This window comes from Cannabis sativa, chromosome 5 (genome assembly GCF_029168945.1).
Source record: "Cannabis sativa cultivar Pink pepper isolate KNU-18-1 chromosome 5, ASM2916894v1, whole genome shotgun sequence".
In the NCBI taxonomy this organism is placed as follows: Eukaryota; Viridiplantae; Streptophyta; class Magnoliopsida; order Rosales; family Cannabaceae; genus Cannabis; species Cannabis sativa.
This window is the reverse complement of record NC_083605.1, coordinates 38,860,734-38,932,822: the sequence shown is the minus strand read 5'-3', so window position 1 is coordinate 38,932,822 and position 72,089 is coordinate 38,860,734. Positions and strand designations below refer to the sequence as shown.

At 34.6% G+C, this 72,089-nt stretch overlaps 3 protein-coding genes and 1 long non-coding RNA gene across 5 annotated transcripts; 1 reads left to right on the top strand and 3 right to left on the bottom strand.

Annotated features, from left to right (window-relative positions):
• Window positions 1-55,287: 55,287 nt before the first annotated feature.
• On the bottom strand, window positions 55,288-56,196 carry LOC133038587 (uncharacterized). Its single transcript, XM_061116735.1, has 3 exons — window positions 56,045-56,196; window positions 55,833-55,943; window positions 55,288-55,745 (listed from the first exon to the last, which is right to left on the bottom strand). The coding sequence occupies exons 1-3, from the start codon at window positions 56,194-56,196 to the stop codon at window positions 55,472-55,474; spliced, it is 537 nt and encodes a 178-aa protein (XP_060972718.1). The 3' UTR covers window positions 55,288-55,471.
• A 66-nt stretch (window positions 56,197-56,262) lies between these two features.
• On the bottom strand, window positions 56,263-61,761 carry LOC133037903 (uncharacterized). 2 transcript variants are annotated; one of them, XM_061115664.1, is made up of 6 exons: window positions 58,723-58,854; window positions 58,257-58,636; window positions 57,748-58,173; window positions 57,101-57,667; window positions 56,716-57,003; window positions 56,263-56,632 (listed from the first exon to the last, which is right to left on the bottom strand). In XM_061115664.1, exons 2-6 carry the CDS (start codon window positions 58,623-58,625, stop codon window positions 56,291-56,293), a joined length of 1,992 nt encoding a protein of 663 aa, XP_060971647.1. In that variant the 5' UTR covers window positions 58,626-58,636; window positions 58,723-58,854; the 3' UTR covers window positions 56,263-56,290. The 2 variants fall into 2 exon arrangements, with proteins under 2 accessions (XP_060971647.1, XP_060971646.1); XM_061115663.1 differs by lacking the exons at window positions 56,263-56,632; window positions 56,716-57,003; window positions 57,101-57,667; window positions 57,748-58,173 and adding exons at window positions 59,469-59,574; window positions 59,657-61,761 and having other exon boundaries at window positions 58,500-58,636; window positions 58,723-59,389.
• Window positions 61,762-64,189: 2,428 nt separating this feature from the next.
• On the top strand, window positions 64,190-64,515 carry LOC133038586 (uncharacterized). The gene is made up of 2 exons (XR_009688085.1): window positions 64,190-64,330; window positions 64,436-64,515. It is a non-coding gene; the product is annotated as an uncharacterized LOC133038586 (long non-coding RNA).
• Window positions 64,516-68,126: 3,611 nt separating this feature from the next.
• On the bottom strand, window positions 68,127-68,864 carry LOC133038332 (uncharacterized). Its single transcript, XM_061116451.1, has one exon. The coding sequence runs from the start codon at window positions 68,862-68,864 to the stop codon at window positions 68,127-68,129; it is 738 nt and encodes a 245-aa protein (XP_060972434.1).
• Between the last annotated feature and the right edge of the window lie 3,225 nt (window positions 68,865-72,089).

The following is a 72,089-nucleotide window of genomic DNA, read 5'->3' as shown; positions in this document are numbered from 1 at the left end:
AATTATGATACTTTGTATGGTTCAATTAATAAATATGATAAATGACAATATTATTTAATAATTATTTATAGTTATCAAATAGTTAGAATTGGCATTTAAATGGTTGAATTAGAAAATTGGCGTTTTTGAGAAAATCAGATGTAGAAAAGGTAAAACTGCAAAATTGCAAAAAGTGAGGCCGAAATCCACTTGTATAGGGCCAGCCACTTTTGTAGGAAATTTAAACTGATTTTTTCATTATTTTAATGCCAAATAATTCAAACCTAACCCTAGTGGAATGTTATAAATAGATAGTGAAGGCTTCAGGAAATTTACACTTAAATTTTCTATTTTTCCTTCAGAGAAAAACCTGAGCCTTTCTCTCTCCCTATCTTTAGCTGCCACTTCTTCTTTCTCTTCCCTCTTCAATTTCGAAATCCTTAGTGTATGAGTAGTGCCCACACACATCAAGTGATACCTCAATCATAGTGAGGAAGATCGTGAAGAAAGACTTTCAGCAAGAAGGAGGTTTCAGCATCAAAGATTCAGAGAAAGAGATCCAAGTTCAGATATTGATAATGCTCTGCCACAGAAAGGAATCAAGGGATAGATATCTGAACGGAAGGAGTCATATTATTTCGCTGCACCCAATGTAAGGTTTCTTAAACTTTATATGTGTTTAATTTATCGTTTTAGAAAGTTCTTATTTAGGATGTTAATAAACATACTTGTGAGTAGATCTAAGATCCTGGTAAAATAATTTCCAACAACTGGCCTCAGAGCCATGGTAATTGATTTACTTGGAAGAAATTTGGACTTTAAAAATAATTGCGATTTTATTTCTGGAATTATTTTTATTGGATAGTATGGGTAAAATTAAGCAAGTTATCCTTTTACAGAACTCAATTTCGATTTTATTTGAATTAGTTATGAATTTTTGAAGATTTTGAATAATCGGGGCTGTGCTGAAATTTTCCTGCGATCACAAAACTGTCCGTACAGTTCACAATTTTTTCGTTTTTCTTCGATTTTTCATGCTTTTTCATGGAATTAACTTCCGATTTTTGGTATAGTTTTGCATTTATACTATTACTATTCCTAATTCAATTCTAATTATCATTTTGAATTAATTTAATAATTTTTAAATTTAATTCAAGATATTAATGTAATTTGAATTTGAATAGAATTAGTATCTATCTTCTTGCTTAAATATCTATCTTATTTTAAAATTTGATTATATCTTATCTTATTTTAAATTTAAAAATAAGATATTTATAATCATGTAATTTTTAAATGATATAAGATATTTTGCTAATTTTTTAAATTTTGTTATTTTATTTATTTAAATTACATTTAAAATTTGAAAAAGATATTTATTTATCTTTTCTAATTTTTTATTTAATTTTTATTTATAAAATAACATTTAAAATTTAAAAGTAGTTAGCAAATTTTTGATATGATATTTAGGTTGGTTGAAACCTAATTTTTCAATTTTTTTTTTAAAATTTTTCGATTTTTTTTTTATTATTTAATTAATTATTTTAGAAATTAAATATTTAATTTAAAATTAAATAAATCCTACATCCCACTATCCAGCTAACCTTGTTGCAGGAGTATGTGTTTTAGCTTATGTGTAAGTTTTCAAAACCTATTATTACTTGATTGCAAATAGCCATGGTTACTTTTTGCCAGATCTAATGATCTGATGGCTCCCTTGGTCAAGATAATAATTTGTAACAGGTATATTTACAATCTTCATTCATCTGTGTATGACCTAGCAACATGATAGGACCCATCCAAAGTGTGCCTGTGTGAGCCTATGTGTTTAATTTGATTATAGATACATATAGGTTGTTGTTGCTAAAATAAATTATCATAGTTCTTGATAGAATTTATTTAGGCCCATTTAGTTATTGGGCTTATTCAATTAATAACAGTTGTTCTTATTAAGGTTAAATTCCTCTCTTTTGGGCCTTGTGTGAGAGTTGGGAGCCATAGAAGTGGGTACGACATACTGAACCCAGCACCCCCTCACATGAACCACCCCAATTGTGAAGGCCCATTTGCCTGATTTGAACAACTGTACTAGGTTAATTAAACTAGTTTAACCTAATAAAATTGATTAGCAACATAATTAATTTCATTTATTCTGAAATTAATTTAAGAAAATTATAGTTTAAAGAATTTTTTATTCTAAGCTAAACTATATGTATTTTCTTGTATTTAATTAAATATAGAATTATAACCATCTAGATTCTTTCTGGAACTTAATTTAAATTTTTCATTAAATATTCTTATTTAAGTTGATATTTAGTTATCTACAACTAACCAACTTAAATCTGAATATCTTTTGAATTTCAAATTTCAAAATCAAGTTGAGGAATTTTAGGCATTGGTTATTAAGATTCTTTAGATATTTTATAAGTTAATATCTTTTCAAATATTAACTTAAAATGGAATATTTTCAAATTAAGTGGTTACAACTTAATTTTTGATATTTAATTAAATTTAAATTTGAAAATATTTAAGTTCTAGATTTTTTTCTAATACAACTTAAATTAGATATTTTTTCAAATTTTGTGGAAAAGATACTTAGTCAAATAAGATATTTTCTAGATAGTTATTTCTAGACTACTTATTATTTCTAATATTAAATAGGAAATATTATACATTGTGAAATTAATTATTTATTAATTAATTTTGGTACAATTTATTTTAAGTATATTTTTCTTAGTATTAAACTAGAGATTAATAATTAAGCCTTCTCTACACTTAATTATTTATTTCTTGAATTTAATACATTTAATTAATTTGAAAATTAAATATCTAAGTTGATTTTTATCGTCATACTTAAATATTTCTTTTTCATGACATTTAATTAAATAGAAAATTATTTTTTGTTGAAATTTATTTTTTCAACTAAATTTAAATAATTTTCAAAATATATATATATTTTTTTATTTTATTAATCAATTTTCGAAATTGCATTTCTTAAATGCTAGAATTTCGAATTTTATCTTGAAAAATAGATTAAGTTGTAAATTAATTATTTATTTTAATTAATTCTTGGATCAACTTAAATCAATGATTTTTTTATTTATTGATTAATTTAAAATAAATTGAATTAAAGTATATTATTAGAAATTGAATTAATTAGTCAAAGGAAAATCTAGATAGATGATTTTCAGTTGATTTTCATCATCATACTTAAATATTTGAAATTTTTCTTATATATATTTAATTAAATAGGAAAATTATATTTTTTGTTGTAAATTAATTTTATTAATTAATTTTGGGCCAACATTAAATTAGAATAATTTTTCCAGGATTTATTTTTTATTTTAACATTCATTTTTCGAAAATTGTATTCTTATATACTTTAATTTTTGGAAATGCAATATATATTATAGAAAATTAAATTTGAGTTGTAAATTCATTTAAATTAATTTTGTAACAACTTAAATATTTTTTCTAAATATTTATTGGAAATTATTACTAAGATGGAAATAATTCATATTATTTTCATATCCATCTAAGTAAAATTTATAAATATTAAATTAAAATTTATATTTAGAATTTTTTCATTCTAAATTGGAAATTTTAATTAAATAAATATATATTTAAAATAAATAAATTAAATAAAGAGAATCAAAGAAAATACAACTCACTTTAAATAATGAGCTTGATTATTATTAAGATATTCGATCTCCATTGTTGGTCTTACAAAAGTTAAATGTTTTCAATATAACCTCGAGACGCTAGACTTCGTCCCCCTATGGATGGTTATTCGTTGAACGCATTTAACACCGTAAGATTTCATTTGATAAGTGTCTTGTGAGTTTTCGTCTCTATTTAGACTCTCCCCTACGGTGACTACTTAGAGATAAACTCATAAAACATGAAACAATGGTGGAAGCTCATAAAATGAGAATAACCTTGACTCTCGCCTACCGGGACAACGTTGGATTCTTATTTTGATCGAATAAAAGGTTGCTAGAATGGTTTCTATTTTAGATGAGCTGACAACTCTATTCAATAAATGATGCTTTGACTCTCGCCTACTGGGACACTGTATCAGTTTGTTAAAAACCTTGGAAATTATTTAGGATTGTATGTTTTAGTATTTTCACTAGTCATTCCTACTTGCTATATGTTTATAATTTCTGAATTGTGTATGAATTTATATTGAACCATGTTATTTTCTATTATTAAGTTGTAGTTTAATTTCGAATCTTCATTGTTGGTCCAACATGTTTGTTTATCTAATGAGATAAATCCCTAGTGGATTTTCACCATTAGACATACATAATAGTGTAAGATCTCGAAAGATAAGTATTGTATATGCGACATCTAACTGTTCATCAGTTGATGACACCTTAGACTAGTATTTTTACAATATGAAACAAGAAGATTACATAAATAAGATTACTTTGTCTTTCGCTAATCGAAGCATCGTTGGATTCTTATTTTAAACGAAATTATCCTAATTCCTCTTAGCTTATTCATTTCGAATTAGCTTTATAACATATCATTGGATGAATGGTCTATAAATCATTTCATGTCATTCTATATTTTCTCTTAAGAAATTAAATGACCCATATGATTATAATCCCGAAATTCTATTCCCAATTGATATAAATCCTCAATCTTAGAAATCTCCTACTTGTATGGGCAAATCTGACTTAGAGTTTGTACTAGTAGTGGTAATCCAAGAAAGAATTACTCATTATATTTGGTTGAATTTAAGTCTTTGACTTTAATTTTAGAATCCAAACAGAAATTTTCTTATATTTCTAATTCCAGAATACAATACAGTTACACTTTCTCAAGTGTTTAATATCCATCTTCTAGTGTATTTAATTAAATAGAAAATTAATATTTAAGTTGATTTTCATCATCATACTTAAATATTTGAAATTTTTCTTATATATTTAATTAAATAGGAAAATTATATTTTTTGTTGTAAATTAATTTTATTAATTATTTTTGGGCACACATTAAATTAGAATAATTTTTCCAGGATTTATTTTTTATTTTAACATGCATTTTTCGAAAATTGTATTCTTAAATACTTTAATTTTTCGAAATGCAATATATATTTATAGAAAATTAGATTTAAGTTGTAAATTAATTTAAATTAATTTTGTAACAACTTAAATATTTTTTTCTAAATATTTATTGGAAATTATTACTAAGATGGAAATAATTAACGTTATTTTCATATCCATCTAAGTAAAATTTATAAATATTAAATTAAAATTTATATTTAGAATTTTTCATTCTAAATTGGAAATTTTAAATAAATATATATTTAAAATAAATAAATTAAATAAAGAGAATCAAAGAAAATACAACTCACTTTAAATAATGTTTACCCGAAATTCCGAAATTCTATTCCCAATTGATATAAATCCTCAATCTTAGAAATCTCCTACTTGTATGGGCAAATCTGACTTAGAGTTTGTATTAGTAGTGGTGGTCCAAGAAAGAATTACTCATTATATTTGGTTGAATTTAAGTCTTTGACTTTAATTTTAGAATCCAAATAGAAATTTTCTTATATTTCTAATTCCAGAATACAATACAGTTACACTTTCTCAAGTGTTTAAATATCCATCTTCTATCAATGGATTAAAACTGTATGGAATATGAGTTAGGTATTCTGTGACCAGGATCCACTTGCAGTATTCTAAGAACTCTTTGATGTAACTAAACCTATGTCATCATAGACACTACCACATTTTTCTTAATCTATGGCATTTGTATCTTGTTCATAGTGGATTTGACAAGATCAATCTATGCAAAGAGTTAATATGCCTATATCCACTGAAAGTAGTTCATCTCATTCGCAGATGGATGTACATTCAGGGGTGGATATGAGTTTTTCGTTGTATTCTTAAAACGATCACTCTAGATTATACCTTATGCAAAGAAATTTGAAATGTTAAAGATCTTGCGAACTGATAGGGGTGGAGAAATAGTTAATAGATATGCAGTTCAAAGATCATTAAATTGATTTTTGAATTATATCCAAACTTACCTCCCCACAAATTTCGAGTTGCATGTTGATGATTAGTTACTAGTCGTTGCCTATTTCCTTCTATGGTAATACAATTTCAGAATGATGTAATGGTTGGGTACTTAATTTAAATCATTACTAGATTCATGGATGACCTAATCAAAATCTTAAGAAAAGCTAGAACCCTTAACCATGTTTTGTTAGCTATTCTAAGTGATTAGGGGTTTACCCTCCCATTGTCAATAGATAAGAAAGTGTTTGTTCAAACAAATACTACTTTTCTAAGAAAATGACTAAGTCTGAAAAACAAGTAGCAAATAAAGGAGATATTTTTCTTGATTCTAAAAGTGTTCTATCATCTTATATAACATATGATGATCCCACTGCCTCTGTTGTCTTGTCACAACCGAAGAGATCAATACCATTTAGTTTTCTTCGACATAATTCACGGTACCTTGTCGTAGTGGGAGAGTTTCTAGGAACTCACCTTCTTATGACTTGGGAGACACTAGTGATTAAAATCCATTCTGAGTTTAAACAAGTAATGGATTGTCAAGATAAGAAACTAAGAAGAAAGCCAATAGATCTATGGTTTAATCCATTCACATGGAATAACCTAAATCTTTCTATTACAAGGACATAAAAGGAAATTTCGTGTATGTCTATTCAATGGACTTAACAAAACTTCCTGTTCCTAGTATTATAGGTTTGAGTTTATCTAAACCTATGGCTTGTGGTATACCTGGTAATTACTTACTCTAATGCAAGCAACTTACTTTAGTAAGATGCTGAAGCATTTTCTTTCTAATGGCAATCTATAGAAGCTTCATAACTTCTTAGGTATAGATTTTATTTATCTAAGGAAAAGTCTCAACTATTCCAGAATAGATAAAGCCATGAAAGAATTTCTTATATCAACAGTGAGAGATCTTAGATATGCTTTTGTATGCCTTAGACCAGACACCTGCTGTTGAGTGGGAGTAATGAGTAGGTATCAGATTAATCAAGGAGAAGAACATTGGAAGACAATCAAGTAAATCTTAAGATTAAGAAGAGGAACTATATGTTAGTCTATAAGGGTGTGTTTAAAACTCTTAGACTACACCATATCAGATTTTTGAAATTTGCCTACGTGCTAGTAAATATTTCTGATAAGATGGTGGTTACTCTAGGGTGGAATAGTGATTTTGGAGAAGTGTAAAAACCTATCTGAATTCTCTAGGTCTACCAGATAGGGACTGAATGTTAAAGCTGCAGGAAAGGTACTTATTCAGTCTAAGGAAAGTTCTATACATCTTTGGCACCATTCCAAATTGCCTTAAACTACTAGTGTTAATTTCCTGATTAACCAAAAGTAGTTGCCAAAGGTATGTATAGAATCCAGTATCCCAAGAGAGTAGACATATAGAGAGGAATTTCACATTATCAATGATTTTGTGATTAAAGGAAGAGTAATGGTGGAGAAAAGGTTGTGGTTAATTCAACCTTTCAGATCCTATTACGAGGAGTTTACTACTACTACACTTGATTTGTATATCGAGGTGTTGAGATTATTTGAAACGCACTTTTTTGTTTTATATTAGTGCAAGTGGGAGTTTGTTGGGTTTTATGCCCTAAATAAAACTCTTTTCAATATAATCAGATTTACTTATTAATATAGATCAGAAATAACATTTAATGTTGCATGGTTCACATGATTTATTTCATGATTATATGTACATAATGTATAAATCATCTGAAACCCTTTTCACATACTTGATCCTGTTTATTGTGCTGTCAACACATTGGAAAGTAAACATGACTATGTGAATAAAGTTTCCTAGATTTATCAGACATAGGGTTTTACTGATATGATAATCTACAACAAAGTTTACTTGCATTTGGAGAAGTGCTATGTTCTTTCTAGAGCATTGGTTAAAGTAAAGCTCAGGTTGGATGCATGGAGTATGCAACGGAAGGGACCGATATTGAACTTTGACTTAGATTTATTAAACTTACCGTAATATCTATTCAAGTCAATATCGCCTAGTTTATCCTAGATCAAATGTTCTTAATCCTGTTATGATTAGGCTCAATCTTGAAAGGCTATTCGTGTCCTTTGATTTGTTAGTTAAGCGTACTTTTAGGTCAGGGTGATACGTACCTTTTGGGAACACGGTAGTGCAATTGAGTGGGAGCGCTAGCATAAACATGGAATCTATAGCTTCTATCTGGCGAATAGTAAGCAAAGGATGATCTCCTTCGAGCTTGACCAAACGAACATAAATGGTGGAGTACTCATTATACATAAGCTGAGATATCATTTATACGGGGTCAAGTGTTTTAAGGAATAAATACATTGTAGGGTGTAACGGTAATTTAATCTCTTTACAGTGTAGATCATTCATATAGAGGATCATTGATCACATTAGGATTATAACAATGGATAACTAATGATGTGTCTATATGGTGGAACATATAGAGCATTCTATATACTGAGAGTGCAATTCTAAGTTCTATGCGTGGATTCAACGAAGAATTAATAAGTTAGTGAATTTTAGTGCTAAATTCTTGATCTACTTATTGGAAGCTCGGTTATATAGACCCATGGTCCCCCCACTAGTTGAGATAATATTGCTTGTAAGACTCATGTAATTGGTTTTGATTAATCAGTTATAATTCTCAAATTAGACTATGTCTATTTGTGAATTTTTCACTAAGTAAGGGCAAAATTGTAAAGAAAGAGTTTTAGGGGCATATTTGTTAGTTATGATACTTTGTATGGTTCAATTAATAAATATGATAAATGACAATATTATTTAATAATTATTTATAGTTATTAAATAGTGAGAATTGGCATTTAAATGGTTGAATTAGGAAATTGGCATTTTTGAGAAAATCAGATACAAAAGGTGTTAAAATTGCAAAATTGCAAAATGCAAGGCCCAATCCACTAAGTGTATGGCCGGCCACCTTTGTAGCTATTTTAAGTTGATTTTTTCATTATTTTAATGCCATATAATTCAAATCTAACCCTAGTGGAATGCTATAAATAGATAGTGAAGGCTTCAGGAAAATAACACTTTTCTTCTGACACTTCTGATTCAGAAAAAACTGAGCCTCTCTCTCCCTATCTTTGGCCGAATCCACTCTCTCTCTCTTCCTCATTGAGATTTCGAAATTCTTAGTGTATGAGTAGTGCCCACACACAGCAAGTGATACCTCAATCATAGTGAGGAAGATCGTGAAGAAAGACATTCAGCAAGAAGGAGTTTCAGCATCAAAGATTCAGAGAAAGAGATCCCGGTTCAGATATTGATAATGCTCTGCTACAGAAAGGAATCAAGGGCTAGATATCTGAACGGAAGGAGTCATTATATTCCGCTGCACCCAATGTAAGGTTTCTTAAACTTTATATGTGTTTAATTTATTGTTTTAGAAAGTTCTTATTAAGGATGTTAATAAACATACTTGTGAGTAGATCTAAGATCCTGGTAAAATAATTTCAAACATGATAATGCTCTGCTACAGAAAGGAATCAAGGGCTAGATATCTGAACGGAAGGAGTCATATTATTCCGCTGCACCCAATGTAAGGTTTCTTAAACTTTATATGTGTTTAATTTATCGTGTTAGAAAGTTCTTATTTAGGATGTTAATAAACATACTTGTGAGTAGATCTAAGATCCTGGTAAAATAATTTCCAACAGCGGCCTGCGAGGAACCGGAATTCCAGTTGTGCATCCGGAATTCCGGATGGGGTTCTAAATTTTCCCAGAACCGGAATTCCGGTTGGGCAACCGGTCTGCCGATTGGGAAAAATTTTGAAACCCTAGAATTTCTCGATTTTATGTTTTAGGGGGTATTGCCATGCTTTTTATCGATAGGGAAACTTTTAGTTCCTAGTTTAAGTCCCCGAGAAGTGATTTAGCGTGTCACTTATAGTGTGGTGATTTTTATGGTTTAGGAGCTTGTAATCTGCCGCGCAGTTAAAGTTCCAGTCAGGTTGACCGGCACACCTGAATTCGGAATCCATGTAAGATTAGTATAACAGTATGCATATGTAGATTACATGTTTAGCGTGCATGTAGGAAGCCTGTTAGATTACATTAGTTATGTATGTTGGCTTCGAACCATCCGACCCTGTCACGTCGGTACAGGCTGGAGTATGACCAGCAGCTGGTATGACCGGTTCGACCGATCAGGCTGACACTTTGTTGGTGGTTCCGTACTATTGACGTATCCCGTCGGTACGAATTTGGAGTATGACCGAGCGGCGGAGTATGACTGGTTCGACCGATCAGGTGGATATAGTAACACGTCGGTACAGGCTGGAGTATGACCAGCAGCCGGAGTATGACCGGTTCGACCGATCAGGTTGTTACGTGTCAATAGTACCGTCCCTATGAACGTTCAGAACTCAGTACCGTGTTGGACACGGCAGTAGTGACTCAGTACCGTGTTGGACACGGCAGTAGTGGGACTCAGTATCGTGTTGGACACGGCAGTAAGGGTTATGATCAGGGGTATGGGCGTCTGATCATGACCGGGATTTATGTATGAGTATTATTATGCTTTTCTTACTGAGTCTGTCGACTCACAGTTCTACGTTTATGTGTAGGTAAAGGCAAGGCTAGAGCTGATGGACCGTGAGCGAGCTTATGAAGGTTGTACATGTCGGGGCGGTTAGGCCTGGAGAGTACGATCCTCGGGACAGCGAGGCTGATTTTGTAACTAGTCGTTACGCGACATTTATTTTGTATAAACAGTTAAATTTTGTAAATGATTTTGTAATCGGGATCCCGAGTCTTTTTGTAATTATATTTTACAAGTTTAATTAAAAAGCAAAAATTTTAATTAATCACGTTTTCCATAAACCTCGTTGATTAGCAACGAGCTGCACAGCATGTTTAAAAATCACGTAATACGCCTATGTTAGTTAGGGTGTTACAATTTGGTATCAGAGCCGCCAGGTTGTCTTCCGAAGATCGTCACGACATGTACTATTATCATCAGTAGTTAGCTCGTTTCACGGTTCAGTAAGCCTTTATTGCTTTAGTAGTTTATTTATTTAGTTATGAAAAAAGAAAAGCCTGTTAGGAAGCATGTTAGTAGCCTGATAGTAGAATAGGCGCATGTTTCGTTTTTAATTTCCAAATTAAGCGGCATTAGTAAGCTCTCCTTGAATACGACCTGATATGCCAACTCTTGGTTTCGCAGGCGGTTCTAACTAGATGGACGCCAGGCGGACTACCAGGAGTCAGGGCAACTCAGTGGGGTCGAATCAAGGTCAGGGAGCTCAGTTTCCCCCGCCAGTTAGGGGCCGAGGTAGAGGTCCCCGAGGCAGGGCTCGTGGTCGGGGTGATGAGAACCCGCCACAGGCTGCCCAGGCTCCCCCAGCCGATCAGGGAGCCCAGAATTGGGAGGTTCGGTTTGCGAAAATGCAAGCCAGGATTGAAGAACAAGACCTCGAGATTCAGAGGTTGAGACAGCAGGGTGCTCCTGCAGTTCCAGTGCCCGTAGTTCCAGTGGCACCTGCCCCTACTGCCCAGGCCGAGATAGTGGTGGCGGCCAATAGATTGGAACCTCTATATGAGCGGTTCCGGAAGCAAGCACCTCCGGTTTTCCTGGGAGGTCCGGACGTGATGAAAGCCGAACAGTGGCTGACGGTGATTACCAACATCCTTAACTTCATGGGTGTCACCGGTAATGACAGAGTGGTGTGTGCCACTTTCCAGTTCCAGGAGGACGCTCTGGTCTGGTGGGATTGTTGGAAATTATTTTACCAGGATCTTAGATCTACTCACAAGTATGTTGATTAACATCCTAAATATGAACTTTCTAAAACGATGAAATAAACACATATAAAGTTTAGGAAACCTTACATTGGGTGCAGCAGAATAATATGACTCCTTCCGTTCAGATATCTAGCCCTTGATTCCTTTCTGTAGCAGAGCATTATCAATATCTGAACCTGGATCTCTTTCTCTGAATCCTTGATGCTGAATCTCCTTTGCTGATGATCTTTCTTCACGATCTTCCTCACTATGATTGAGGTATCACTTGATGTGTGTGGGAACTACTCATACACTAAGGATTTCGAAATTCTAAGGAAGAAGAGAGAGAGTGGTCAGCTAAAGATAGGGAGAGAGAAGGCTCAGTTTTTTTTTTTTTTGATTCAGAAAGTCTGAAGAAAAGTGTAATTTTCCTGAAGCCTTCACTATCTATTTATAGCATTCCACTAGGGTTAGATTTGAATTATATGGCATTAAAATAATGAAAAAGTCAATTTAAAATGCTACAATAGGTGGTCGGCCATGAAACATTTAAATGCCAATTCTAACTATTTAATAACTATAAATAATTATTAAATAATATTGTCATTTATCATATTTATTAATTGAACCATACAAAGTATCATAATTAACAAATATGCCCCTATAAACTCTTTCTTTACAATTTCGCCCTTACTTAGTGAAAAATTCACAAATAGACATAGTCTAATTTGAGAATTATAATTGATTAATCAAAACCAATTACTTGAGTCTTACAAGCAATATTATCTCAACTAGTGGGGGGACCATGGGTCTATATAACCGAGATTCCAATAAGTAGATCAAGAATTTATCACTAAAATTCACTAACTTATTAATTCTTCGTTGAATCCACGCATAGAACTTAGAATTGCACTCTCAGTATACAGAATGCTCTATATGTTCCACCATATAGACACATCATTAGTTATCCATTGTTATAATCCTAATGTGATCACTGATCCTCTATATGAATGATCTACACTGTAAAGGGATCAAATTACCGTTACACCCTACAATGTATTTATTCCTTAAAACACTTGACCTCGTATAAATGATATTTCAGCTTATGTGAAATGAGTACTCCAACATTTATGTTCGTTTGGTCAAGCTCGAAGGAGATCATCCTTTGCTTACCATTCGCCAGATAGAAGCTATAGATTCCATGTTTATGATAGCGCTCCCACTCAATTGCGTATAAATGATATTTCAGCTTATGTGAAATGAGTACTCCACCATTTATGTTCGTTTGGTCAAGCTCGAAGGAGATCATCCTTTGCTTACCATTCGCCAGATAGAAGCTATAGATTCCATGTTTATGATAGCGCTCCCACTCAATTGCACTACCGTGTTTCCAAAAAGTACGTATCACCCTGACCAAAAGGTAGGCTTAACTAACAATTCAAGGAACACGAATAGCCTTTCAAGATTGAGCCTAATCATAACAGGATTAAGATCATTTGATCTAGGATCAACTAGGCGATATTGACTTGAATAGACTTTACGGTAAGTTTAATTAAATCTAAGTCAAAGTTCAATATCGGTCCCTTCCGATGCATACTCCATGCATCCAACCTGAGCTTTACTTTAACCAATGTTCTGGAAAGAACATAGTATTTCTCCAAATACAAGTAAACTCTTGTTGTAGATTATCATATCAGTAAAACCCTGTGTCTGATAAATCTAGGAAACTTTATTCACATAGTCATGTTTACTTTCCAATGTGTTGACGGCACAATAAACAGGATCAAGTATGTGAAAAGGGTTTCAGATGAATTTATACATTATGTACATATAATCATGAAATAAATCATGTGAACCATGCAACATTAAATGTTATTTCTGATCTATATTAATAAGTAAATCTGATTATATTGAAATGAGTTTTATTTAGGGCATAAAACCCAACAAACTCCCACTTGCACTAATATAAAACAAAAAGTGCGTTTCAAATAATCTCAACACCTTGATATACAAATCAAGTGTAGTAGTAGTAAACTCCTCGTAATAGGATCTGAAAGGTTGAATTAAACACAACCTTTTCTCCACCATTACTCTTCCTTTAATCACAAAATCATTGATAATGTGAAATTCCTCTCTATATGTCTACTCTCTTGGGATACTGGATTCTATACCTTTGGCAACTACTTTTGGTTAATCAGGAAATTAACACTAGTAGTTTAAGGCAATTTGGAATGGTGCCAAAGATGTATAGAACTTTCCTTAGACTGAATAAGTACCTTTCCTGCAGCTTTAACATTCAGTCTCTCTCTGGTAGACCTAGAGACTTCAGATAGGTTTTTACACTTCTCCAAAATCACTATTCCACCCCAGAGTAACAACCATCTTATCAGAAATATTTACTAGCACGTAGGCCAATTTCAAAAATCTGATATGGTGTAGTCTAAGAGTTTTAAACACACCCTTATAGACTAACATATAGTTCCTCTTCTTAATCTTAAGATTTACTTGATTGTCTTCCAATGTTCTTCTCCTGGATTAATCTGATACCTACTCATTACTCCCACTCAACAGCAGGTGTCTGGTCTAAGGCATACAAAAGCATATCTAAGACCTCTCACTGTTGATATAAGAAATTCTTTCATGGCTTTATCTTTTCTGGAATAGTTGAGACTTTTCCTTAGATAAAATCTATGCCTAAGAAGTTGTGAAGCTTCTATAGATTGCCATTAGAAAGAAAATGCTTCAGCATCTTACTAAAGTAAGTTGCTTGCATTAGAGTAAGTAATCACCAGGTTTACCACAAGCCATAGGTTTAGATAAACTCAAACCTATTATACTAGGAACGGGAAGTTTGTTAAGTCCATTGAATAGACTTATAAACGAAAATTTCCTTTTATGTCCTTGTAATAGAAAACTTTAGGTTACTCCATGTGGATGGATTAAACCATAGTTCTATTGGCTTTCTTCTTAGTTTCTTATCTTGACAATCTATTATTTGTTTAAACTCACAATGGATTTAAATCACTAGTGTCTCCCAAGTCATAAGAAGGTGAGTTCCTAGAAACTCTCCCACTATGACAAGGTACCGTGAATTATGTCGAAGAAAACTAAATGGTATTAACCTCTTTGGTTGTGACAAGACAACAGAGGTAGTGGGATCATCATATGTAAGATGATAGAACACTTTTGGAATCAAGAAAAAAAATATCTCCTTTATTTGCTACTTGTTTTCAGACTTAGTCATTATCTTAGAAAAGTAGTATTTGTTTGAACAAACACTTTCTTATCTATTGACTATGGGATGGTCCACCCCTAATCACTTAGAATAGCTAACAAACAATGGTTAACAGTTCTAGCTTTTCTTAAGATTTTGATTAGGTCATCCATGAATCTAGTAATGATTTACATTAAGTATACAACCATTACATCATTCTGAAATTGTATTACCATTGAAGGATTTAGGCAACGACTAGTAACTAATCATCAACTTGCAACTCGAAATTTCTGGGAGGTAAGTTTGGATATAATTCAAAAATCAATTTAATGATCTTTGAACTGTATATCTACTAACTATTTCTCCACCCCTATCAGTTCGCAAGATCTTTAACCACTTACCTTAATGGTTTTAACCATTCCTAGAAATTTAAGAAATTTTTCAAACATTTCAAATTTCTTTGCATAAGGTATAATCTAGAGTGATCGTTTTAAGAATACAACGAAAAACTCATATCCACCCCTGAATGTGTTGGGTTTTATGCCCTAAATAAAACTCATTTCAATATAATCAGATTTACTTATTAATATAGATCAGAAATAACATTTAATGTTGCATGGTTCACATGATTTATTTGATGATTATATGTACATAATGTATAGATTCATCTGAAACCCTTTTAACATACTTGATCCTGTTTATTGTGCCGTCAACACATTGGAAAGTAAACATGACTATGTGAATAAAGTTTCCTAGATTTATCAGACACAGGGTTTTACTGATATGATAATCTACAACAAGAGTTTACTTGTATTTGGAGAAATACTATGTTCTTTCCAGAACATTGGTTAAAGTAAAGCTCAGGTTGGATGCATGGAGTATGCATCGGAAGGGACCGATATTGAACTTTGACTTAGATTTATTAAACTTACCGTAAAATCTATTAAAGTCAATATCGCCTAGTTGATCCTAGATCAAATGTTCTTAATCCTGTTATGATTAGGCTCAATCTTGAAAGGCTTTTCGTGTTCTTTGATTTGTTAGTTAAGCCTACTTTTAGGTCAGGGTGATACGTACATTTTGGGAACACGGTAGTTCAATTGAGTGGGAGCGCTAGCATAAACATGGAATCTATAGCTTCTATCTGGCAAATAGTAAGCAAAGGATGATCTCCTTCGAGCTTGACCAAACGAAAATAAATGGTGGAGATCTCATTTCACATAAGCTGAAATATCATTTATACGGGGTCAAGTGTTTTAAGGATAAAATACATAGTAGGGTGTTACGGTAATCTAATCCCTTTACTATGTAGATCATTCATATAGAGGATCATTGATCAAATTAGGATTATAACAATGGATAACTAATGATGTGTCTATATGGTGGAACATATAGAGCATTCTATATACTAAGAGTGCAATTCTAAGTTCTATGCGTGAATTCAACGAAGAATTAATAAGTTAGTGAATTTTAGTGCTAAATTCTTGATCTACTTATTGGAAGCTCGGTTATATAGACCCATGGTCCCCCCACTAGTTGATATAATATTGCTTGTAAGACTCATGTAATTGGTTTTGATTAATCAATTATAATTCTCAAATTAGACTATGTCTATTTGTGAATTTTTCACTAAGTAAGGGCGAAATTGTAAAGAAAGAGTTTTAGGGGCATATTTGTTAATTATGATACTTTGTATGGTTCAATTAATAAATATGATAAATGACAATATTATTTAATAATTATTTTTAGTTATTAAATAGTTAGAATTGGCATTTAAATGGTTGAATTAGAAAATTGGCGTTTTTGAGAAAATCAGATGCAGAAAAGATAATTCAAACCTGATTTTTAAACTGATAGGGCCAAATCCACTTGTATAGGGCCAGCCACTTTTGTAGGAAATTTAAACTGATTTTTTCATTATTTTAATGCCAAATAATTCAAACCTAACCCTAGTGGAATGCTATAAATAGATAGTGAAGGCTTCAGGAAATTTACACTTAAATTTTCTATTTTTCCTTCAGAGAAAAACCTGAGCCTTTCTCTCTCCCTATCTTTAGCTGCCACTTCTTCTTTCTCTTCCCTCTTGAATTTCGAAATCCTTAGTGTATGAGTAGTGCCCACACACAGCAAGTGATACCTCAATCATAGTGAGGAAGATCGTGAAGAAAGATCATCAGCAAAGGAGATTTAGCATCAAGGATTCAGAGAAAGAGATCCAGGTTCAGATATTGATAATGCTCTGCTACAGAAAGGAATCAAGGGCTAGATATCTGAACGGAAGGAGTCATTTAATTCCGCTGCACCCAATGTAAGGTTTCCTAAACTTTATATGTGTTTATTTCATCGTTTTAGAAAGTTCTTATTTAGGATGTTAATAAACATACTTGTGAGTAGATCTAAGATCCTGGTAAAATAATTTCCAACAACTGGCCTCAGAGCCATGGTAATTGATTTACTTGCAAGAAATTTGGACTTTAAAACGATTGTTTGTATGTTCTTTGGATGGTATCATGTTGTATTGAGTGATGTTTGTAAATTTTTGTGAAAAATAATTGCGATTTTGTTTCTGTAATTATTTTTATTGGATAGTATGAAAAAAAATTAAGCAAGTTAGCCTTTTACAGAACTCAATTTCGATTTTATTTGAATTAGTTATGAATTTTTGAAGATTTGAAAAAATCGGGGCTGTGCTGATATTTTCCTGCGATCAAAAATCTGTCCGTACAGTTCACAATTTTTTCGTTTTTCTTCAATTTTTCATGCTTTTTCATGGAATTAACTTCCGATTTTTGGTATAGTTTTGTATTTATACTATTACTATTCCTAATTCAATTCTAATTATCATTTTGAATTAATTTAATATTTTTTAAATTTAATTCAAGATATTAGTGTAATTTGAATTTGAATAGAATTAGTATCTATCTTCTTGCTTAAAAATCTATCTTATTTTAAAATTTAATTATATCTTATCTTATTTTATATTTAAAAATAAGATATTTATAATCATGTAATTTTTAAATGATATAAGATATTTTGCTAATTTTTTAAATTTTGTTATTTTATTTATTTAAATTACATTTAAAATTTGAAAAAGATATTTATTTATCTTTTCTAATTTTTTATTTAATTTTTATTTATAAAATAACATTTAAAATTTAAAAGTAGTTAGCAAATTTTTGAAATGATATTTAGGTTGGTTGAAACCTAATTTTTCAAAAATTGTAGGTTTAATTTTAAATTTAAATTTTTTAAAAATTTCGAATTTTTCAAATTTTTTTTAAATTTTTCGAAATTTTTTTTAATTAATTATTTCGAAATTAATTATTTAATTTAAAATTAAATAAATCCTACATCCAACTATCCAGCTAACCTTGTTGCAGGAGTATGTGTTTTAGCTTGTTTGTAAGTTTTCAAAACCTATTATTACTTGATTGCAAATAGCCATGGTTACTTTTTGCCAGATCTAATGATCTGATGGCTCCCTTGGTCAAGATAATAATTTGTAACAGGTATATTTACAATCTTCTTTCATCTGTGTATGACCTAGCAACATGATAGGACCCATCCAAAGTGTGCCTGTGTGAGCCTATGTGTTTAATTTTATTATAGATGCATATAGGTTGCTGTTGCTAAAATAAATTATCATAGTTCTTGATAGAATTTATTTAGGCCCATTTAGTTTTTGGGCCTATTCAATTAATAACAGTTGTTCTTATTAAGGTTAAATTCCTCTCTTTTGGGCCTTGTGTGAGAGTTGGGAGCCATAGAAGTGGGTACGACATACTGAACCCAGCACCCCCTCACATGAACCACCCCAATTGTGAAGGCCCATTTGCCTGATTTGAACAACTGTACTAGATTAATTACACTAGTTTAACCTAATAAAATTGATTAGCAACATAATTTCATTTATTTTGAAATTAATTTAAGAAAATTATAGTTTAAAGAATTCTTTATTCTAAGCTAAACTATATGAATTTTCTTGTATTTAATTAAATATAGAATTATAACCATCTAGATTCAATCTGGAACTTAATTTAAATTTTTCATTAAATATTCTTATTTAAGTTGATATTTAGTTATCTACAACTAACCAACTTAAATCTGAATATCTTTTGAATTTCAAATTTCAAAATTAAGTTGAGGAATTTTAGGCATTGGTTATTAAGATTCTTTAGATATTTTTTAAGTTAATATCTTTTCGAATATTAACTTAAAATGGAATATTTTCAAATTAAGTGGTTACAACTTAATTTTTGATATTTAATTAAATTTAAATTTGAAAAATATTTAAGTTCTAGATTTTTTCTAATACAACTTAAATTAGATATTTTTTTTCAAATTTTGTGGAAAAGATACTTAGTCAAATAAGATATTTTCTAGATAGTTATTTGTAGACTACTTATTATTTCTAATATTAAATAGGAAAATATTATACATTGTGAAATTAATTATTTATATAATTAATTTTGGTACAATTTATTTTAAGTATATTTTTCCTAGTATTAAACTAGAGACTAATAATTAAGCATTCTCTACACTTAATTATTTATTTCTTGAATTTAATACATTAATTAATTTGAAAATTGAATATCTAAGTTGATTTTTATCATCATACTTAAATATTTCTTTTTCATGACATTTAATTAAATAGAAAATTATTTTTAGTGGAAATTTATTTTTTCAACTAAATTTAAATAATTTTCAAAATATATTTTTTCTTTATTTTATTAATCAATTTTCGAAATTGCATTTCTTAAATGCTAGAATTTCGAATTTTATCTTAAAAAATAGATTAAGTTGTAAATTAATTATTTATTTTAATTAATTCTTGGATCAACTTAAATCAATGATTTTTTCATTTATTGATTAATTTAAAATAAATTGAATTAAAGTATATTATTAGAAATTGAATTAATTATTCAAAGAAAAATCTAGATAGATGATATTTTTGCTTGAAGTATTTTTCTAGTGTATTTAATTAAATAGAAAATTAATATTTAAGTTGATTTGCATCATCATACTTAAATATTTGAAATTTTTCTTATATATTTAATTAAATAGGAAAATTATATTTTTTGTTGTAAATTAATTTTATTAATTAACTTTGGGCCAACATTAAATTAGAATAATTTTTCCAGGATTAATTTTTTATTTTAACAAGCATTTTCGAAAAATTGTATTCTTAAATACTTTAATTTTTCGAAATGCAATATATATTTATAGAAAATAAAATTTGAGTTGTAAATTAATTTAAATTAATTTTGTAACAACTTAAATTGGTATTTTACTAAATATTTATTGGAAATTATTACTAAGATGGAAATAATTCATGTTATTTCATATCCATCTAAGTAAAATTTATAAATATTAAATTAAAATTTATATTTTGAATTTTTCATTCTAAATTGGAAATTTTAAATAAATATATATATTTTTAAAATAAATAAATTAAATAAAGAGAATCAAAGAAAATACAACTCACTTTAAATAATGAGCTTGATTATTATTAAGATATTCGATCTCCATTGTGGGTTTTACACCGTGTTTGTTTTAGTGAGTTATCCTCCCTAATGGAGGAACGTTCATTAGCAATTTCGCACCGTTTAACCTCGCATGATAGTAGTTTGTAAGTGTTTTGTATGGTATGGATCACCCTAATGGTGGCGACCATACTTGACTTGCAAATTATGAAACAATGGTGGAAGCTCATAAGATAGAATTGCCTTGACTCTCGCCTAAACGGGACAACGCTGAATTCCAATCTTGATCGAATAAAAGGTTGCTAGAATGGTTATCATTTTAGATGAGCTGACAACTCTATTCAATGGATGATGCTTTGACTCTCGCATAAACGGGACACTGTATCAGTTTGTTGAAAAACCTTGGAAATTATATAGGATTGTATGTTTTAGTATTTTCACTTGTCATTCCTACTTGCTATATGCTTATAATTTCTGAATTGTGTATGAATTTATATTGAACCATGTTATTTTCTGTTATTAAGTTGTAGTTTAATTTCAATCTTCATTGTTGGTCTAACATGTTTGTTTTTCTAATGAGATAAATCCCTAATGGATTATCACCATTAGACATACATACTAGTGTAAGATCTCGAAAGATAAATATTGTATATGCAACATCTAGCTCTTCATCAATTGATGACACCTTAGACTAGTATTTTTACAATATGAAACAAGAAGATTACATAAATAAGATTAGTTTGTCTTTCGCTAATCGAAGCATCGTTGGATTCTTATTTATAAACGAAATTATCCTAATTCCTCTTAGCTTATTCATTCTGAATTAGCTTCAAAACATATCATTAGATGAATGGTCTATAAATCATTTCATGTCATTCTATATTTTCTCTTAAGAAATTAAATGACGCATATGATTATAATCCCGAAATTCTATTCCCAATTGATATAAATCCTCAATCTTAGAAATCTCCTACTTGTATGGGAAAATCTGACTTAGAGTTTAAATAGTAGTGGTGGTCCAAGAAAGAATTACTCATTATATTTGGTTGAATTTAAGTCTTTGACTTTAATTTTAGAATCCAAACAGAAATTTTCTTATATTTCTAATTCCAGATACAATACAGTTACACTTTCTCAAGTGTTTAATATCCATTTCTATTAATGGATTAAAACTGTATGGAATATGAGTTAGGTATTCTGTGACCAGGATCCATGTAACACCCTAACTAACATAGGCGTATTACGTGATTTTTAAACATACTGTGCAGCTCGTTGCTAATCAACGAGGTTTATGGAAAAATGTGATTAATTAAAATTTTTTCTTTTTAATTAAACTTATAAAATAATATTACAAAAGACTCGGGATCCCGATTATAAAATCATTTACAAAAAGATTTAACTGTTTAACTGATACACAAAATAAATGTCGCCTAGCGACCAGTTACAAAATCAGCCTCGCTGTCCCGATGATCGTACGCTCCAGGCCTAACCGCCCCGACATGTACAATCTTCACAAGCTCGCTCACGGTCCATCAGCTTTAGCCTTGCCTTTACCTACACATAAACGTAGAACTGTGAGTCGACAGACTCAGTAAGAAAAGCATAATAATACTCATACATAATCCTGGTTATGATCAGACGCCCATACCCCTGATCATAATCCTAACTGCCGTGTCCAACACGATACTGAGTCCCGCTACTGCCGTGTCCAACACGATACTGAGCCACTACTGCCATGTCCAACATGGTACTGAGTTCTGAACGTTCATAGGGATGGTACTATTGACACGTAACAACCTGATCGGTCGAACCGGTCACACTCCGGCTGCTGGTCATACTCCAGCCTGTACCGACGTGTTACTATATCCTCCTGATCGGTCGAACCGGTCATACTCCGGCTGCTGGTCATACTCCAGCCTGTACCGACGGGATACGTCAATAGTACGGAACCACCAACCAAGTGTCAGCCTGATTGGTCGAACCGGTCATACTCCGGCTGCTGGTCATACTCCAGCCTGTACCGACGTGACAGGGTTGGATGGTTCGAAGCCAACATACATAACTAATGTAATCTAACAGGCTTCCTACATGCACGCTAAACATGTAATCTACATATGCATACTGTTATACTAATCTTACCTGGATTCCGAATTCAGGTGTGCCGGTCAACCTGAGTGGAACTATCAGCTCGGCGGATTACAGGCTCCTAAACCGTAAAAATCACAACACCGATAAGTGACACGCTAAATCACAACGGGGACAAAGGTTTTAAAACCAAACTTAACCTACTGAAACTTAATACAAAAATACCCCAAACTAGCAGAAAACAAACTGCCTGAAAACCTGAAACTAGCACGAAACGACCAGTTGAGAAAAACCGGTTTCTCACCCTACTGCAAAATCCGGGTAACCGGTTTTACAAGCAGTGTAAAACCGGTTAGCCGGTTTTACCCAGAAAACCCACAAAAATTAATTCTCCAACCAAAACGTTTCCAAACTCAACCAAACTTTCCAGACCTGCTAATTAGACCCTAATAAACATTTTCCAAGTGATAAAACAAAGCTTCATGCATAAAATCAAAATCCACCATTAAAGCTCCAAGCTTTGAGTTCAAAACTCAAACTTGGTTAAACAACACTAACTTGCATTCAAATCAATCCCAACCTACTTAAACATGCATAAAATCACCTCTGAAAACTACAGCAAACATCACAAAACAGCAGCAACAGATTTCAACAATTTTCTTTGAAAACCATAGTTTTGAGCCAAAATTCCATACTTGCTTAAAATCAATTAATCATGCTTTAAAAACCTATTCTATTTCACTCATTCAAACATGATTAAACTTCTGAAAACCACACATAAATCCAGCAGCAACAAGAACCAAAAATAAAGCATGCAAACTATCATTTTCTTCCAAAAATTGCAAGAGACTAAAAGAGAGTTGCTAGAGCCTTACCTTGAGTTAAAACCACAAAGAATTGCTTGAAAAAATCCCTAGATGAAGTTGCAAAATCCACAACCCTAGCTGGGTTCTAAGGGAAAAACGAGAGAGAGAGTGTTTGAAGAGAGAGAGATGAATATCTTTTCAATTTTCTTATTTTTTAGAAAAAAGGATAAAATGGGATAAAATGATGGTTTTATTAAATCATTTCAGCCAAAATAAGCCTTAAAAATCTGATTTCTCATTAACATAAAATTCACTAAAAGACAAACATACAAATGGGCAAAAAGACCATTTTGCCATTTCAACCCTAAAAGGCATAAAAGGGTACTTAGGGGTATTTTGGGAAAACTCTAAATTCCCGACTAATCCCGAAATTCCCAATGTCTAAATAAACCGTCCCACTATACTAAAATACTAATTTGTGATTCTACTGAGCCATACACCAAGTTCCATGTTGCCGGACGCCGAAAATGCAAAATTATGAAATTTCACTATATGACATAAAAATGCATTCTGAATTCAAAAATAACAGCATAATAAATTATTTAAATGGCTATAAATAATTTCATAATTAATCATAATTAACTGCTAATTTCCAAATTAAACTAAGCGGGCTTTACAACTATCCCCCCCTTAAAAGGATTTCGTCCCCGAAATCTAACCTGAATAACTCTGGATATTGAGCTCTCATCTCTGACTCTAGCTCCCAGGTGGCTTCCTCCACTTTGCTATTTCTCCAGAGAACCTTGACCAATGCTATGGTCTTATTTCGAAGGACTCTATCCTTTCTATCCAGGATCTGCACTGGCTGTTCCTCATAAGTCATGTCTGGCTGTAGCTCAAGATTCTCATAACTGAGTATATGAGAGGGATCTGAAACGTATTTTCTAAACATCGAGATATGGAATACGTTGTGAACTGCTGATAAGGCTGGAGGCAATGCTAACCGTTATGCCACTTGACCTATCTTCTCGAGAATCTCGAAAGGTCCTGTAAATCTAGGGCATAACTTGCCTCTTTTCCCGAAACGTTTAATCCCCTTCATCGGAGATACCCGTAAAAACACATGGTCCCCTACTTGGAACTCAACATCTCTGCGTTTCGGATCTGCATAAATCTTCTGTCTGCTCTGTGAGGCAAGCATTCTAGCTTTTATCTTCTCTATTGCCTCATTGGTCCGCTGCACTGACTCTGGACCTAGGTATTTTCTCTCCCCTGTCTCATCCCAGTGGATAGGAGATCTACATTTCCTACCGTATAACAGTTCATAGGGAGCCGTCCCTATCGTACTCTGATAACTGTTGCTATAAGAAAATTCTATCAACGGTAGATACTTATTCCATGAGCCTTCAAAGTCCATAACACATGCTCTCAACATGTCCTCCAATATCTGAATTGTTCTTTCGGACTGACCATCTGTCTGGTCTCTGATGTTCAGCCTTAATCTGCTGACAAGTGAGGCATCTCGATACGAATTCTACCAAATTCATCTTCATACCGCTCCACCAGAAGTACGGTTTCAAATCTTGGTACATCTTAGTGGTGCCGGGATGCAGAGAATACGGGGTAGAATGAGCCTCCTCAAAGATCTCATTCCTAAGTTCCATACTACTCGGAACACAAACCCTAGCTTTATACAAAAGCATCCCGCTGTCTGTCACTGAAAAATCCTTGGCTTGACCAGCCAACACCTCATCTCTGATCTTTACTAAATCTGGATCCGTCATCTGAGCGACTTTTATTCTTTCCAACAGGTCAGATTGCAGCGTTAAGTTGTGAAGCTGACCTACCACAAACTCAACGCTGGATCTAACCATATCCTCTGCTAGCTGAGGTGAGATCTGAACCATACTAGCTACTTGCCCGGGACCCTTTCTGCTCAGGGCATCGGCCACTACATTGGCCTTTCCGGGGTGATAGAGGATCTCACAGTCGTAATCTTTCACTAATTCCAACCAACGCCTTTGTCTCATATTCAAATCCTTCTGAGTAAAGAAATATTTGAGACTTTTATGGTCGGTATAGATTTCACACTTTTCCCCGTAAAGATAATACCGCCAAATCTTCAATGCGAAAACCACCGCGGCCAACTCTAGGTCATGAGTCGGGTATCGCTGTTCATAATCCTTTAACTGACGGGAGGCATAAGCGATGACCCGATCGACTTGCATCAATACACACCCCAAACCCTGTTTGGATGCGTCACAATAAACTACGAACTTCTCCTTGTCTGAAGGCAAAGCTAGCACTGGAGCGGTAATCAACCTCTGCTTTAGCTCCTGAAAACTAGCTTCGCACTTGTCTGACCAAATAAATCGCTGATTCTTCTTTGTAAGCTCGGTTAGGGGCATTGAAATTTTTGAAAACCCTTCCACGAACCTACGGTAGTACCCAGCTAAACCCAAGAAGCTTCTGATCTCTGTCACTGTCTTCGGTCTCGGCCAATCCCTGACGGATTCGATCTTCCCGGGATCCACCTTGATCCCATCTTTGCTCACAATGTGCCCTAGGAAGGACACCTGAGATAGCCAGAACTCACATTTCTTGAACTTGGCATAAAGCTTGTGTTCTCGAAGCCGTTGCAGTACCATCTGAAGATGTAACTCATGCTCCTCTTCTGATTGAGAGTACATGAGGATGTCATCGATAAACACAATAACACAGATATCGAAGAAATCCTTGAGTACTCTATTCATCAAGTCCATGAATGCTGCAGGAGCATTGGTTAGTCCGAATGACATAACCAGAAATTCGTAATGTCCATACCTAGTGCGAAAAGCCGTCTTCGGAATGTCCTCCTCTCGGATTCTCAACTGATGATAACCCGAACGGAGATCAATCTTAGAAAAGTCCGTCTTCCCCTGAAGCTGATCGAACAAGTCATCGATCCTAGGTAAGGGATATTTATTCTTCACCGTCAGCTTGTTCAATTCTCTGTAGTCGATACACATCCTCATAGATCCATCTTTCTTCTTGACGAATAAAACTGGGGCTCCCCAGGGTGACACACTGGGCCGAATAAACCCTATGTCAAGCAACCCTTGGAGCTGAATCTTTAATTCCTTAAGTTCAGCTGGAGCCATTCTATACGGGGCTTTGGAAACCGGTTCCACCCCTGGTGCCAAATCTATCACGAAGTCAATCTCCCGCTGAGGTGGTAACCCTGGAAGTTCTTCGGGAAAAATATCCAAAAATTCCCGAACCACTTTAATGTCCTCTGGCCGAATGGTATCTGGCCGAGTGGTGTCCACCACCACGGCCAGAAACCCTAAGCAACCGCCGTGCAACAATTCACTAACTGACATAGCCGAGATCACCGGGATCCGAGATCCCTGAACTGAACCAACAACCATAAATGGTTCTTCACTTTCCGGTTGGAAGACCACCATCTTCCTTTTACAATCAATGCTCACCGAATATTTAGATAGGAAATCCATTCCTAAAATAATATCGAATTCGACTAAACTCATCTCTATCAGATCAGCACTTAACTCTCTACTATCTATCCTGATCGGCATAGACCTGATCCACCTATTATAGATAACCAATTCTCCGCCAGGTAATAGGATTCCAAACCCTGATTCATATCTATCGTACGGTCTACCGAATTTTCTAAAGACTTTGGCTGCCACATAAGACATTCTTGACCTAAACACTCACCCGGAGGATGCCTCTTACTAATGAGACACTCCATTAGGAATAACGGGTCTCAACACTAGCCTGACGACCGTCTTGATTCTGGTTCCCTCGGAACCTCTTGTTCTGCCCCGAGCCACCGGAAGCAGTGGGTGCTCTCATCCTCTGATCAATGGCCGAACCACTACTCCCCCTGCTAAAGCCTGATGCAGGAGGGGTAGGAGCCCCGCCACTCGCCGGAGTACTAGCCGACTCCGACATACACCCAACTGCGCCCTCAGCTCGCAGTGCCTTCTCCACCATCTGAGCATAGGTGGTGCTGTCGTCCGTGGTGATCATCAAGTAGTGTCTAATCTTCGCATTCAACCCATCCAGGTACTTCTCTTTCTTGCTGAAGTCAGTCAGCACAATTCTCGAGGCTAACCTCGCCAACCGATCAAACTGAGTAGTATACTCAGTGACGCTCATATTCTCACGCTGGGTCAGGTGAGCGAACTCTTTCCTCTTGGCGCTTCTGACCGCCTCATTGTAGTACTTCGCGTTGAAGAGTTCCTGGAACCTTTCCCAGGTCATAGTGATGACGTCATGGATCTGAGACACCATGTCCCACCAGACCAGAGCGTCTTCTTGAAACTGGAAGGTGGCACACACCACTCTGTCGTTCCCGGTGACACCCATAAAGTTCAAAATTTTGGTGATCACCGTTAGCCACTGCTCTGCTTTCATCACGTCCGGACCTCCCAGGAAAACCGGAGGTGCTTGCTTCCGGAACCGTTCATACAAGGGTTCCATTCACCTTGCCGCTACCACTACCTCGGCCTGAGCAGCAGGGGCGGGTGCCACTGGAACTTCTGGCACCGGCTCTGCAGAAGCACCCTGCTGCCTCAATCTCTGCATCTCATTATCTTGCTCCTCTATTCTGGCTTGCATTTCAGCAAACCTAACTTCCCAATTCTGGGCTTCCTGATTGACTTGGGCAGCCTGCGGCGAGTTAACATCACCCCGACCGCGAGCCCTGCCCCTGGGACCTCTACCTCGGCCCATAACACTTGAGGGGAACTGAGCTCCTCAACCTTGATCTGACCCGACTGAGATGCCCTGACTCCTAATATTTCGTCTGGCGTCCATCTAGTCTGAACCGCCTCGAAATCCCGAGTTGGCACTTCAGGTCACGATCATCGAGAGCTTACTAATGCCGCTTAATTTGGAAATTAAAAACGAAACATGCGCCTATTATACTATCATGCTACTAACATGCTTCCTAACAGGCTTTTCTTTTTCATAACTGAATAAAATAAACTACTAAAGCAATAAAGGCTTACTGAACCGTGAAACGAGCTAACTACTGATGATGATTGTACATGTCGTGACGATCTTCGGAAGACAACCTGGCGGCTCTGATACCAAATTGTAACACCCTAACTAACATAGGCGTATTACGTGATTTTTAAACATACTGTGCAGCTCGTTGCTAATCAACGAGGTTTATGGAAAAATGTGATTAATTAAAATTTTTTCTTTTTAATTAAACTTATAAAATAATATTACAAAAGACTCGGGATCCCGATTATAAAATCATTTACAAAAAGATTTAACTGTTTAACTGATACACAAAATAAATGTCGCCTAGCGACCAGTTACAAAATCAGCCTCGCTGTCCCGATGATCGTACGCTCCAGGCCTAACCGCCCCGACATGTACAATCTTCACAAGCTCGCTCACGGTCCATCAGCTTTAGCCTTGCCTTTACCTACACATAAACGTAGAACTGTGAGTCGACAGACTCAGTAAGAAAAGCATAATAATACTCATACATAATCCTGGTTATGATCAGACGCCCATACCCCTGATCATAATCCTAACTGCCGTGTCCAACACGATACTGAGTCCCGCTACTGCCGTGTCCAACACGATACTGAGCCACTACTGCCATGTCCAACATGGTACTGAGTTCTGAACGTTCATAGGGATGGTACTATTGACACGTAACAACCTGATCGGTCGAACCGGTCACACTCCGGCTGCTGGTCATACTCCGGCTGTACCGACGTGTTACTATATCCTCTGATCGGTCGAACCGCCGGTCATACTCCGGCTGCTGGTCATACTCCGGCTGTACCGACGGGATACGTCAATCGTACGGAACCACCAACCAAGTGTCAGCTGATCGGTCGAGCCGGTCATACTCCGTTCTTGGTCATACTCCACTGTCACCGACGTGACGGGGTTGGATGGTTCGAAGCCAACATACATAACTAATGTAATCTAACAGGCTTCCTACATGCACGCTAAACATGTAATCTACATATGCATACTGTTATACTAATCTTACCTGGATTCCGAATTCAGGTGTGCCGGTCAACCTGAGTGGAACTATCAGCTCGGCGGATTACAGGCTCCTAAACCGTAAAAATCACAACACCGATAAGTGACACGCTAAATCACAACGGGGACAAAGGTTTTAAAACCAAACTTAACCTACTGAAACTTAATACAAAAATACCCCAAACTAGCAGAAAACAAACTGCCTGAAAACCTGAAACTAGCACGAAACGACCAGTTGAGAAAAACCGGTTTCTCACCCTACTGCAAAATCCGGGTAACCGGTTTTACAAGCAGTGTAAAACCGGTTAGCCGGTTTTACCCAGAAAACCCACAAAAATCAATTCTCCAACCAAAACGTTTCCAAACTCAACCAAACTTTCCAGACCTGCTAATTAGACCCTAATAAACATTTTCCAAGTGATAAAACAAAGCTTCATGCATAAAATCAAAATCCACCATTAAAGCTCCAAGCTTTGAGTTCAAAACTCAAACTTGGTTAAACAACACTAACTTGCATTCAAATCAATCCCAACCTACTTAAACATGCATAAAATCACCTCTGAAAACTACAGCAAACATCACAAAACAGCAGCAACAGATTTCAACAATTTTCTTTGAAAACCATAGTTTTGAGCCAAAATTCCATACTTGCTTAAAATCAATTAATCATGCTTTAAAAACCTATTCTATTTCACTCATTCAAACATGATTAAACTTCTGAAAACCACACATAAATCCAGCAGCAACAAGAACCAAAAACAAAGCATGCAAACTATCATTTTCTTCCAAAAATTGCAAGAGACTAAAAGAGAGTTGCTAGAGCCTTACCTTGAGTTAAAACCACAAAGAATTGCTTGAAAAAAATCCCTAGATGAAGTTGCAAAATCCACAACCCTAGCTGGGTTCTAAGGGAAAAACGAGAGAGAGAGTGTTTGAAGAGAGAGAGATGAATATCTTTTCAATTTTCTTATTTTTTAGAAAAAAGGATAAAATGGGATAAAATGATGGTTTTATTAAATCATTTCAGCCAAAATAAGCCTTAAAAATCTGATTTCTCATTAACATAAAATTCACTAAAAGACAAACATACAAATGGGCAAAAAGACCATTTTGCCATTTCAACCCTAAAAGGCATAAAAGGGTACTTAGGGGTATTTTGGGAAAACTCTAAATTCCCGACTAATCCCGAAATTCCCAATGTCTAAATAAACCGTCCCACTATACTAAAATACTAATTTGTGATTCTACTGAGCCATACACCAAGTTCCATGTTGCCGGACACCGAAAATGCAAAATTATGAAATTTCACTATATGACATAAAAATGCATTCTGAATTCAAAAATAACAGCATAATAAATTATTTAAATGGCTATAAATAATTTCATAATTAATCATAATTAACTGCTAATTTCCAAATTAAACTAAGCGGGCTTTACAATCCACTTGCAGTATTCTAAGAACTCTTTGATGTAACTAAGCCTATGTCATCAATAGACACTACCATTTTTTTAATCTATGGCATTTGTATCTTGTTCATAGTGGATTTGACAAGATCAATCTCTGCAAAGAATTAATGTGCCTATATCCACTGAAAGTAGTTCATCTCATTCGCAGATGGATGTACATTCAGGGGTGGATATGAGTTTTTCGTTGTATTCTTAAAACGATCACTCTAGATTATACCTTTTAGCAAGAAATTTGAAATGTTTGAAAAATTTCATTAATTTCTAGCAATGGTTAAAACCATTAAGGTAAGTGGTTAAAGATCTTGCGAACTGATAGGGGTGGAGAAATAGTTAGTAGATATGCAGTTCAAAGATCATTAAATTAATTTTTGAATTATATCCAAACTTACCTCCCTAGAAATTTCGAGTTGCGTGTTGATGATTAGTTACTAGTCGTTGCCTAATTCCTTCTATGGTAATACAATTTCAGAATGATGTAATGGTTAGGTACTTAATGTAAATCATTACTAGATTCCTGGATGACCTAATCAAAATCTTAAGAAAAGCTAGAACTGTAAACCATGGTTTGTTAGCTATTCTAAGTGATTAGGGGTGGACCATCCCATTGTCAATAGATAAGAAAGTGTTTGTTCAAACAAATACTACTTTTCTAAGTTAATGACTAAGTCTGAAAACAAGTAGCAAATAAAAGGAGATATTTAATTCTTGATTCCAAAAGTGTTCTATCATCTTATATAACATATGATGATCCCACTGCTTCTGTTGTCTTGTCACAACCGAAGAGATTAATACCATTTTCTTAGACATAATTCACGGTACCTTGTCGTAGTGGGAGAGTTCCTAGGAACTCACCTTCTTATGACTTGGGAGACACTAGTGATTAAAATCCATTGTGAGTTTAAACAAATAATGGATTGTCAAGATAAGAAACTAAGAAGAAAGCCAATAGAACTATGGTTTAATCCATTCACATGGAATAACCTAAAGTTTTCTATTACAAGGACATAAAAGGAAATTTTAGTTAATAAGTCTATTCTATGGACTTAACAAACTTCCTGTTCCTAGTATTATAGGTTTGAGTTTATCTAAACCTATGGCTTTTGGTATACCTGGTAATTACTTACTCTAATGCAAGCAACTTACTTTAGTAAGATGCTGAAGCATTTTCTTTCTAATGGCAATCTGTAGAAGCTTCACAACTTCTTAGGCATAGATTTTATCTAAGGAAAAGTCTCAACTATTCCAGAAAAGATAAAGCCATGAAATAATTTCTTATATCAACAGTGAGAGGTCTTAAATATTTTTTTGTATGCCTTAGACCAAACACCTGCTGTTGAGTGGGAGTAATGAGTAGGTATCAGATTAATCCAGGAGAAGAACATTGGAAGAGAATCAAGTAAATCTTAAGATAAAGAAGAGGAACTATATGTTAGTCTATAAGGGTGTGCTTAAAACTCTTAGACTACGCCATATCAGATTTCAAAATTTGCCTTTGTGCTAGTAAATCTTTCTGATAAGATGGTGGTTACTCTGGGGGTGGAATAGTGATTTTGGAGAAGTGTAAAAACCTATCTGAAGTCTCTAGGTCTACCAGAGAGAGACTGAATGTTAAAGCTGCAGGAAAGGTACTTATTCAGTCTAAGGAAAGTTCTATTCATCTTTGGAACCATTCCAAATTGCCTTAAACTACTAGTGTTAATTTCCTGATTAACCAAAAGTAGTTGCCAAAGATATAGAATCCAGTATCCCAAGAGAGTAGACATATAGAGAGGAATTTCACATTATCAATGATTTTGTGATTAAAGGAAGAGTAATAGTGGAGAAAAGGTTGTGGTTAATTCAACCTTTCAGATCCTATTACGAGGAGTTTACTACTACTACACTTGATTTGTATATCAAGGTGTTGAGATTATTTGAAACGCACTTTTTGTTTTATATTAGTGCAAGTGGGAGTTTGTTGGGTTTTATGCCCTAAATAAAACTCATTTCAATATAATCAGATTTACTTATTAATATAGATCAGAAATAACATTTAATGTTGCATGGTTCACATGATTTATTTCATGATTATATGTACATAATGTATAGATTCATCTGAAACCCTTTTAACATACTTGATCCTGTTTATTGTGCCGTCAACACATTGGAAAGTAAACATGACTATGTGAATAAAGTTTCCTAGATTTATCAGACACAGGGTTTTACTGATATGATAATCTACAACAAGAGTTTACTTGTATTTGGAGAAATACTATGTTCTTTCCAGAACATTGGTTAAAGTAAAGCTCAGGTTGGATGCATGGAGTATGCATCGGAAGGGACCGATATTGAACTTTGACTTAGATTTATTAAACTTACCGTAAAATCTATTCAAGTCAATATCGCCTAGTTGATCCTAGATCAAATGTTCTTAATCCTGTTATGATTAGGCTCAATCTTGAAAGGCTATTCGTGTTCTTTGATTTGTTAGTTAAGCCTACTTTTAGGTCAGGGTGATACGTACATTTTGGGAACACGGTAGTTCAATTGAGTGGGAGCGCTAGCATAAACATGGAATCTGTAGCTTCTATCTGGCGAATAGTAAGCAAAGGATGATCTCCTTCGAGCTTGACCAAACGAAAATAAATGGTGGAGATCTCATTTCACATAAGCTGAAATATCATTTATACGGGGTCAAGTGTTTTAAGGATAAAATACATAGTAGGGTGTTACGGTTTTCTAATCCCTTTACTATGTAGATCATTCATATAGAGGATCATTGATCAAATTAGGATTATAACAATGGATAACTAATGATGTGTCTATATGGTGGAACATATAGAGCATTCTATATACTGAGAGTGCAATTCTAAGTTCTATGCGTGGATTCAACGAAGAATTAATAAGTTAGTGAATTTTAGTGCTAAATTCTTGATCTACTTATTGGAAGCTCGGTTATATAGACCCATGGTCCCCCCACTAGTTGAGATAATATTGCTTGTAAGACTCATGTAATTTGTTTTGATTAATCAATTATAATTCTCAAATTAGACTATGTCTATTTGTGAATTTTTCACTAAGTAAGGGCGAAATTGTAAAGAAAGAGTTTTAGGGGCATATTTGTTAATTATGATACTTTGTATGGTTCAATTAATAAATATGATAAATGACAATATTATTTAATAATTATTTATAGTGATTAAATAGTTAGAATTGGCATTTAAATGGTTGAATTAGAAAATTGGCGTTTTTGAGAAAATCAGATGCAGAAAAGATAAAACTGCAAAATTGCAAAAAGTGAGGCCCAAATCCACTTGTATAGGGCCAGCCACTTTTGTAGGAAATTTAAACTGATTTTTTCATTATTTTAATGCCAAATAATTCAAACCTAACCCTAGTGGAATGCTATAAATAGATAGTGAAGGCTTCAGGAAATTTACACTTAAATTTTCTATTTTTCCTTCAGAGAAAAACCTGAGCCTTTCTCTCTCCCTATCTTTAGCTGCCACTTCTTCTTTCTCTTCCCTCTTGAATTTCGAAATCCTTAGTGTATGAGTAGTGCCCACACACAGCAAGTGATACCTCAATCATAGTGAGGAAGATCGTGAAGAAAGATCATCAGCAAAGGAGATTCAGCATCAAGGATTCAGAGAAAGAGATCCAGGTTCAGATATTGATAATGCTCTGCTACAGAAAGGAATCAAGGGCTAGATATCTGAACGGAAGGAGTCATTTAATTCCGCTGCACCCAATGTAAGGTTTCCTAAACTTTATATGTGTTTATTTCATCGTTCTAGAAAGTTCTTATTTAGGATGTTAATAAACATACTTGTGAGTAGATCTAAGATCCTGGTAAAATAATTTCCAACAGAATGTACATCCATCTGCGAATGAGATGAACTACTTTCAGTGGATATAGGCATATTAACTCTTTGCAGAGATTGATCTTGTCAAATCCACTATGAACAAGATACAAATGCCATAGATTAAAAAAAAATGTGGTAGTGTCTATGATGACATAGGTTTAGTTACATCAAAGAGTTCTTAGAATACTGCAAGTGGATCCTGGTCACAGAATACCTAACTCATATTCCATACAGTTTTAATCCATTGATAGAAGATGGATATTTAAACACTTGAGAAAGTGTAACTGTATTGTATTCTGGAATTAGAAATATAAGAAAATTTCTATTTTGATTCTAAAATTAAAGTCAAAGACTTAAATTCAACCAAATATAATGAGTAATTCTTTCTTGGACCACCACTACTAATACAAACTCTAAGTCAGATTTGCCCATACAAGTAGGAGATTTCTAAGATTGAGGATTTATATCAATTGGGAATAGAATTTCCGTTCAGGAAAATTACACTTTTCTTCAGACTTTCTGAATCAAAAAAAAAAAAAAAAAACTAAGCCTTCTCTCTACCTATCTTTAGCTGACCACTCTCTCTTCTTCCTTAGAATTTCGAAATCCTTAGTGTATGAGTAGTTCCCACACACATCAAGTGATACCTCAATCATAGTGAGGAAGATCGTGAAGAAAGATCATCAGGAAAGGAGATTCAGCATCAAGGGTTCAGAGAAAGAGATCCAGGTTCAGATATTGATAATGCTCTGCTACAGAAAGGAATCAAGGGCTAGATATCTGAACGGAAGGAGTCATATTATTCTGCTGCACCCAATGTAAGGTTTCCTAAACTTTATATGTGTTTATTTTATCGTTTTAGAAAGTTCATATTTAGGATGTTAATCAACATACTTGTGAGTAGATTTAAGATCCTGGTAAAATAATTTCCAACAACTGGTATCAGAGCCATGGTAATTGATTTACTTGCAAGAAATTTGGACTTTAAAACGATTGTTTGTATGTTCTTTGGATGGTATCATGTTGTATTGAGTGTTATTTGATGATTGATTGATGTTTGTGAAATTTTCGTGAAAAATAATTGTGATTTCGTTTCTGAAATTATTTTTATTGGATAGTATGGAAAAAATTAAGCAAGTTAGCCTTTTACAGAACTCAATTTGGATTTTATTTGAATTAGTTATGATTTTTTGAAGATTTGACAAAATCGGAAATTTGTCTTGATATTTTCCTGCGATCGCAGAACTGTCCGTACAGTTTCGAATTTTTTCTTTTTTCTTCAATTTTTCATACTTTTTCATGTAATTAACTTCCAATTTTTTGTATGGTTTTGTATATATACTATTACTATTCCTAATTCAATTCTAATTATCATTTTGAATTAATTTATTTTTTTTTTTAATTTAATTCAAGATATTAGTGTAATTTGAATTTGAATAGAATTAGTATTTATCTTTTTGCTTAAAAATCTATCTTATTTTTAAATTTGATTATATTTTTTTTAAATTTAAGGTCAGATTTTATAAGATATTTATAATATCTTTTAAGATATTTTAAAAATATCTTATCTTTTAAGATATTTTTTTTAATAATATCTTATCTTTTAAGAATTTATTTTAAAATCTTTTTAAATATTTTGACCTTATTTAAATTTAAAATAGATATTTATAATCATGTAATTTTAAATAGATGTAAGATATTTTGCTAATTTTTTAAATTTTGTTATTTTATTTATTTAAATTACATTTAAAATTTGAAAAAGATATTTATTTATATTTTCTAATTTTTTTTATTTAATTTTTATTTATAAAATAACATTTAAAATTTAAAAGTAGTTAGCAAATTTTTGAAATGATATTTAGGTTGGTTGAAACCTAATTTTTAAAAAATTGTAGGTTTAATTTTAAATTAATTTTTTTTTTAAATTTCGAATTTTTCAAATTTTTTTTAAATTTTTCGAAATTTTTTATTATTATTATTTAATTAAATATTTTCGAAATTAAATATTTAATTTAAAATTAAATAAATCCTACATCCAACTATCCAGCTAACCTTGTTGCAGGAGTATGTGTTTTAGCTTATGTGTAAGTTTTCAAAACCTATTATTACTTGATTGCAAATAGCCATGGTTACTTTTTGCCAGATCTAATGATCTGATGGCTCCCTTGGTCAAGATAATAATTTGTAACAGGTATATTTACAATCTTCTTTCATCTGTGTATGGCCTAGCAACATGATAGGACCCATCCAAAGTGTGCCTGTGTGAGCCTATGTGTTTAATTTGATTATAGATACATATAGGTTGTTGTTGCTAAAATAAATTATCATAGTCCTTGATAGAATTTATTTAGGCCCATTTAGTTATTGGGCTTATTCAATTAATAACAGTTGTTCTTATTAAGGTTAAATTCCTCTCTTTTGGGCCTTGTGTGAGAGTTGGGAGCCATAGAAGTGGGTACGACATACTGAACCCAGCACCCCCTCACACAAACCACCCCAATTGTGAAGGCCCATTTGCCTGATTTGAATGACTGTACTAGGTTAATTACACTAGTTTAACCTAATAAAATTGATTAGCAACATAATTAATTTCATTTATTTTGAAATTAATTTAAGAAAAATATAGTTTAAAGAATTTTTTATTCTAAGCTAAACTATATGTATTTTCTTGTATTTAATTAAATATAGAATTATAACCATCTAGATTCTTTCTGGAGCTTAATTTAAATTTTTCATTAAATATTCCTATTTAAGTTGATATTTAGTTATCTACAACTAACCAACTTAAATCTGAATATCTTTTGAATTTCAAATTTCAAAATTAAGTTGAGGAATTTTAGGCATTGGTTATTAAGATTCTTTAGATATTTTTTAAGTTAATATCTTTTCAAATATTAACTTAAAATGGAATATTTTTGAATTAAGTGGTTACAACTTAATTTTTGATATTTAATTAAATTTAAATTTGAAAATATTTAAGTTCTAGATTTTTTTCTAGTACAACTTAAATTAGATATTTTTTCAAATTTTGTGGAAAAGATACTTAGTCAAATAAGATATATTCTAGATAGTTATTCCTAGACTACTTATTATTTCTAATATTAAATAGGAAAATATTATACATTGTGAAATTAATTATTTAAATAATTAATTTTGGTACAATTTATTTTAAGTATATTTTTCCTAGTATTAAACTAGAGATTAATAATTAAGCCTTCTCTACACTTAATTATTTATTTCTTGAATTTAATACATTTAATTAATTTGAAAAATTAAATATCTAAGTTGATTTTCATCATGATACTTAAATATTTCTTTTTCATGACATTTAATTAAATAGAAAATTATTTTTAGTTGAAATTTATTTTTTCAACTAAATTTAAATAATTTTCAAAATATATTTTTTTTTCTTTACTTTATTAATCAATTTTCGAAATTGCATTTATTAAATGCTAGAATTTCGAATTTAATCTTGAAAAATAGATTAAGTTGTAAATTAATTATTTATTTTAATTAATTCTTGGATCAACTTAAATCAATGTTTTTTTCATTTATTGATTAATTTAAAATAAATTGAATTAAAGTATATTTTTAGAAATTGAATTAATTAGTCAAAGAAAAATCTAGATAGATTATATTTTTGCTTGAAGTATTTTTCTAGTGTATTTAATTAAATAGAAAATTAATATTTAAGTTGATTTTTATCATCATACTTAAATATTTGAAATTTTTCTTATATATTTAATTAAATAGGAAAATTATATTTTTTGTTGTAAATTAATTTTATTAATTAATTTTGGGCCAACATTAAATTAGAATAATTTTTCCAAGATTTATTTTTTATTTTAACATGCATTTTTCGAAAATTGTATTCTTAAATACTTTAATTTTTCGAAATGCAATATATATTTATAGAAAATTAAATTTAAGTTGTAAATTAATTTAAATTAATTTTGTAACAACTTAAATATTTTTTTCTAAATATTTATTAGAAATTATTACTAAGATGGAAGTAATTCATGTTATTTTCATATCCATCTAAGTAAAATTTATAAATATTAAATTAAAATTTATATTTAGAATTTTTCATTCTCAATTGGAAATTTTAAATAAATATATATTTAAAATAAATAAATTAAATAAAGAGAATCAAAGAAAATACAACTCACTTTAAATAATGTTTACCCGAAATTCCGAAATTCTATTCCCAATTGAGATAAATCCTCAATCTTAGAAATCTCCTACTTGTATGGGCAAATCTGACTTAGAGTTTGTGTTAGTAGTGGTGGTCCAAGAAAGAATTACTCATTATATTTGGTTGAATTTAAGTCTTTGACTTTAATTTTAGAATCCAAATAGAAATTTTCTTATATTTCTAATTCCAGAATACAATACAGTTACACTTTCTCAAGTGTTTAAATAACCATCTTCTATCAATGGATTAAAACTGTATGGAATATGAGTTAGGTATTCTGTGACCAGGATCCACTTGCAGTATTCTAAGAACTCTTTGATGTAACTAAACCTATGTCATCATAGACACTACCACATTTTTTTTAATCTATGGCATTTGTATCTTGTTCATAGTGGATTTGACAAGATCAATCTCTGCAAAGAGTTAATATGCCTATATCCACTGAAAGTAGTTCATCTCATTCGCAGATGGATGTACATTCTGTTGGAAATTATTTTACCAGGATCTTAGATCTACTCACAAGTATGTTTTTTAACATCCTAAATAAGAACTTTCTAAAACGATGAAATAAACACATATAAAGTTTAGGAAACCTTACATTGAGTGCAGCGGAATTAAATGACTCCTTCCGTTCAGATATCTAGCCCTTGATTCCTTTCTGTAGCAGAGCATTATCAATATCTGAACCTGGATCTCTTTCTCTGAATCCTTGATGCTGAATCTCCTTTGCTGATGATCTTTCTTCACGATCTTCCTCACTATGATTGAGGTATCACTTGCTGTGTGTGGGCACTACTCATACACTAAGGATTTCGAAATTCAAGAGGGAAGAGAAAGAAGAAGTGGCAGCTAAAGATAGGGAGAGAGAAAGGCTCAGGTTTTTCTCTGAAGGAAAAATAGAAAATTTAAGTGTAAATTTCCTGAAGCCTTCACTATCTATTTATAGCATTCCACTAGGGTTAGGTTTGAATTATTTGGCATTAAAATAATGAAAAAATCAGTTTAAATTTCCTACAAAAGTGGCTGGCCCTATACAAGTGGATTTGGGCCTCACTTTTTGCAATTTTGCAGTTTTACCTTTTCTACATCTGATTTTCTCAAAAATGTCAATTTTCTAATTCAACCATTTAAATGCCAATTCTAACTATTTAATAACTATAAATAATTATTAAATAATATTGTCATTTATCATATTTATTAATTGAACCATACAAAGTATCATAATTAACAAATATGCCCCTATAAACTCTTTCTTTACAATTTCGCCCTTACTTAGTGAAAAATTCACAAATAGACATAGTCTAATTTGAGAATTATAATTGATTAATCAAAACCAATTACATGAGTCTTACAAGCAATATTATCTCAACTAGTGGGGGGACCATGGGTCTATATAACCGAGCTTCCAATAAGTAGATCAAGAATTTAACACTAAAATTCACTAACTTATTAATTCTTCGTTGAATCCACGCATAGAACTTAGAATTGCACTCTCAGTATATAGAATGCTCTATATGTTCCACCATATAGACACATCATTAGTTATCCATTGTTATAATCCTAATGTGATCACTGATCCTCTATATGAATGATCTACACTGTAAAGGGATCAAATTACCGTTACACCCTACAATGTATTTATTCCTTAAAACACTTGACCTCGTATAAATGATATTTCAGCTTATGTGAAATGAGTACTCCACCATTTATGTTCGTTTGGTCAAGCTCGAAGGAGATCATCCTTTGCTTACTATTCGCCAGATAGAAGCTATAGATTCCATGTTTATGATAGCGCTCCTACTCAATTGCACTACCGTGTTTCCAAAAAGTACGTATCACCCTGACCAAAAAGGTAGGCTTAACTAACAATTCGAGGAACACGAATAGCCTTTCAAGATTGAGCCTAATCATAACAGGATTAAGATCATTTGATCTAGGATCAACTAGGCGATATTGACTTGAATAGACTTTACGGTAAGTTTAATTAAATCTAAGTCAAAGTTCAATATCGGTCCCTTCCGATGCATACTCCATGCATCCAACCTGAGCTTTACTTTAACCAATGTTCTGGAAAGAACATAGTATTTCTCCAAATACAAGTAAACTCTTGTTGTAGATTATCATATCAGTAAAACCCTGTGTCTGATAAATCTAGGAAACTTTATTCACATAGTCATGTTTACTTTCCAATGTGTTGACGGCACAATAAACAGGATCAAGTATGTGAAAAGGGTTTCAGATGAATTTATACATTATGTACATATAATCATGAAATAAATCATGTGAACCATGCAACATTAAATGTTATTTCTGATCTATATTAATAAGTAAATCTGATTATATTGAAATGAGTTTTATTTAGGGCATAAAACCCAACAGGGACATGGTGACTCAGATTCACGACGTCACCACCATGACCTGGGAAAGGTTCCAGGAACTCTTCAACGCTAAGTATTACAATGAGGCGGTCAGAAGCGCCAAGAGGAAAGAGTTCGCTCACCTGACCCAGCGTGAGAATATGAGCGTAACCGAGTATACTACTCAGTTTGACCGGTTGGCGAGGTTAGCCTCGGGAATAGTGCCGACTGACTTCAGCAAGAAAGAAAAGTACCTGGATGGGTTGAATGCGAAGATCAAACACGATTTGATGATCACCACGGATGACAGCACCACCTATGCTCAGATGGTGGAGAAGGCACTGCGAGCTGACGGCGCAGTTGGGTGTATGTTGGAGTCAGCTAGTACTCCGGCGAGTGGCGGGGCTCCTACCCCTCCTGCATCAGGCTTTAGCAGGGGGAGTAGTGGTTCGGCCATTGATCAGAGCAAGAGAGCACCCACTGCTTCCGGTGGCTCGAGTCAGAACAAGAGGTTCCGGGGGAACCAGAACAGAGGGAGTCGTCCTGGTGGTACTGAGACCCGATTCTCCTATCCCGAGTGCCCTAGCTGCAAAAGGCACCATCGGGGTGAGCACAAAGGTCAGGGCTGCTTTCACTGTGGCATGCCCGAACACTTCAAGAGGGACTGTCCCCAGCTCCGATCAGAGGCACCGAGAGCTCCGGCGATACCCACTCCAGCAAGGGTGTTCGCCATCACTCAGGCTGATGCAGATGCCAGCCCATCAGTTTTCATAGGTCAACTTTCTGTTAATAACTCACTTTACTCAGTACTGTTTGATTCTTGGGCTACACATTCTTATGTGGCAGCCAGAGTCTTTAGTAAATTGGATAGACCGTACGATAGATATGAATCAGGGTTTGGAACCCTATTATCTGGCGGAGAGTTGGTTATCTCCAACAGGTGGATTAGGTCTATGCCGATCAGGATAGATGGTAGGGAGTTAAGTGCTGATTTGATAGAGATGAGTTTAGTAGAGTTCGATATTATTTTAGGAATGGATTTCCTATCTAAATATTCGGCGAGCATTGATTGTAAAAGGAAGATGGTGATCTTCCAACCGGAAGGTGAAGAACCATTTGTGTTTGTTGGATCAGTTCAGGGATCTCGGATCCCGGTGGTTTCGGCCATGTCAGCTAGAGATTTATTGCATGGCGGTTGTTTAGGGTTTCTGGCTGTGGTGGTGGACACCACTCGGCCAGATACCATTCGGCCAGAGGACATCAAGGTGCTTCGGGAATTTTTGGATGTCTTTCCCGAAGAACTTCCAGGGTTACCACCTCAGCGGGAGATTGACTTCGTGATAGATTTGGCACCAGGGTGGAACCGGTTTCCAAAGCCCCGTATAGAATGGCTCCAGCTGAACTTAAGGAATTAAAGATTGAGCTCCAAGGGTTGCTTGACATAGGGTTTATTCGGCCCAGTGTGTCACCCTGGGGAGCCCCGGTTTTATTCGTCAAGAAGAAGGATGGATCTATGAGGATGTGCATCGACTATAGAGAATTGAACAAGCTGACGGTGAAGAATAAATATCCATTACCTAGAATCGATGATTTGTTCGATCAGCTTCAGGGGAAGACGGTATTTTCTAAGATAGATCTCCATTCGGGTTATCATCAGTTGAGAATCCGAGAGGAGGACATTCCGAAGACGGCTTTCCGCACTAGGTATGGACATTACGAATTTCTGGTTATGTTATTCGAACTAACCAATGCTCCTGCAGCATTCATGGACTTGATGAATAGAGTATTCAAGGATTTCCTCAATATCTGTGTGATTGTGTTCATCGACGACATCCTCGTGTACTCTCAATCAGAAGAGGAGCATGAATTACATCTTTAGATGGTACTGCAACGGCTTCGAGAACATAAGCTTTATGCCAAGTTCAAGAAATGTGAGTTCTGGCTAGCTCAGGTGTCCTTCCTAGGGCACATTGTGAGCAAAGATGGGATCAAGGTGGATCCCGGGAAGATTGAATCCGTCAGGGATTGGCCGAGACCGAAGACAGTGACTGAGATCAGAAGCTTCTTGGGTTTAGCTGGGTACTACCGTAGGTTCGTCGAAGGGTTCTCTAAAATTTCAATGCCCCTAACCGAACTTACAAAGAAAAATCAGCGGTTTATCTGGTCAGATAAGTGCGAAGCTAGTTTTCAGGAGCTAAAACAGAGGTTGATTACCGCTCCAGTGCTAGCTTTGCCTTCAGACAAGGAGAAGTTCGTAGTTTATTGTGACGCATCCAAACTGGGTTTGGGGTGTGTATTGATGCAAGCCGATCGGGTTATCGCTTATGCCTCCCGACAGTTAAAGGATTATGAGCAACGATACCTGACTCATGACCTAGAGTTGGCCGCGGTAGTTTTCGCATTGAAGATTTGGCGGCATTACCTTTACGAGGAAAAGTGTGAAATCTATACCGACCATAAATGTCTCAAGTATTTCTTTACTCAGAAGGATTTGAATATGAGACAAAGGCGTTGGTTGGAATTAGTGAAAGATTACGATTGTGAGATCCTCTATCACCCCGGAAAGGCCAATGTAGTGGCCGATGCCCTGAGTAGAAAGGGTCCCGGGCAAGTAGCTAGTATGGTTCAGATCTCACCTCAGCTAGGAGAGGATATGGTTAGATCCAGCATTGAGTTTGTGGTAGGTCAGCTTCACAACTTAACGCTGCAATATGACCTGTTGGAAAATAAAAGTCGCTCATATGACGTATCCAGAGTTAGTGAAGATCAGAAATGAGGTGTTGGCTGGTCAAGCAAAGGACTTTTCAGTGTCAGACAGTGGGATGCTTTTGTATAAAGCTAGGGTTTGTGTTCCGAGTAGTGTGGAACTCAGGAACGAAATATTTGAGGAGGCTCATTCTACCCCGTATTCTCTGCATCCCAGCACCACTAAGATGTACCAAGATTTGAAACCGTACTTCTGGTGGAGCGGTATGAAGAGGAATTTGGTAGAATTCGTATCGAGATGCCTCACTTGTCAGCAGATTAAGGCTGAACATCAGAGACCAGTAGGGTTGTTGAAGCCTCTAACCCTACCAGAATGGAAATGGGAAGATATGACGATGGATTTTGTGGTCGGGTTACCTAGGACCACGGGTTTAGTTGATTCCATCTGGGTAGTGGTGGATCGATTTACGAAATCTGCTCATTTTCTGCCGGTTAGAACAACATTTACAGTGGATCAGTTGGCAGAGTTGTATGTCAGAGAGATAGTAAGACTTCACGGGGTACCGAAGTCTATAGTTTTGGACAGGGATCCGAAGTTTACCTCCAAATTTTGGCAAAGTTTGCAACGGGCAATGGGTACAAAGCTGAAATTCAGTACAGCATTCCATCCTCAGACAGATGGTCAGTCCGAAAGGACAATTCAGATATTAGAGGACATGTTGAGAGCCTGTGTTATGGATTTCGAAGGCTCATGGAATAAGTATCTACCGTTGATAGAATTTTCTTACAACAATAGTTACCAGAGTACGATAGGGATGGCGCCCTATGAATTGTTATACGGTAGGAAATGTAGATCTCCCATCCACTGGGATGAGACAGGGGAGAGGAAATACCTTGGTCCCGAGTCAGTGCAGCGGACCAATGAGGCAATAGAAAAGATTAAAGCTAGAATGCTTGCCTCACAGAGTAGACAGAAGAGTTACGCAGATCCGAAACGCATAGATGTTGAGTTCCAAGTAGGGGACCATGTGTTTTTACGGGTATCTCCGATGAAGGGGATCAAATGTTTCGGGAGAAGAGGCAAGTTATGCCGTAGATTTACAGGACCTTTCGAGATTCTCGAGAAGATAGGTCAAGTGGCATACCGGTTAGCGTTGCCTCCAGCGTATCACAACGTATTCCATGGCTCGATGTTGAGAAAATAAGTTTCAGATCCCTCTCATATACTCAGTTATGAGAGCCTAGAACTGCAGCCAGACATGACTTATGAAGAATAGCCAGTGCAGATCCTGGATAGAAAGGATAAAGTCCCTCGGAATAAGACCATAGCATTGGTCAAGGTTCTCTGGAGAAACAGCAAGGTGGAGGAAGCCACCTGGGAGCTAGAGTCAGATATGAGAGCTCAATATCCAGAGTTATTCAGGTTATATTTCGGGGACGAAATCCTTTTAAGGGGGGGATAGTTGTAAAGACCGCTTAGTTTAATTTGGAAATAAGCAGGTAATTATGATTAATTATGAAAATTATTTATAGTTATTTAAATAATTTATTATACTGTTATTCATTGAATTCAGAAATGCATTTTTATGTCATGTAGTAGTTTGCATAATTTTGCATTCCGGTGCCCGTTATTTTGGAACCCGGTGTTTGGCTCAGTAGAAATCACAACTTAGTATGTTAGTAGTTTGGGACAGTTTATTAGACATTGGGAATGTCGGGAATGGCCGGGAATTTAGAACTTCCAAAAAATACCCCTTTAGTGTGTTTTATGTGATTTTAGTGTGGAGGGGCAAAATGGTCTTTTTGCCCCAATGATATTTTGTCTTTTGTCACTTATTAATTGAAAAATAAATGTTAGTTGATTTTTAATATTGGCTGAAGCAAATAGGAAGAGGTGTCTTTTATTTCCATTTTCTCATTTCAAAAATCAATTTAGAAAAAGATTGAAAATTTTCAAGAAAAGCTCTCATTCTCTCTCTCTTTTTCGGCTCTCTTGGAGCTTCAAGAACCAGCCCTTTTCTTTGGTGATTCAAGCCCTAATTGTAAAACTCTAGTGATCTCTTGTTGTGGTATGTGTTCCCTAACTTTCTTCCTTAGTTTTCTTGGAAAAAAATGATGAAAATAGTTGATGCATGCATGAATTTTTGATATTGTTGCTGCTGTGATCTTGGTTTTGTTTTCTGAGATGTAAGCATGTTGATTAGAGTTTAATTAAGCTTCTTGTAATGCTTGATTGTTAGGTTAATTAAAGTGATGATTTTTTTAGCTCAAAAATATGGTTTTCAAAGAGAAATGTCTTGAATCTGTTGCTGTGATATTGTTGATGCTTTTAATTGTGTCCAGAGGCTTAGTTATGCTTGTTTAATGGGATTTAAGCTAGTTTGATTGCATGCTAGCTAGGTTTACTCAAGTTTGAGTTTAGAACTCAAAGCTTGAGCTTTAATGGTGTTTTTCATTTCTCTACAATCTGGGTGGTTTTGGTGCCTTAGAAATGTTCTTTGGGTCATATGGAGTAGGTCTGGAAGGTTTGAATTGATTTGGAGTCGATTTGTGCAAGATATGAATTTTTGATGTTGCTGCCTGCGAGGAACCGGAATTCCGGTTGTGCATCCGGAATTCCGGATGGGGTTCTGAATTTTCCCAGAACTGAAATTCCGGTTGGGCAACCGGTCTGCCGGTTGGGGAAAATTCTGAAACCCTAGATTTTCTCGATTTTATGTTTTAGGGGGTATTGCCATGCTTTTTATCGATAGGGAAACTTTTAGTTCCTAGTTTAAGTCCCCGGGAAGTGATTTAGCGAGTCACTTATAGTGTTGTGATTTTTATGGTTTAGGAGCCTGTAATCCGCCGCGCAGTTAAAGTTCCAGTCAGGTTGTGGCACACACCGAATTTGGAATCCAGGTAAGATTAGTATAACAGTATGCATATGTAGATTACATGTTTAGCGTGCATGTAGGAAGCCTGTTAGATTACATTAGTTATGTATGTTGGCTTCGAACCATCCACCCCTGTCACGTCGGTACAGGCTGGAGTATGACCAGCAGCCGGAGTATGACCGGTTCGACCGATCAGGCTGACACTTGGTTGGTGGTTCCGTACTATTGACGTATCCCGTCGGTACAGGCTGGAGTATGACCAGCAGTCGGAGTATGACCGGTTCGACCGATCAGGTGGATATAGTAACACGTCGGTACAGGCTGGAGTATGACCAGCAGTCGGAGTATGACCGGTTCGACCGATCAGGCTGTTACGTGTCAATAGTACCGTCCCTATGAACGTTCAGAACTCAGTACCGTGGTTGACACGGCAGTAGTGACTCAGTACCGTGTTGGACATGGCAGTAGTGGGACTCAGTATCGTGTTGGACACGGCAGTTAGGGTTATGATCAGGGGTATGGGCGTCTGATCATGACCGGGATTTATGTATGAGTATTATTATGCTTTTCTTACTGAGTCTGTTGACTCACAGTTCTACGTTTATGTGTAGGTAAAGGCAAGGCTGGAGCTGATGGACCGTGAGCGAGCTTATGAAGGTTGTACATGTTGGGGCGGTTAGGCCTGGAGAGTACGATCCTCGGGACAGCGAGGCTGATTTTGTAACTAGTCGCTAGGCGACATTTATTTTGTATAAACAGTTAAATTTTGTAAATGATTTTGTAATCGGGATCCCGAGTCTTTTTGTAATTATATTTTACAAGTTTAATTAAAAAGCAAAAATTTTAATTAATCACGTTTTCCATAAACCTCGTTGATTAGCAACGAGCTGCACAACATGTTTAAAAATCACGTAATACGCCTATGTTAGTTAGGGTGTTACAAAGATATTTAGTCAAATAAGATATTTTCTAGATAGTTATTTGTAGACTACTTATTATTTCTAATATTTAAAAGGAAAATATTATACATTGTGAAATTAATTATATATATAATTAATTTTGGTACAATTTATTTTAAGTATATTTTTCCTAGTATTAAACTAGAGATTCATAATTAAGCCTTCTCTACACTTAATTATTTATTTCTTGAATTTAATTAACTTGAAAATTAAATATCTAAGTTGATTCTCATCATCATACTTAAATATTTCTTTTTCATGACACTTAATTAAATAGAAAATTATTTTTAGTTGAAATTTATTTTTTCAACTAAATTTAAATAATTTTCAAAATATATTTTTTCTTTATTTTATTAATCAAATTTCGAATTTTATTTGAAAAATAGATTAAGTTGTAAATTATTTATTTTTAATTTTGGACCAACTTAAATCAATAATTTTTTAATTTAATGATTAATTAAAATAAATTGAATTAAAGTATATTATTAGAAATTGAATTAATTAGTCAAAGGAAAATCTAGATAGATGATATTTTTGCTTGAAGTATTTTTCTAGTGTATTTAATTAAATAGAAAATTAATATTTAAGTTGATTTTCAGCATCATACTTAAATATTTGAAATTTTTCTTATATATTTAATTAAATAGGAAAATTATATTTTTTTGTTGTAAATTAATTTTATTAATTAATTTTGGGCCAACATTAAATTAGAATAATTTTTCCAGGATTAATTTTTTATTTTAACATGCATTTTCGAAAATTGTGTCCTAGAATACTTTAATTTTTCGAAATGCAATATATATTTATAGAAAATTAAATTTGAGTGGTAAATTAATTTAAACTAATTTTGTAACAACTTAAATTGAATATTTTTCTAAATATTTATTGGAAATTATTACTAAGATGGAAATAATTCATGTTATTTTCATATCCATCTAAGTAAAATTTATAAATATTAAATTAAAATTTATATTTAGAATTTTTCATTCTAAATTGGAAATTTTAAATAAATATATATTTAAAACAAATAAATTAAATAAAGAGAATCAAAGAAAATACAACTCACTTTAAATAATGAGCTTGATTATTATTAAGATATTCGATCTCCATTGTCGGTCTTACAAAAGTTAAATGTTTTCAATATAACCTCGAGACGCTAGACTTCGTCCCCCTATGGATGGTTATTCGTTGAACGCATTTCACACCGTAAGATTTCATTTGATAAGTGTTTTGTGAGTTTTCGCCTCTATTTAGACTCTCCCCTACGGTGACTACTTAGAGATAAACTCATAAAACATGAAACAATGGTGGAAGCTCATAAAATAAGAATAACCTTGACTCTCGCCTACCGAGACAACGTTGGATTCTTATTTTGATCAAATAAAAGGTTGCTAGAATGGTTTCTATTTTAGATGAGCTGACAACTCTATTCAATGAATGATACTTTGACTCTCGCCTATCGGGACACTGTATCAGTTTGTTGAAAACCTTGGAAATTATTTAGGATTGTATGTTTTAGTATTTTAACTAGTCATTCCTACTTGCTATATGTTTATAATTTCTCAATTGTGTATGAATTTATATTGAACCATGTTATTTTTTATTATTAAATTGTAGTTTAATTTCGAATCTTCATTGTTGGTCTAACATGTTTATTTTTCTAATGAGATAAATCCCTAATGGATTTTCACCATTAGACATACATAATAGTGTAAGATCTCGAAAGATAAATATTGTATATGCAACATCTAGCTGTTCATCAATTGATGACACCTTAGACTTGTATTTTTACAATATGAAACAAGAAGATTACATAAATAAGATTACTTTGTCTTTCGCTAATCGAAGCATCGTTGGATTCTTATTTATAAACGAAATTATCCTAATTTCTCTTAGCTTATTCATTTCGAATTAGCTTTAAAACATATCATTAGATGAATGGTCTATAAATCATTTCATGTCATTATATTTTCTCTTAAGATATTAAATGACGCATATGATTATAATCCCGAAATTCTATTCTTAATTGATATAAATCCTCAATCTTAAAAATCTCCTACTTGTATGGGCAAATCTTACTTAGAGTTTGTATTACTAGTGCTGGTCCAAGATAGAATTACTCATTATATTTGGTATAAATTAAGTCTTTGACTTTAATTTTAGATTCCAAATAGAAATTTTCTTATATTTCTAATTCCAGAATACAATACAGTTACACTTTCTCAAGTGTTTAATATCCATCTTCTATTAATGGATTAAAACTGTATGGAATATGAGTTAGGTATTCTGTGACCAGGATCCACTTGCAGTATTTTAAGAACTCTTTGATGTAACTAAACCTATGTCATCAATAGACACTACCACATTTTTTTTTAATCTATGGCATTTGTATCTTGTTCATAGTGAATTTGACAAGATCAATCTCTGCAAAGAGTTAATATGCCTATATCCACTGAAAGTAGTTCATCTCATTCGCAGATGGATGTACATTCAGGGGTGGATATGAGTTTTTCGTTGTATTCTTAAAACGATAACTCTAGATTATACCTTTTAGCAAAGAAATTTGAATTGTTTGAAAAATTTCATTAATTTCTAGCAATGGTTAAAATCATTAAGGTAAGTTGTTAAAGATCTTGCGAACTGATAGGGGTGGAGAAATAGTTAGTAGATATGCAGTTCAAAGATCATTAAATTGATTTTTGAATTACATCGAAACTTACCTCCCCAGAAATTTCGAGTTGCATATTGATGATAAGTCGTTGCCTAAATCCTTCTATGGTAATACAATTTCAGAATGATGTAATGGTTGGGTACTTAATGTAAATCATTACTAGATTCATGGATGACCTAATCAAAATCTTAAGAAAAGCTAGAACTGTTAACCATGGTTTGTTAGCTATTCTAAGTGATTAGGGGTGGACTATCCCATGGTCAACAGATAAGAAAGTGTTTGTTCAAACAAACACTACTTTTCTAAGAAAATGACTAAGTCTGAAAATAAAGTAGCAAATAAAGGAGATATTTAATTCTTGATTCCAAAAGTGTTCTATCATCTTATTTGACATATGATGATCCCACTGCCTCTGTTGTCTTGTCACGACCAAAGAGGTTAATACCATTTACTTTTCTTCGACATAATTCACGGTACCTTGTCGTAGCGGGAGAGTTTCAGGGAACTCACCTTCTTATGACTTGGGAGACACTAGTGATTAAAATCCATTGTGAGTTTAAACAAGTAATGGATTGTCAAGATAAGAAACTAAGAAGAAAGCCAATAGAACTATGGTTTAATCCATTCACATGGAATAACCTAAAGTTTTCTATTACAAGGACATAAAAGGAAATTTTCGTTTATAAGTCCATTCAATGGACTTAACAAAACTTCCTATTCCTAGTATTATAGGTTTGAGTTTATCTGAACCTATGGCTTGTGGTATACCTGGTAATTACTTACTCTAATGCAAGCAACTTACTTTAGTAAGATGCTGAAGCATTTTCTTTCTAATGGCAATCTATAGAGACTTCACAACTTCTTAGGTATAGATTTTATTTATCTAAGGAAAAGTCTTAACTATTCCAGAAAAGATAAAGAGCCATGAAAGAATTTCTTATATCAACAATGAGAGGTCTTAGATATGCTTTTGTATGCCTTAGACCAGACACCTGCTGTTGAGTGGGAGTAATGAGTAGGTATCAGATTAATCCAGGAGAAGAACATTGGAACACAATCAAGTAGATCCTAAGATTAAGAAGAGGAACTATATGTTAGTCTATAAGGGTGTGTTTAAAAATCTTAGACTACACCATATCAGATTTCGAAATTTGCCTTTGTGCTAGTAAATCTTTCTGATAAGATGGTGGTTACTCTGGGGGTGGAATAGTGACTTTGGAGAAGTGTAAAAACCTATCTGAAGTCTCTAGGTCTACCAGAGAGGGACTGAATGTTAAGGTTGCAGGAAAGGTACTTATTCAGTCTAAGGAAAGTTCTATACATTTTGGCATCATTCCAAATTGCCTAAACTACTACTGTTAATTTCCTGATTAACCAAAAGTAGTTTCCAAAGGTATGTATAGAATCCAGTATCCCAAGAGAGTAGACATATAGAGAGGAATTTCACATTATCAATAATTTTGTGATTAAGGAAGAGTAATGGTGGAGAAAAGGTTGTGGTTAATTCAACCTTTCAGATTCTATTACGAGGAGTTTACTACTGCTACACTTGATTTGTATATCGAGGTGTTGAGATTATTTGAAACGCACTTTTTGTTTTATATTAGTGCAAGTGGGAGTTTGTTGGGTTTTATACCCTAAATAAAACTCATTTCAATATAATCAGATTTACTTATTAATATAGATCAGAAATAACATTTAATGTTACATGGTTCACATGATTTATTTCATGATTATATGTACATAATGTATAAATTCATCTGAAACCCTTTTCACATACTTGATCCTGTTCATTCTGCCGTCAACACATTGGAAAGTAACATGACTATGTGAATAAAGTTTCCTACATTTATCAGACACAGGGTTTTACTGATATGATAATCTACAACAAGAGTTTACTTGCATTTGGAGAAATGCTATGTTCTTTCCAGAACATTGGTTAAAGTAAAGCTCAGGTTGGATGCATGGAGTATGCATCGGAATGGACCGATATTGACCTTTGACTTAGATTTATTAAACTTACCGTAATATCTATTCAAGTCAATATCGCCTAGTTGATCCTAGATCAAATGTTCTTAATCCTGTTATGATTAGGCTCAATCTTGAAAGGCTATTCGTGTTCTTTGATTTGTTAGTTAAGCCTACTATTAGGTCAGGGTGATACGTACATTTTGGGAACACGGTAGTGCAATTGAGTGGGAGCGCTATCATACACATGGAATCTATAGCTTCTATCTGGCGAATAGTAAGCAAAGGATGATCTCCTTCGAGCTTGACCAAAAGAACATAAATGGTGGAGTACTCATTTCACATAAGCTGAAATATCATTTATACGGGGTCAAGTGTTTTAAGGAATAAATACATTGTAGGGTGTAACGGTAATTTAATCCCTTTACAGTGTAGATCATTCATGTAGAGGATCATTGATCACATTAGGATTATAACAATGGATAACTAATGATGTGTCTATATGGTGGAACATATAGAGCATTCTATATAACTGACAGTGCAATTCTAAGTTCTATGCGTGGATTCAACGGAGAATTAATAAGTTAGTGAATTTTAGTGATAAATTCTTGATCTACTTATTGAAAGCTCGGTTATATAGACCCATGGTCCCCGCACTAGTTGAGATAATATTGCTTGTAAGACTCATACAATTGGTTTTGATTAATCAATTATAATTCTCAAATTAGACAATGTCTATTTGTGAATTTTTCACTAAGTAAGGGCGAAATTGTGAAGAAAGAGTTTATAGGGGCATATTTGTTAATTATGATACTTTGTATGGTTCAATTAATAAATATGATAAATGACAATATTATTTAATAATTATTTATAGTTATTGAATAGTTAGAATTGGCATTTAAATGGTTGAATTAGAAAATTGGCATTTTTGAGAAAATCAGATGCAGAAAAGATAAAACTGGAAAATTTCAAAAAGTGAGGCCCAAATCCACTGTGTAGGGCCGGCCACTTGTGTAGGGTTTTTCCCTCTGATATTTTAATTATTTTAAGGCCAAATAATTCAAACCTAACCCTAGTGGAATGCTATAAATAGATAGTGAAGGCTTCAGGAAATTTACACTAAATTTCTAGACTTTTCTTCTGACACTTTTTGAATCATAAAAACCTGAGCCTTCTCTCTCCCTATCTTTGGCCAAACCCACTCTCTCTCTCTCTTTCTCTTCAATTTCGAAATCCTTAGTGTATGAGTATGCCCACACACAGCAAGTGATGCCTCAATCATAGTGAGGAAGATCGTGAAGAAAGACTTTCAGCAAGAAGGAGTTTCAGCATCAAAGATTCAGAGAAAGAGATCCAGGTTCAGATATTGATAATGCTCTGCTACAGAAAGGAATCAAGTGCTAGATATCTGAATGGAAGGAGTCATTTAATTCCGCTGCACCCAATGTAAGGTTTCCTAAACTTTATATGTGTTTATTTCATCGTTTTAGAAAGTTCATATTTAGGGTGTTAATAAACATACTTGTGAGTAGATCTAAGATCCTGGTAAAATAATTTCCAACACCTCTACCACGGCCCCTAGCATGCTGGGGAAACTGGGCTCCCTGACCCTGATTTGACCCTACTGAGTTGCCCTGACTCCTGGTGTTCCGCCTGGCGTCCATCTAGTCTGAACAGCCAGCGAAACCAACAGTTGGCACATCAGGTCATGATCAAAGAGAGCTTACTAATGCCGCTTAATTTGGAAATTGAAAACAAAACATGCGCCTATTCTACTATCAGGCTACTAACATGCTTCCTATCAGGCTTCTCTTATTTCATAATAAATATATAAGCTACTAAAACAATAAAAGCTTACTGAACCGTAGAACGAGCTAACTGCTGATGATGATTGTACTTGTCGTGCGATCTTCGGAAGACAACCTGGCGGCTCTGATACCAAATTGTAACACCCTAACTAGCATAGGCGTATTACGTGATTTTTAAAACGTACTGTGCAGCTCGTTGCTAATAAACGAGGTTTATGGAAATCGTGATTAATTAAAATTTTTGCTTTTTAATTAAACTTATAAAATATTTATACAAAAATACTCGGGATCCCGATTACAAAACGCTTTACAAAAGTTCACTGACTAAACAAAATACTTGTCGCCTAGCGACTAATTACAAAAAGCACTGCTGTCCCGAGGATCGTACACTCCAGGCCTAACCACCCCGACATGTACAATCTTCACCGGCTCGCTCTCACGGTTCCTCAGCTTTAGCCTTGCCCTTACCTACACATAAACATAGCACTATGAGTCGACAGACTCATTAAGAAAAGCATAATCATAAACATACATAAATCCCGGGTTATGATCAGACGCCCATACCCCTGACCATAACCATAACTGTCGTGTCCCACACAATATTGAGTCCCAAACGTTCATAAGACGGTACTATTGACAAGTAACAGCCTATACTCGGTACACTGGTCATACTCCAGATGCTAGTCATACTCTAGCCTGTACCGATGTGCACTACTACAAAAATGGCTTTTCGCGACGCTTTTAAACAGTCGTTTAAAGTATTGTCGTCGGTTTCTATAACCGTCGCCTATTCGGCCGTCGTAAATTGGGCAAAATAGGCGACGGTTCAAAACCGTCGCTAATCTGGGATTCCCGACGGTTTAAAACCGTCGCCTATAACTGGGTATAGGCGACGGTTTTAAACCGTGCCTAATACTATAGGCGACGGTTTAAAACCGTCGCCTATAGTATTAGGCACGGTTTAAAACCGTCGCCTATACCGAGTTATAGGCGACGGTTTTAAAACGTGCCTTATATCTTTGGTTTCGTTTTTGAATTTTTTTAGCGACGGTTTTTTTCGGTCGGTACATTTGAAAAATAGGAAAAAAAAAACAAATTTTCTGCAATTTTTTTCCCTGCATTAATTTTTAAATTTTGTAAAAATCTGCATAGTGACAACAATTAAACTAACGTCTAAATATATTTAAAATTTTGTATAGTCACAATAATTGAACTAACGCTAATTAATATCATCTAAATATGTATATGTATACACACTATCTAACACGGTAACTGTTGTCGCTCCGCTTCCGCTTTCACATAATGAATCCACCGATCACGCATAATATTTATCTCATCATTAGTGTACGGAGTGGAGAACCTATCTTGTCGGGTCAACAATTGTATTGGATCTTCTACGACCATGAAACTTTCAATGAATTTCATGACGTAGTATCCACATTGTTTGTCATCAGGTTGTTGAGGACAAATAGGAGTCATCCACTGGGTAGGTCGATCAGGTCGTCGTACCATTCGGTTATACATTGTGAACGATCTACACAAAAAGTAAATTTAATTAGCATATATAAATTTATAAATAAAGAACACGCTAACATATTGGGATGTTTGATATAGAACTTACGTGGATATAATAAAGTTCAAATCATCCGGGATGTCGTCGTTGCCTGAATCCAAGTACGCCACCGTCTGCGTACTTGGCTGGATGACTACAAGCATCCAGTGAAACATCTTCCTGCTCGGACAAATAAGTGTAAAACTGTTAACATATACATAATAATAAATTTTATGAAGAGATAAAAATACCGAAATTATTTAGTTTACATCTACATATACCTATTATTATATGGGGCAATAAGCCATTTCTCTGAATTAGTCATCCTAGTCATTCGAGCGACTAGTGCTTGGCAACGATTACTCTCATCCCCTGCATCGGTGGCAATCGCACCCGGATTCAAAAATTCATAGACTCGATTCAACCCACCCATGTCCGGCGAGTCTTTCTTTAAGGTACACGATAAAATGTCATAATTAATAGCCGTGGCTTTGTCAAATGAACATTAGCGAGTTTATTATTAAGAGTTATAAATCATACTTGCACCAAACTCCTATTTGTTGGGCTCCCAAGTATTGCATGGTGCACAATTCTTGAATGTCACTCTTAGCAAGCCAAATAGAGTCATCTGCGACCCCAAATAGCTCATTCTGGACTTGGAATTGGAGCATGGATGACTTGGGCCACCTTTTGACGAAGTTCCAAAATGCAATAATGGAAGAAGTTTGGCGTGGTTGGGCATACTTTGCATTAACTTTTGCCTTACTCGGCCTCCCAGGGTGTTTTAGAGGCTGTGTTGGAGGACCGAGTAAATCTTCAGAGCTTTTCTTCACGGGTTGCTTCTGAAGTTTCTTGGTGGGTGGTTGTGTCTATATATATGAAAAAAAACAATTAGTTAGCAATGCCATTAACTAATAAACACAATAAGTTAAGTAAACAAATTGAAACATACCAAATATTTCCCAACAGCTGTAAGATAGTCTTTTGGCCATGCCACATGACCATTTACAGCTTGACCTACTGTCATCAATGAATCGTCGACTAAGGGACACGGGAGCAGTGCATTCTCCATATTGGCTTCTTCGATATATACCCGACGATAATCTTTGTGTAGGTATTCTTCCATGTTAATGGAAAACTTTCCATCTTTCAAATATTTCTCCTTCACAATGTGGCCTGAAGCAACCTTCAGTACCATCCCACTAGGCTCCAACAGACAGTGCATCCAACATGGTAAGGTCTATAAATCCAAAACAAACAAGCAACAACTCAATTTGTAAGTTGACCATATTTATAATTTTGCATTTGAATAATTCGTAAACTAACATTAAGATTACCTCTTCCGAACTACCACCAGTAGGTGGCGGTGCTGCTGCTGGAGCAATTTCCTCTCGAAAACGCGGGGGTGATGGAGAGTAGACATTAGCACCCGACGGTTGTGCTATGGGATACAGTGCAGAGTAGATATTGGCATCACCTGACGGTTGTACTATGGGATCTGGTGCAGAGTAGACATTGGCAGCACTCGACGGTCGTGCTACTGGTTCGGAGGCAATGTCAACGTTCGGTGGTTCAGTTGATGCTCCTCCAACACCGGAACCAGATGCAACGCTGCTATGCTGGGAACTAATAAAACGAATGAGCTCATCCACTTTATCCTCCAACTTTCTGTTGCGTTCCTCTGTCTCACGCACGCGTCTCTCCAATTCAGATGATGCCTGGTTCGACCCATCGACATTTTTCCTTTTAGGGCGTGGTGTGTTGAAATATTGGGTTTGGGTGACGCCGAAACCCATGGCTCGAACCCGACCACCATGCTCATCTGTCCCGAGCGCCATGGTCAGCACATCTCTTTTACCTTCCACTTGTACAAGACCCTCTGCCACTTGCTTGCGTAATTCATCCTACAAACAAAACAATTAGAGTTAGAAATAAATTATGAAGCATAAGAATTAATACAAACAAAATTAAACTTTAAACTTACAATCCGTTTAACGACTTCTGCAGTTGGGCCCTCCACCTCGCCATTAGACTTAGTGCGAGATCTTTTCCAAATTTCAGATCTATCAAATTCAGTAATTTGGTGGCCGACCTCTTTCTCCATCTGTTCTTGAATCATCCTTACACCACCTCGTCCAGTGCGATGGGGATAAAGATTACAAGCCCTACTCTCTTGGGCCCTCTTCCTCTTCACACCAAATTCTGGACTTAATCTCGAGTCCACAAACTCTCTCCATTCTTGCAAATTAATTATTTTTTCATAAAGTTTGGGGGGCTTCTCGAGAAGATGGGGAGCGACATCTTTGAATGTAAAAATACCTTCTGTTAGGGTACTTTTCCAATCTTTCCACCTATCTCCACCTTTAGCAATTGTCATCCTCTTATCTGTGTCTGGTACATCAAACGCGACCTGCAACATTGACAATAGTATAGTTATAAGTACCTTGTTTTATAATCAATAATGAAGATCTCGAATAATAGAATTAATTTTACCTTTATGTGTTCCCATAATTGGTTTTTAAGGTACTGGCTCACTTTAGGCCACGTAATGTCTCTAAGTGGAATATTAGTTCGCACCCATGCTCCAATTCGGGTAACTTTTGCCGTCCCTCCCGTTCCCCAGTGTTGTCCGTAGTGATTGTACTCAATCTCCATCTTTCTTCCCTCGCTAACCATTTTTGTTATATCATTTCGTTTGCTTCTCCCGCGAGTATTTTTTTGTGTTTGTTCTTCAGGATCACCACTACCTTCTTCCACAGATGGCTGTTCAGGATCAACACTAGATCCTTCTGGCAAGGATGGACCATCATCACCATCATAATCCATCCATGCACTCCACTCATCGTCCCCACCTCGTTCCATGATATAAAAGCCTACACAAATTTAAAATCATACATTAGAATATACAAGAATAGTCAAAATAATAGCTAAATGTAAATATATAAAAAAGACTAAATACCAATACGTGTTTGATATATGAATCATGTGTTGATAGATTCGTTCAACCATAATCCTTCACCATCATCACGAGATGATATGATATCGTCCCCAACGGTGACATCAACAGGTGGTGGGGTGATTTGATGAATTTGCTCACTAAGCATGAGATCATCGCCATTACACTCTTGATTATCATAATCTTTTGGTTGTGTCGTCAAGACAACTGACCAGCGTGCATCTAATGGATCACTCATGTAAAACACTTGACTTGCTTGGGACGCCATTATAAACCTATCGGACTTGTGTCCGATTCGGTTCAAGTCCACCAACTTGAATCCAAATTCATCGTCTTTGACCCCATTATCACTCCTAACCCAATCACAAAGAAAAACAGGGATTCGAAAACTACTGTAATCTAATTCCCAAATTTCTTGAATTACACCGTAAAAAGACATGTCACATTCAATAGGGTTTTTGTCTTTTGAACTAGATATTTGGAAAGCCTTAGCAACAATCATGACACCGCTATTTTGAGTTTTTCTAGATTTATCACGGGCTTGGGTGCAAAATTGAGTACTATTTATATAGTACGATGGGAACTTGAGTACATCACACGAAGGACCTCGTGATATGCAAAGTAGTGTGTTGGACACACTACACGGAGATTCACACATTTCTGCATATACCTATGAACATAACAAGTTGATTAGTGAGTCAAGGTAAATCAACATATGATGCGTAACAAAACATTAATGTTAATAGTACCTTGTTTTTTAACCATGTACTGAAATTTCGATAATGTTCATCTTGTACCCATTTTTGATTTCGTGCCTTAGTCGGATTAGTAGTCTTGATCCAATTAAAATGTTCCCTTCAAGTGTTCAATGGATTTGTTTTAGTTTGAATTGATATTATTAATATGTTTTAACAATGAAAAATTAACTTAAACTTACTCAATGTACGGTTGGACAACATCAGTATTTTGCAACACAAGCCGGTGCGCTTCTTCACAATCAGCTCGACTCACACCACAAACAGAAAAACCCCTACCCCCTCTGCTTATTTCCCTATCGACCCGAGTAGAGCGAGAGCCAACAGTGGTAACCTCTGACAAGTAGTCTGAGCAGAATTCAATCGTCTCTTCAACGATGTATGATTCAACAATACAACCCTCAGGCCTACTTCTATTTCTGACATAACCCTTCAAGATTTTCATGTATCGTTCGAATGGGTACATCCATCTCAAGTACACAGGTCCACATAACTTTACTTCTCTGACCAAATGCACTGTTAGGTGGACCATTATGTCGAAAAAGGAAGGCGGGAAAAATTGTTCCAAGTAACACAAAACTTCTATAATTTCTATCTTGAGATTCTGTAACTTAGGCACATCAACCACTTTACAGCAAAGAGATTTGAAGAACAAACACAATCTCGTAATTGCATATCTAACTTTCTTTGGCAACACAGAACGGATAATCACTGGTAGAATATGTTGAATCAATATATGATGATCGTGAGATTTCAGACCACTCAAAATTAATTTTTTCATATCTACCCAATCAGAGACATTTGAGGAGTACCCTTCAGGTACTTTCACCTGGGAGATAGAACCGCACAAAGATTGTTTTTCTGCTTTAGTTAGAGCATGACAAGCTGGTGGTAAGAACGTTCGTCGACCAACAACTTGTGGGTGTAAATTGGAACGAATCCCTAACTCTTTCAAATCTAAGCGGGATTTGATTCCATCTTTGCTACGCCCAGGAATATTGAACAAGGTATTAAGCAAGCTGTCTGACACATTTTTCTCGATGTGCATCACATCTAGATTATGACGTATCAACAAATGCTTCCAATACTCGAGCTCAAAAAATATTGACTTCTTCTTCCATGGCCCTTGAGGTTCATTTGCAACAACGTCACTTTTCTCACGACGACCTTTTCTTTTCTTTGGATTTGCTTTTCGCTTTCCAAGGTGGAATTGAACTTTATTCAACTTTTCTAACACTTGTTCCCCTAGCAAAGGTGGCGGTGGCAATCCAAATTCTTGCTTACCGTCAAATGCTTTCTTCCAAGTGCGAAACACATGTTCTTTTGGCAAAAACCTTCGGTGTCCCATGTAACACATCTTCTTCGAGTGTTTTAAATACATAGAACATGTTCTCTCCTCACAAATAGGACATGCTTTGTACCCTTTCACACTGTATCCAGAAAGATTTCCGAAAGCTGGAAAATCATTAATGGTCCACAGTAATATGGCTTTAAGATTGAACTCTTCTTTCCTAAAGGCATCGTAAGCAGAAACACCCTCATGCCACAATCGACTCAAGTCATCAACTAGAGGGGCTAAGTACACATCAATGTCATTACCAGGCTGTGAAGGGCCTGATATCAACAGTGTAAGCATAGTGAACTTCCTCTTCATTACCAACCAAGGCGGCAAGTTATACATCACAAGCAAAACTGGCCAGCAACTATACTTACTGCTAAGGCTGGTATGTGGATTGATTCCGTCGGCAGAAAGACCAAGACGGATATTCCTAGGTTCATTGCCAAATTCAGGCCACCTAGCATCGATTGATTTCCAAGCGGGTGAGTCAGCTGGATGTCTCATCTTACCATCTACTTTTCTATCGCTGGCATGCCAAATTAAATTTTTTGCATGATTGGCATTTTGAAAAAACCGAACCAAACGAGGTATTGGGGGTAAGTACCATAATACTTTTGCAGGGACACCAACCTTTACCTCGTCAGAATTCTTTTTTTTTTGCCACCTAGACTCACCACAAGTGGGACACCATATTGCATCCACAAACATCTTACGGTATAGGATGCAATCGTTAGGACATGCATGTATTTTTTCATATTGCATGCCTAACGAAGAAAGTGTCTTCTTCGCCTCATAAAAAGATGAAGGCACCACATTACCTTCTGGTAATAACTCTACTAGGAAAGCTAGTAAATCCGAAAAGCTCTTATCACTCCACCCGTGTTTGGCTTTTATGTTGTATAATCTAATAAGTGTCGACAACTTAGTAAACCTATTACAATTAGGGTACATAGGCTTCTCGGCATCCTCTACAAAACTTTGAAATTTCAAAGGATCGACATTTAATTCATATTGTGCATCTCCAATCATTTCTGGAATGTGATCATCCTCATACTCCAAATTAACACCCTTAACCTTGTTAGACTTAGACGTTCCCTCGCCCGGAACTCTATTCTTTTCCCCGTGGTAAACCCAAACCTTATAACTCTTGTCTATTCCGTTCCTAAATAAATGCTCCTTTATACTAGCAATGTCCACACGCTCCATGTTACCACATTTAAGACAAGGACAAAGAACCAATTTAGTATTTTTAGCATTCTTCTGACAAAAGTCCAAGAAATGGTCAACTCCTTCACTATACTCCGCTGATAATCTATTCGCACTCATCCAATTTCTATCCATTTTGAAACTTCTAAAAAAAAAAAAAAATTATTCAATTATTTGTTTAAATATGTGTATATATTTTATTGAATTTTATGCATTTTAGTGAAATTTATCCTAATTCTAGTAAAATTTCGGCAGCATAACAGCTGTAATAGGACATTCCCAAAAATTAAAAACATGAAAAAAAAAATAACTAATAAACACATAAAACAATATAATAATAAGAAAATAACATTAACAATATAAAATTCTCCACCCATCCGACCGCAGTACATGTATTCGCAGAACCTACTTCACTACGGATGAATATTTAAGATATTCAAACTCTTCTAACATGCATATATATTCCACCCATCCGACCGCAGTACAATTAATCGCAGAACCTACTTCTCTACGGATGAATATCTAACATATTTAAACTCCACTAAACAAAGAATTATAAAGTTTTTAGAGATTATACCTTTCTCCAATAAAAATATAAATAATAACAAAGAGAGAGAGGGATTTCAAAATAAAATAAACAGAAGAGCAAAGAATGGAGAGAGAGAGAGAGAGAGAGAGAGAGAGAGAGAGATGGCTTTCACACTACATTCCAGATATATGAGTCACGTCAAAGAAAAATAAGAAATGACAAAACCTTCCATATAAAATTTAATTTTATAGAATTTCTTCCCACCATTTATGCACCTTTGTCTCATTCCAAAATTAAAACTAAAATTTTAACGAAATAAATATATACATATAGTTTCCTTTCTTTCATCATGCCATAAGTGTACCGTGCAATATATCTCTATATGAGAAAAAAAAAAACCTTGAAAAGGTAGTTGTGTAAGTGTGTGAAGACAACTTTCTTAATATACTCTCTTTCTAAAGTAATTAACATTTTGAGTCAAAAGAATAGTGAAATACTTTTGGAAGAAGAACAAAAAAAAATTAAATAGAGGGACTATAGCCTATAATGGTGTGCATTTAATTATTATCTAACATACTATATATTTATTCTAAATAAGATATCGATCACCTTGATATTGATACATATAATATTAATTTACACATACACATAGGTTCATACTAGGAGAAGTTAACATGTACATATAAACTATATCAAATCTAAGTTACATATACAGATAGGCGGTGTGTACATACTATAATAGATATGTATTATAATTAAATACATACTATGATTATAATATATAACTGATGATCTCATATACAAGCAAAAGACTACTAATTTATAAACATTTATTTTAACTAAATTTGTACCACTTAATTATTTTACTCAATAAGAGTTTTTAAAAGTTAAAACCTCTAAAAAAAAAAGTGCATATTATTATAACTTAGTAATATTATGAGAATAATAACTATAATTAATAAAGCATTTTAATGATCACTATTAATTTTATGTTATTTTATTTTAACTAAAAGTACTAAAATAAAATTAACACTAGCTTGATGTTGGGAATATTACATGTAATTCTTTTTTGTTTGGTAATTTTTCAATAAATATATATATAGAGAGGTGTGTGTGTGGCTTGGTAGAATAATTGAAGATAGATAGAGAAAAGAAAGAAAGAACGAAAGAAAGAAAGAAAAGGCAAAAGGGTTTGTAATAAGTAAATAAATGTATGATAAAGAAAGGGAAATCTCATGATGATGATAGTGTCAAAATCAAACAAATTGTATATACAAAATCTGAAAAAGTTAAAATCTGATCATAGAGAGGAAAAAAGAGAGCTGTAATGGTCAGATTTATAGGAAAAGGGAATGAGACTGGTATAGGTTGAATTCAAGGAAAATATAAATAAATAAATAAATATATATAATCTTCTACAGTTGTCTTGGAAAGTTTTGTTAGAAACTAATTTACACAAGCAATTGTGTTCGTGTGGTCTGTATTAACTCAAATATAATATTATAACTTAGTTGTATATAATTTATATGTATATCTATCAAATACCGAGTTGATAAACACAGTATCATTATCAAAAGTAGAAAGGATATATAAATATATAGTACTAATTTATTCAAGTTTAGACAAATTCAATGCAAGGAAGAGTAACTCACCCCATGAGTAGGGGGGCGCATAAGAAGCAGCTAGAGTAACTCTACTCTGTCATCAATAAACAATCTGACAGCACAAAAACTAAAGCTAGAGGATTGAAAATAGATGAGAAACCTTTTCTCTAATGTAGAGGTAAATGTGTTACATTTAACAAATATTGAAGTGATACTTTTTATATACAATAATCTATTATATATCTTGAGTTAGTTTTCATCACTGTGTGATTTCTATATGCAGGCCAGAGCAGCTACAAAACACAGTACTTGTTCTTTTTAAGAGCCTCGACTGGAGAAGAAAGCTCCACTGCATTTTTTTTTTTTTAAAAAAAAATGTGAATTGGAATCATCAATGATGATAGTTTGTTCCTGATTTTGTTTTTGTTGGGGTTAATGGTGTGTTTTATATCATTTCTAAGAGGGTAATGGCCTGTTTTGGTTATTAATTAATTATCTAGAGTTTAGGAAGGGATATGATTACTTACATCCATCCCACCTCGTTTTTGGATTAATGGTCGTAGAATGTATGTACTCTGTTTGTCGTTTGTAATTTCAACTAGAATGTGTTTTATTGTAAAGGTTGTGTACATTAATTAATGGATAAATATTATCAACAACACAACAAACAAAAAAGAAAGCATCTTATATGCAAGAAAAGAAGAATAATATAACAGCCAAACGTCTATTTCGAGACATAAGAATTATGGGGAGTGGAAAAATAAAAAGTAAAATATTATAAAAGGATGCACAGAAAGAGAATTCAAACAAGTAAAACTCAGTGAACAATGACCAGATCACACCTAGCATCCAACCAAGTTATATCCTGATACAGCAATAAGTTAATACTTCTATAATCAAGAAGATACAAGAACACAATACATATACATATAACCAGGAGCACACTTGAGCACAACAATCCAAACAAATTCCAAATTCCAAATTCTAATTTCAAAAAATAAAATAAAAAAATTCAATAGCAAATCTTTAATATCCCTCTCTGATCTCAGAGAAACTCGGAGAGAACACTTGAACTGAATGCTTAGACAAAGACAAAGACAAAAATAACCAAATGACAGCCATAACATACCCGAACTCCGAACTGACGAAGAGAAGAGAAGAGAGGGCTGGTGCCGTCGTCGACCACCTCAGACCACGCGTGCGACAGAGAACGGAGAACTGACGAAGAGAAGATGGGGCAGTGCCGTCGTCGACGGAGAATTGACGAAGAGAGATGGGGTTACGAGAGAGAGTGGGCGGCAAATGAAATGGGGTTGTATTAAAATTGGGGGTTACGAGAGAGACTAGGTTATTTTGGCTGAAAAATTGGGGGGAATAATATTAATGTATTAAAATTAAAAAAAAAAATAATGGGGTATACCCGACGGTTTTAAACCGTCGGGTATACCCCATTATTTTTTTTCGTATATATTTATTATTTTAATAATAACCGTTGCCTATTATTGTTGCTACTGTTCAAAACCGTCGGGAATGCTTATTTTTCCCGACGGTTTTGAATAGTTACTTAATTTTTTTAGCGACGGTCCCAAAAAAAATTCGTTTTTAAAACCGTCGCGAAAACGAATATTTGTAGTAGTGGTGTTACTGTATCAGCCTATACTCAGTACACTGGTCATACTCCAGCTGCTAATCATACTCTAGCCTGTACTGATGTGATACGTCAAATAGTACAGAACCACAAACCCTAGTATCAGCCTATACTCGGTACGCTGGTCATACTCTAGCTGCTAGTCATACTCTAGCCTGTACCGATGTGATACAGTGTTAGCCTATACTCGGTACAGTAGTCATACTCCAGCTGCTAGTCATACTCTAGCCTGTACCGATGTGACACAGTCAGATGGTTCGAAGTCAACATACATATCTAATGTAATCTAACAGGCTTCCTACATGCACGCTAAACATGTAATACATCTGCATACTGTTATACTAATCTTTCCTCAATTACAAATTTAGGTGTGCCGGTCAACCTGACTGAAACGAACTGCACGGCGGTTTAAAGGCTCCTAAACCATGACAATCACAACACTATAAGTGATACGCTAAATCACTTCCCAGGGACTTAAAATAGAAACTAAAAGTTTCCCTATCGATAAAAAGCATGGAAATACCCCAAATAACATAAAAACGAGGAAATCTAGGGTTCCTGAAAATTTCCCAACCGGCAGACCTGTTGCCCAACCGGAATTCCGGTTCTGGGAAATCTTGAACCTTCATCCAGAATTTCGGTTGCACAACCAAAATTCTGGTTCCTTGCAGGAAAGATTCAAAAATTCATAACTTGCTCAAATCCAATCCAATTCAAACAAAACCTTCCAGACTTGTTATTTAGACCCTAAGGAACATTTCTAAAGCATCAAAACTGAGCTTCATGCAAACAAACCAAAATCACCATTAAAGCATCAAGCTTTGAGTTCCGAACTCAAACTTGATTAAACAACACTATCATGCATCAAATCTTGATTAAAATTACATATTCATGGATATAAAAAACTGCAGGAACTGAACTCAAACACAATCAAACTTTACAGCAGCTATTTTCACCTGTTCACTTTGAAAAACCATAGTTTTGAGCTAAAAACTACCAAGCTTGAATCAAAGCAAACAACATGCATTTCAACCTATCTAATCCATTCAATTCAAGCATTTTAACATAGAAATAACAACAACAACTAGCAGCAGCAACAACATCAAAAACCATACATGCAATACTCATCTTTTCCTAATTTTCAACAAATTCAAGAGGGAAAGATAAAGGAACCTTACCAACACTTAGAGATCACAAAAACCTTGAAGAATTTAGCTTGAAACACACAAAGAATTCCCACTAAACCCAGCTGCTCAAAACCGAAAGAGAGAGAAAGAAAGAGAGAAAGAGATGTTTTGTTTTTCTTTTCCAAATATTTTCTAACTTTTGCAACAAAAGAAAATGGGCATAAATCACATATATTCAGCCAACATAACATCAATTAACATTTATTTTCCACTTACTAAGTCCACTAAAGGACAAAACATAAATGGGGCAAAATGACCATTTTGCCCCTTCACACTAAAATGACATAAAGAGAACTAAAGGGGTATTTTGGGAAATTCTAAATTCTCGGTCGATCCCGACATTCCCAATGTCTAATAAACCGTCCCAATATACTAACATACTAAGTTGTGATTTTACTGAGCCAAACACCGAGTTCCATGTTACTAGGCACCGGAAATGCAAAATTATGAAAATCACTATGACATAAAATGCAATTCAGAATTCAGTAATAACAGCATAATTAATTATTTAATATCTATAAATAATTTTCATAATTAAACATAATTAACTGCTAATTTTCAAATTAAACTAAGCCTTCTTTACAGTTTTCTCTTTTAATAATGAATTACATTTATCAATTGAGCTTCATTATTTTTATATTGTGTATGCCAGTACCAATTATTTAAATGTTTATAATGTTTGTATGTATTTGTGTTCTATTATTGATACAAAATCTATGGTATATTCATCTCTGCAAAGAGATAATACCACATAAACACTTAGAATTTTTTAATTCAAAGTTGATGAATAATTTTTAATTCTCAAACAATTATTAAGATTTTGTTCAATAAAAAGATCTTTTGATCTGATAAGGGTGGAAGAAGTTAAGAACAATATATGCAGTTCAACGATCTTTTATATCTATTGAACTTTGGATTATATTCATAACTCCACAAGATCTCTATAACACTTAGGGGTGGATGAAGCTATTGGCAAATGTAGTCCATTTTGAACTCTAGACTATATTCAATACACCACAATATCTATATGGCACACATATTTTTTAATTAAACATGGATGTAATATAATGAACAAATTAGCAAATTATTAGAACATATTCTTGATCTTAATTTTTTTTTTTGAAAGAAAACTTTTATTACTAAGCAACACTAGGCACATCTGCTATTAATAAAGCAGCATCACAAGAAGGTAACATTTTAGTCATTGTAATCGACTTTTGAGTCATTAGACTCCACCTAGCTAAACTATTAGCAACTTTATTACAAACTCTAGGATAAAAAATAAAATTCAGCTCCTTGAAATGGTTCTTCCCATTGATGATATCCTTCATAAGCTGCCCCCAATCAGTAGGAGGAAATGAATTATTGGCAGCAGCTTGAATAAGAGTGATGCAATCAGAACCAACCCAAGCTTTGTTGATAGACCAACGAATAGCAAGCTGAACTCCCAAATGAATTGCAGCAGCTTCAGCCATAGGAACAGTCATACAGCCGTGGATGTACTTAACTTCAGCCACCACCAAATCACCAGCTGGGTTTCTAATAATTGCACTTAGCCCGCACCCCAAATGACCCAATTTAAGAGAAGCATCAGTATTAATTAGATGAAAATCAGATGGGGGGGGCTGCCATGAAACAGACGGCTTATTGTGAACAAGAAGAGGGAGTTGCTGCTGTTGTTCAAGCTGATAAGCAATAAAATCCACAGCCCATGATAGCCACAGATGGTCCGCGGGGTGTTTTTGTTGAAAAACAAAGTTGTTGCGTCGCTGCCAAATCAACCAAGAGAAACCAATAAACTGAAGAAGCTCTTCCTTTTCCATATGCTTCCACAGCCACCAGAGAAAGTCATCAGCAGCTAACACCGTTGTAGGCATAAGTTGAGAAAATCCTAGTTATTCCCAAAGGCCTTGAACACTAGGACACCCACATAGAGCATGATAGATATCTTCATATTGACTTTTACACCAATCACAAATGGTATTTAACTCAATTCCTCTTTTTTTCAACTCTGTTTTTGCAGGAATCAAATTGTTGAAAACTTTCCAAATGAAGTTTTTCATTTTAGGAGTGAGTTTAGAGCCCCACATAAATTTCCACCAAGCTTTTGTAGTGTCATTGTTTGAACAGGCTGCTAACTCCGGATCTTGAAATCTTAATTTGTAACCACTAGCGACCGAGTATTGGCCATTGTTTGTTAAGCTCCAAGTGATCCAATCCGACTTATGAATTGAGGGAATAATACCCAGAACCCAAGGGATGCCATCCTTGTGAAACCAACTACTTATTTCATTAGTTTTCCACTCTCCCTTTGCTGTCAACAGAGAGCTTATTTTGACTTCTTCGGGAATTTGAATCTTCGTGCGGAGGTGAAAAGGAATATTTCTTGGAAGCCAAGGATCTTCATTGATGCGTATAGTCCGACCATCCCCCACACACCATCTATAACCTTTCACAATGAGATCTCTACCCCATAGAATACCACGCCAAACCGAGGACCCAAAATGACCCAATTTGGCTTCGAAAAAATTTTCGTTTGGAAAGTAGAGAGCTTTAAGTACTCGGGCTAGAAGACAATTCGGTTGTTGAAGGATCTTCCATCCTTGTTTGGCTAAGAGGGCTTGGTTAAAGTCTTCTAAATCACGGAACCCCATTCCACCATTCTCTTTTAGTTTGCAAAGTTTCGACCATTTTCCCCAATGAATCTTGTGATTATTTGATGTTGATCCCCACCAAAAAAACGAGCAATCAAGCTTTCTATATCATGAAGGATTCCTTTTGTAATTCGGAAACAACTCATGACATAGCAAGGGAGAGCTTGGATGACCGCTTTGATGAGAATTTCTTTTCCAGCTTGAGAAAAGAGACCCCTTTTCCAACCTTGAAGTTTGGCTTCAACTTTCTCTCTAACTTTTCCAAAAATCTGCTTCTTATTCTTTCCTATAAACGTGGGCATGCCAAGATACTTTGTATGGTTTGTAACCAAGGAAACCCCCATACTTGTGGCTAAGCTATTAGCCAAAGATTCTCCAATCTTACTACCCACACACATCTCTGTTTTCTCCATATTGATGCATTGACCCGATAAGATTGAATAAGTCTCAAGGATAGATTTTAGAGTAGAGCCTTCATTTATAGTTGCATCAAGGAAAATAAGACTATCATCGGCGAATAAGAGATGAGATAATTTTTGGTCCATATCCCCGAATCTTAGTCCATGAATTTTACCAGCCCGTTCCGCTTCAAAAATTAAACAAGAGAGACCTTCAGAACATAAAAGGAAAAGGAAAGGGGATAGAGGGTCACCTTGGCGTAAGCCTCTTTCGGGAAAGAATTTTCCTTTGATGGACCCATTAATGAGGATTGAGAAGGAGACCGATGTAATGCAGTTCATAATCTTCATAATCCATCTATTTTCATATCCCAAGCAAGTCATCATTGTTGCCAAAAAGTCCCATTCCACCCGATCATAAGCCTTTGACATGTCTAGCTTGATCGCCATTTTCTTCCCATTACCAAACCGACCCTTCCTAAGACAATGGAGACTCTCAAACCCGAGTATAGCGTTATCTTGAATTATTCGCCCCCCAATAAAAGCACTTTGATTTGCTGAAATAACCGAGCTCATACTTTGTTTCATACGGTTCGCAAGGCACTTTGATATTACTTTATATATGACAGTACACAAACTTATGGGACGGAATTCTGTCATTTTTGTGGGTTGAGTAACCTTTGGGATTAAGCAGATGAGAGTTTCATTCAAAGTACTACAGTCAGCATCCTTATTTAATACTTCCAAACAAGCTGCAGTGACTTCAGCCCCTACCACGTCCCAATTTTTTTGAAAGAATGTGGCAGAGAGACCATCCTTGCCTGGAGCTTTGAGAGGGTTGATCTGAAACATAGCTCTTTTCACTTTGTCTATTGTAAAAGGCTCCAGCAGGGCTTCGTTTTCTGCATTGCTGAGACGAAAAGGAACACATTGATGAAGAATATTGTGTAAATTAACTCCTCTATTGGATTTGGTGAAGAGTTTTTGAAAATAATCAATAGCAATCCTTTCTAAATCTTTCTCAGCTGTTTTCCACTGTTGCCGGTCATCATACAACCCCATTATTGTATTTTTCTTGCGTCTTTGGGAGGCTTTGTAATGGAAAAATTTTGTATTTTTGTCCCCATGTTTCAGCCAAAGCGCTCTACTCCGTTGTTTCCAATACATTTCTTTTTTCTCCTCCACACAATTAAGGTCATGCTCCAATCGTTGAGTAGTCATCCAATCCTCTTTCTCTGTTCAATTGGCAAGACTTTCAATTTTTCCTTTTAATTCCTTTGTTCTGTCGTGCATTTCTTTTTTCTGTTTCATATTCCAAGTATGAAGATTGGAACCACAGGACGTAAGCAATTTGGAAAGTTGTAGAACCGGGTCTCCCTGGTGCTTTTTTTGCCAAACTTCCTCAATAATTCTTCGACAATCTTCATTATCCGCCCACGCTTGTTCAAAGTGAAACCGAGTTCCCCAATGTCGATTGAAAGAATTCCCACTATCTACCGATTGAGACTGAAGTAATAGTGGTCTATGATCCGAGTTCCACCAGTTGAGAAGGGAGACTTTATTCTTCTTGAATTTGTCTTTCCAAAAGGAATTACAAAGGATTCTATCAAGTTTTTCAAAAATCAGATTTGCCGCTCTACCGTTACACCAAGTAAATCCATCATCAACAGAGTGACTTTCGCGTAATTGGCAATCTGAAATGGCACGACGAAAGTTCCTCATTAAATATTCTGGCTTTGGACCCCCTCCCTTCTTTTCCTTTTGATTAACAATCTCAATGAAATCGCCTCCGCAAACCCAAGCACCATTAAACATTGGTTGAAGTCTCTTCAAAAGTTTCCAACTATCGACTCTTCCTCCTGGATCGGGACTGCCATAAAAGCCTGTAAATCGCCATAAAAAACCCAGATTATTTTTCACAAGTGCATCAATGTGAGCTTCCGTAAAGGACTTTATGTGAACCGAATATTCATTCGACCAAAGAAGGGCAAGGCCTCCACTTTTCCCCTTAGCATCCACCACAAAACACCCCTCAAATCCTAACTGAACA

Coding starts and splice junctions, on each gene's coding strand:
- LOC133038332 (XM_061116451.1), bottom strand. CDS start 68,864: ATGCCTACAACGGTGTTAGCTGCTGATGACTTTCTCTGGTGGCTGTGG.
- LOC133037903 (XM_061115663.1), bottom strand. CDS start 61,575: ATGCAATATGAAAAAATACATGCATGTCCTAACGATTGCATCCTATAC. Junction 59,575..59,656: donor GTTGTCCAACCGTACATTGA/GTAAGTTTAAGT, acceptor GAACACTTGAAG/GGAACATTTTAATTGGATCA. Junction 59,390..59,468: donor GTACATGGTTAAAAAACAAG/GTACTATTAACA, acceptor TTATGTTCATAG/GTATATGCAGAAATGTGTGA.
- LOC133038587 (XM_061116735.1), bottom strand. CDS start 56,196: ATGGGTGGGTTGAATCGAGTCTATGAATTTTTGAATCCGGGTGCGATT. Junction 55,944..56,044: donor ATTGCCCCATATAATAATAG/GTATATGTAGAT, acceptor TTGTCCGAGCAG/GAAGATGTTTCACTGGATGC. Junction 55,746..55,832: donor TTGAACTTTATTATATCCAC/GTAAGTTCTATA, acceptor CTTTTTGTGTAG/ATCGTTCACAATGTATAACC.